The sequence below is a fragment of the Mchenga conophoros genome, linkage group LG3, assembly GCF_057382185.1.
Source record: "Mchenga conophoros isolate Kocher_MC1m ecotype Shallow Benthic linkage group LG3, M_conophoros_male_GT1.1, whole genome shotgun sequence".
NCBI lineage: Eukaryota > Metazoa > Chordata > Actinopteri > Cichliformes > Cichlidae > Mchenga > Mchenga conophoros.
Window position 1 is genome coordinate 9,525,897 of NC_140528.1, and position 72,089 is coordinate 9,597,985.

A 72,089-nucleotide genomic window follows, 5' to 3' on the forward strand; every position below is an offset into this window, starting at 1 on the left:
AACTTTCCTTTTTGATAAAGCTTATAGTTCGAGCTGGATCAGGTGACCCTGAACCATCCCTTAGTTATGCTGCTATAGGCTCAGGCTGTTGGTGGACTTCCCATGATGCTCTGCTTTCTTCTCCCCTCTTTTCACTCCTGATGCTTTTATATGTCACTACTGCATGTCCTTAACTTTTGTCTCTCTGTTTTGTTCTTGTCTCTCTGAGCTCATCTCTTCTTTCCCCTCACCCTGCAACCAGTCATGGTAGATGCTCCTCCTGGAGCCTGTTTTCACTGGGAGGATCTTTGTGTCAAAGGGAGTTCTTCTTCCCACCATCACCAAGTGCTGCTCACAGTGGAGGCGGTCACCTTACACTGTTAAACAGCTTCAGATGACTGTTGTTGTCTGTTGGGTATTGTCACTTATAAATAAAGTTACAATGGATGGATGTAAATGGATAGATGTTATTGTGACAAAGAGAAAACAACTGTTGACAGATAGATTGTTGTTTTGTGTGTCTGCAGTCTGTCAGGCTGTCTGATCACAGAGAAAAGCTGTACTTCTCTGGCCTCAGCTCTGAGCTCCAACCCCTCCCATCTGAGAGAGCTGGACCTGAGCTACAATCATCCAGGTCCCTCAGGAATGAAGCTGCTCTCGGCTGGACTGAAGAATCCAGGCTGGAGACTGGACACTCTCAGGTATGGAGAGAAAATCTGATAGAGGAGGAAGAGCTGGAAACATTTCCTGTGTCTTTCACTCACTTCCTGTTTGTTTCCTGCAGATGACACATGAACAATCACACATGCAGGAATATTTTCTAATAATTATTCACCTAATTAGAGTTAGCCCCTAATGGCAGCCTAGTTAGCATTAACTCCTGACATCGTTATAATGCAGGGGAAAAGGGTTACCATTATCAGATAATGCTAATTTACATCAAATTAACAATAGTTAATAATGGTAGACTTCGTATCATTAGCTGCTGTCATTCTTACAAAGCAAAGGAAAACAATATGAGCATTAGCTGCTAATGCTTTTTCATCTAAAATTAGCATTAGCCACTAATGGCAGCCTACTTAGCATTAACTCCTCACTAATATAATGCTAATTCACGTCAAATTAGCATTAGCTGCTAGCATCAGCCTACCTAGCACTAGTTGTTCACATTGTTAAAAGGGAAGAGAAAACGATATTAGCATTAGCTACTAATAATTATTCACCCCTAATTTGAATTAGCCGCTAATCAGAATCAGAATCAGAATACTTTATTGATCCCTGGGGGAAATTATTTTTTGTTACAGTGCTCCATTTTAAACCAACATTAAGACAAGACAGACAATACGCTAACTAAGAATAGTACAATATATACATATATATACATACATACATACATAAGTCACTTATAAATAAATATTTGGAAAAGAAACATGTGTAGCTGTAGCAGCAAACAGTGTGTTAAGTGGATGCGTTGTACAGGGAGATGGCCACAGGCAGGAATGATTTCCTGTGTCGTTCAGTGGTGCTTTTTGGTAATCTCAGTCTCTCACTGAACGAGCTCCTGTGACTGACCAACATGTCATGGAGTGGGTGGGAGGTGTTATCCAACATTGTCTTTATCTTGGACAGCATCCGCCTCTCCGACACCACCTTGAGGGAGTCCAGCTCCATCCCCACAACATTGCTGGCCTTACGGATCAGTTTATTAAGTCTGTTGGCATCTGCGACCCTCAGCCTGCTCCCCCAGCATGCAACAGCATAGAGGATCGCACTGGCCACCACAGACTCATAGAAAATCCTCAGCATTTTCTGGCAGATGTTGAAGGACCTCAGTCGCCTCAAAAAATAGAGACGACTCTGGCCCTTCCTGTAAAGTGCTGTGGTGTTTTTAGCCCAGTCCAGTTTATTGTCAATGTGTACTCCAAGGTATTTATAGTCCTCCACAATGTCAACACTGACCCCCTGGATTGAAACAGGGGTCAAGTGTTTCCTGGTCTTCCTGAAGTCCACGATCAGTTCCTTGGTCTTTGCCACGTTGAGCTGCAGATGATTCTGCTCACACCACGTGACAAAGGAGTCGACCACAGCCCGGTACTCTGTCTCATCATCCCTGCTGATGCATCCAACCACCGCAGAGTCATCAGAAAACTTCTGAAGATGGCAGGTCTCTGTGCAGTGGCTGAAGTCTGTGGTGTAGAGGGTGAAGAGGAAGGGGGAGAGGACAGTCCCCTGTGGTGCCCCTGTGTTGCTAATGGCAGTCTACTTAGCATTAACTCCTCACTAATGTGATGCTAATTCACATTAAATTAGCTTTAGCATTAGCTGCTAGCATCAGCCTACCTAGCACTAGCTGCTCACATTGTTAAAAGGGAAGAGAATACGATATTAGCATTAGCTGGTAATATTTATTCACCCCTAATTAGAATTAGCCACTAATGGCAGCATACTTAGCGTTAACTCCTCACATTGTTGTAATGCAAATGGGGCTAACTTGCATTAAATTAGACTGCTGTTATTAGCTAATGCTATTTAGCAGTAGCTGCTCACATTGTTATAAAGCAAAGGAAAACGATATGAGCATTAGGTTCTAATGCGTATTTGCCTTAAATTAGACGTAGGTGCTAATGGCAGCCTACTTAGCATTAGCAGCTCAGATGTTGTAATGCTAGGAAAAAGAGTGTTAGCATTAGCCGTTCACATTGTTATAAAGTTAAGGGAAATAGTGTTAGCATTAGCTACTCACATTGTTAAAAAAAGTAAGTGTTAGCATTAGTGCATAATGCTAATTCATGTCAAATTAGCATTAGTTAATAACGGCAGCCTATTTAGCATTATCTAATAATGTTGACCTTGGCCCACTGGAAAAGTTCAGAACTAAAGATTTAGGAGTGTTTCTCGATAGCTCTTTCTCATTTGAGAAACAAATGAATTCTGTTATTAAAACCAGCTGTAAGGTTTATATTGTTGACTGTCATTTATGCTTAGAAATATTTACTCATATATGCTTAGAGTTGTATAATCGATTGCATGATGATAGAGGTTTGATCCTTAGTAGTCTGTAAAGACTCTGTGTGCCTTCCAGAGTGCTCTAGCATGCACACAGCACTTGGGGCCACGAGAGAGGTCGTACCCTCTCTTACTGATTTATGGTGTAGGACAGGGGTCTCAAACTCAATTTAGCTGGGGGCCGCTGCAGGCAGAGTCTGGGTGAGGCTGGGCCGCATTAGGTTTTCCACAAGAAAGGCATGGTTAAAAAATTCCAATCTTCTCAAATCTCTTTATTTTTATTTTTTAACACAAAATATGAAAAATGAATAAACAAATTAAGAATTAATAAGAAAATAAATCAATCTGTAATACATAAATAAAACAATAATAAGATATTTTTAGTCAGTGAACTTGTGTTTTTCTTTCAGTCTTCTATATCTGCTGCATTTAGATTGAAATGTCTGTATTAACAGTTCTATAACCTTCTTCTGAACATGAATGGAACACTGTAGAAAATGAACTGTTCTTCTGAACATGGCTTCTCTTGCCTACTCCTTGCTGCTAGAGACCTGGCAGCATAGCCGAGCCAGATTTGGCCTGAGGGTGGAAGCAGTTGCGACCCTCAGTATGTCTTGAAGATGATCATCCATAAGTCTGGACCTGTACTTGGACTTATTGAAGTTCAAAGTGGAGAAGAGCTTTTGGCACAAGTATGTGCTACCAAAAAGGCACATGGTCCGCTTGAACATTTGGGAAAGCCGAGGGAAACTAGGGCTCAAGTCTCTCAAAAATTGTCCAAGCTTCTCTGCTTTTCCACTCACCTCCCTGAACTTTGCTTTGAGTTCAGAGTTGCACTGCAGCTCAATGAGCTCCATTTGAAGCACAGAAGGGGCATCTTGCACATCAAAGGAGAAGGGGTCCGCAAAAATGTGAAAGGTGGCTCTGTGTGTCTTGAAGTCAGCAAATCTGTGATCAAATTCCTCCTGTAGCCTCAAAATGACATCAACATACTCGTCAGCACTGAATGGTGTGCCTGCATCCACGAGTGCCTTGCATGCTGGGAAATGGCAAAGGTTTGTCTGAGAGAGCTGAGCTTTCCAGAGCGCCAGTTTTGTGGAGAATGCTCTCACGTTGTCACAGGCAGCACTGACAAGTTGCCCTTGGCCTTGTAACGTCTTGTTCAGTACATTAAGCTCATGTGTCATATCAACAAGAAAAGCTGAGTCCATGAGCCATTTGGGATCAGTTAGCACAGGAACACTAACTCCATCCTTCTCCATGAAGGCTTCACTTCTGCTCTCAACTCAAAAAGTCTCTTTAATACATTTCCCCCACTGAGCCAACGTACCTCAGTGAAGTCGAGCACATCCCCATATTCTGACTCCATTTCCTCTAAAAAAGCACAGAACCTTCGGTGCTTTAAGCCCCTGGATCTGATTTGGTTGATGCATTTCACAACAATAGACATCACATTGTCAAACTTCAGGCATTTGCTGCAAAGGACCTGCTGATGGATGATGCAGTGCAGAGCAATGGCCTCCTCCACGCCTTCCTCTTCCAGTTTGTTTTGTGCCACCAGTCCATGTTTCCTCCCTGTCATTGATGGCGCTCCATCTGTTGTTATTCCAACAAACCTCTTCCATGGCAAACCAACATTCTCAATGGCATCACACAGCTTGTAAATATCTGCTGAGCGGTGGTCTGGCCATGCATTGGAATTACTGTGAGCAGCTCCTCCATCACTTCAAAACTGTCATCAACACCACGGACATACATTGGGAGCTGGGCAGTGTCGGTGATGTCTGTGGTCTCATCAAGAGCGACTGAGTATACACTGAAACATTTGGCTTTCTCACACAGTTGGTCATAAATGTCACTTGACAGGTCAGAAATGCGATCTGCTGCGGTGTTGGCAGAAAGGCTGATGTTGCTAAACTGACCTTTCTTTCCCGGACAGACTATATTTGCAGCCTGCAATATGCACTTTTAGACAAATGCACCTTCTGTGAATGGCTTCCCTGCTTTAGCAATCATCTCACTAACCACGTGGCTCCGACTGCTGCATTATTCTCTTTGGTTGCTTTCTTGGAGAAATCTTGCTGCCTCAGTAGATCTGTTTTAAGACTGGCAACCCGGTTCGCTCTCTCGTCTCCCTGGTATTTTGCATCCAGCTCAGCATGTCTAGTTGTGTAATGACGTTTCAAATTGTATTCCTTGTGCAGCGCAACTTTCTCTGTGCAAATAAGACAGGTCGGGGTGCCCCTGTGCTCAACAAAGAAATATTGCATTTCCCACTTTTCCTGAAATTGTCGGTGCTCATCACCAACCTTTCTCTTCACCGCAGGCTTTGAAAAAGACATGTTTGGGGCTATGTGACATTTATAATTCTACTTGGTGTCACTGTCGCATTGAAGGTTCAATCAAGCGTTTAGCCGACGGACGGGGAACGTCTCAACGCGTAGAGAACGTCATTTCTGCTTCTTTTTCTTGCAACCGTAGCACGGCGATCGGCAGATAAAAAGCCGGTAGCAGTCTCCTTTGTTTTTACGCTCGATGTTCATGTCTTTCATGACGACACGAACACCGTGGCGTTTGCAGATGGTAGAAAGTGCAGGGATAGCGAGCGCAAAAAAGGCGACTGCTCACGGCGCCGGGCTGTTGTTACAGGAGAAAGAAGCGGAAATGACACCGTGACATATAACAAATAACATCAGCTGTTTCTGATGTTAGTTGTTTTGACTGCTTTTACATTATATTGAAATATATGTAATGTTCATGTTTGCTGCAATGCAAACGCAGTGATGCAAATAAAAACATGGAGCCACAAATTACGGTGCGACCCTCTAATTAGTCCGGGTTACCGGGGACTGTTGTTGCCGATGAACAGGTGTCGCTATGTGACTGCAGACTAAATTGGGCTGCATTGAGTTCATGACTTTTCTTTTATCCCGCCGCCTACGCATCACTGTGAGAGTTAATATGAGATCTCTCTCTGTGGAAAAATAACTTTAAATCCCACTGACGTGTGTATAAATCTATGTACGTATAATGTCCCGCTGGGCAGCAACTTAAAAAAACAACTGTTTTTGAAGTGTTGTGAACGCAGCGCGCTGGGGCGAATGTCGGCGTTTGCCCAATAGAAAGGAGGAAGCCAGCCAGGCACAGGAAAGAAAGAAACACTCCAGGGCAACGCTGCTGGAACTTTGACTCATTGAGAAATGTTTCCCTGCTTGCATCAAGCCCGGCTGGTGTCCCCTGAGATCCATATCCCACCCTGATTGGTGGGTTAATTCAGCTCCGCCCACAACACTGTAAAGTGTCATACATTATCAAACTAACATTACATTTTCATATTAAGGTGGGGCCAAAAACTATCGTCCTGCGGGCCGCAATTGGCCCGCGGGCCGCGAGTTTGAGACCCCTGGTGTAGGAGGACACCTACTCTGTGTCTGGTTAAGTATAAGAGCCCTTTGTTAGGGGGACCGCTGGACTCTTAGCACCAGCTTTGGGGTCACAGGGTCACATCTGGAACACACACACACACACACACACACAGACACACACAGACACACACACACACACACACACACACACACACACACACACAGACACACACAGACACACACACACACACAGACACACACACACACACTATGCACAGACTGGTACTCTTTGTTCATACCTGTGTAAGACGTCATAATGAACTTGTGCATATTCATGTAAGCTCAATAAAGAGCAGTGTTACGAGGGAGCAGACGAGAGCGACTGAGGTCAAGTGAAGGAACGGCGCTGTCACAGTTCTCTCCCTCATCAATTGTCTGGTTCCAGCGGTGGGTCTGTGCTAGACGACCCATCACCAGCTTTTTCCACTGGTTACCAGTACGTGGTAGAATCCACTTCCAGATCTGGTTGTCTTTAAATCTGTGAATGGATTGGCTCCATCTTATCTCTCTTTAACAAAAGAATCCAAGTGGAGCCCTCAGGTCTGCAGATAAGCAGCTTCTGACCAGAACTAGACGTAAAAACAGAGGTGAGCTTTATCGATGGCTGCAGCCAAACTCTGGAACAGTCGCCCTTCACATCAGGTCGTCACCAACACTGGACATTTTTAAAAGCCGGTTGGAAACACATTTGTACTCTGTAGCTTTCAATCCTGACCAGTCTTTATAGTCATTACTGTGTATGTTTCCTATTTTCTCTCTACTCTGTGCAGCACTTTGGCTCAAGCTGTTTTTAAATGTGCTGATAAATAAATGTAGATTTCTTTGAATAAAACAGTGGAGCCAAGCTTTGAGCTCAGTGTGTAACAGTGTGTGTGTGAGAGCCATGTAATGTCCATGTGTGCATGCTGACTGTGCTGCTCTGACCCCCCTCCTCCTTTCAGGGTGGAGCCTGCTGGAGTCCGATGGTTGAGACCAGGTCTGAGGAAGTGTAAGTGTGTTTTTAATGGGATTCATGAAAACAAAGCAGCACACATTCAACCATCTTCATCATGTCAGGAGTCATCATCAAAGTGTCAATCAATGAACAGATGATGGATCAATAACTGCAGCTGGATTGTGTTTGTTCTCTCCATCAGATTCCTGTCAACTCACAATCGACACAAACACAGTGCACACAGAGCTCCAACTGTCTGACAACAACAGGAAGGTGACACATGTGGAGGAGGTTCAGTCATATCCTGATCATCCAGACAGATTTGATGTTTATCAGCTGCTGTGTAGAAATGGTCTGACTGGTCGCTGTTACTGGGAGGTCGAGTGGAGAGGAAACGTTTTTATATCAGTGAGTTACAGAAGCATCAGAAGGAAAGGAAACAGTGCTGACTGTTTGTTTGGATACAATGATCAGTCCTGGAGTCTGTTCTGCTCTGATGATGGTCCTCGTTATGTCAGGCACAATTACAGAGACACATCCATCTCCTCCTCCTCCTCCTCCTCCTCTGTCTCTAACAGAGCAGCAGTGTATGTGGACTGTCCTGCTGGCACTCTGTCCTTCTACAGAGTCTCCTCTGACACTCTGATCCACCTCCACACCTTCAACACCACATTCACTCAAACTCTTTATCCTGGGTTTATGTTCTGGTCTCCTGGTTCCTCAGTGTCCCTGTGCTGAGTGGAGTGTAAAGAGTGTCTCCTGTTACAGAAACACTCTGACTGTTGAACAGATAGTTCAGTCTGTACATGTCTGTCTCTTTCACTCACAAACACGTTTTCAGATTCATGGATTCAATCAGTTGATGTTTGAAACTCTTCTAAATGATTCCTTGTAAACTTCTTCCTCTTCAGTCACAAACAAACAGGAAGTGATGTCACATGTGTTCCTGTCCACACAGCAGAATGAGTCTATTGCTGACAGTGATGTACAAACAGAGTGAGCATTTCTGAGGCCCAAAATAAACTGAGTAGTTCACTGAATGAACAATGGACTGTGAGCTCAGCTCCTTCATCATTAGTATGGATTATATATGTATATGTATTATTCTTCTGCCCTCAGCTGAATGTCTCTATCCAGCTTATGCAGTGAGCTAAACATAAAATGGCTTCAGTAAACACTCAGGAGACCGCGTGCCATTCTTCGGAGCTTTACTGATCCTTATTTTCCTTTTTTTTAAAAAAAAGATTATGCCTTTTCAAGGGCGTCAGATGCAGGAATTTACAGAGACACAGCCAAATGGACCTTCCCTGTCGAGTGCTGGGAGAAAACCACTGCTTGCGCTCTAACATGGTGCTACCCTGTCACCCCACTAGATGGCAGGCTTTGCCCAGACAAGATCAGGAATAAACATATTTTTCTGACATGTTGCAACAGTTAATTACAGAACGAATGATTATGACCCGCCATATAACAAACTTATAAAAAACATGCCTTAGAAATAACAGGAGGGACAGAATACTCCCCGCCTGACGTCTGCAGGACGTCACACCAACTAAAGCTGAATCCCACTATTACAAAGGATATTAAGAGTCTTTCAGACTTAGCTCTTAGGTACCAACAAGACGACTTCACTGATGGGTCTCAGGTACACTCTACATTCGCCACTGCGGATGATCTTGACTTCAATCTTCCTTACTCTGCCATCTTGACTGGGGAAGGTCTTTGTGACTAGCCCTAGTGGCCAGTCAATCCTGTTTTCTTGTCCCTCTTTGAGCAGGACCACATCTCCAATTTGTAGATTGGGCTTTGATGCCCTCCACTTGCGACGACCCTGTAGTCCGCTGAGGTACTCTCTCCTCCATCGTCCCCAGAAGATGTTGGCTAGGTACTGTACACGTCTCCATTGCGCTCTAAACAGGTCCTGATCGTGGAACTGACCTGGTGGTACTGGGGGCGCACCAACCTTTTGTGTGAGTAGCATGGCATTAGTGAGAATCTCAGGATGCTCTGAGTCAGCAGAAACTGTGGTAAGTGGCCTTGAGTTGACTATTGCAGTGACCTCCGACATGAATGTCACTAACACCTCATGTGTGAGCTTTGCATTTCCGTGCTGCAGCAGCATTACGTCAAGGATCCGCCGACTGACGCCAATCATGCGCTCCCAAGATCCAGCCATGTGCGATGCATGTGGAGGGTTAAATTGCCACTCACAGCTTCTTTCTCCAAGATATTTGTTGATTTTGTCGTTATGACAACCCTTCTTGTCGATTTGGAGTTCTCTGCAAGCACTCACAAAGTTTGTGCCGCAGTCGGATCTGAGTAGTTTAACAGCACCTCGCATGGCAACGAAACGGCGCAGAGCATTAATGAAAGATGAAGTGTCCATTGCTTCTATCACTTCGATATGTATGGCACGAGTGCTCATACACGTAAAGATCACTGCCCATCTCTTGGCCTCTGCTTGACCTCCTCGTGTCTTTCTGACTGTAACAGGCCACGGACCAAAAACATCTAGGCCCACACACGTGAAAGGAGGGTCTGTACACATTCTGTCTTCTGGTAGATCTGACATGATCTGCTCTTGTTGCTTGCCCCTTAATCTGCGGCATATGACACAGTTGAAGATGACACTACTGACGGCTCTTTTCCCACCCACAATCCAAAAACCTGCAGCTCTGATTGCACCTTCGGTGAAGTGTCTGCCCTGATGACATACTTGTGCGTGAAAGTGTCTGATTATGAGCTGGGTTATGTGGTGTTTACTGGGAATGAGCATGGGGTGTGTCTCATCTGTTGACAGTTGAGCTCTTGCGAGCCGGCCACCGACCCTAAGGACTGCATCAGCGTCTATGTAAGGACTCAGCTTGCTAAGTGGACTTTGTGTGCGAATGGACTCACTCTGCTCCATGCGCTTGATGTCATCCGCATACACCTCTTTTTGAACTGCACGAATGATAGTAACCTTGGCCTGCTGGAGCTGTTCTTCTGTAGCATAGTTGTTGCACTTGTGCCATCCACGACATGTGCTCTCTGTTTCACCTTTAAACGACTCGGCAATGTGCAGCAGTCTGGCAATAGTTTTTAGCAGACGACTCCAATTTGAGAATCTCTCGAACCTTGTGGTCCCGAGCTCTTTTTTTGACAGAAAGGTGGCACAGGATACGATATCTGGGCGCAGCTCAGTGTCGTTTTCAGGGCAAACAAGGTCAAAAGGTTCTTTCTGTATTTGTCGTTGGCCTGAATCTGTAAGGAAGGCAGGTCCGCTAAGCCATGTAGAGTGAGACAGATGCTCAGCGGGCAGTGCTCGTGTGGCATGGTCAGCTGGGTTTAGCTGTGTGGGTACGTAATGCCATTGGTGGGTCTGGGTAGAACGCCTAATGCGCTCCACACGGTTATGCACATACACATAAAAGCGTCTTTTTTCATTGAAAATATATCCAAGGACCACCTTCGAGTCGGTGTAGAAGTTCACCTCATCGATAGTAGTGTGAAGCTCCTGCTGGACCATTTCCGCCACTTCTACAGCCAGCACAGCAGCACAAAGTTCCAGTCTTGGAATTGTGATGTCTGGTTTTGGAGCCAGCCTGGCCTTTCCAAGAAGAAACCCAACTTCACTGAGCCCATTGCCTGCTGTGAGTTTCAGGTAAGCGACGGCTCCAACAGCTTTTGTGGATGCATCACAAAAAACATGCATTTCTTTTCTCTGAGATTCAGATAGTGAGATGGATGTATACATGCGGGAGATCTTGAGCTGTTGTAAGTGCTTTAGGGAATCTTTCCATTGTTGCCACTTGTCCTGTTTCTCCCTCGGCAGCGGTGCATCCCATTCGCTAATGTCCATAGAGATCTCTCTCAGAATGGAGCGGCCTTCGATGCTGACTGGCACAGCGAAGCCGAGTGGGTCATACAAACTGTTGATGACTGACAATACACCACGTTTGGTGAAAGGCCTGTCATTGATTTCAACTTGAAATGACAATTGGTCTGTCGACAGGTCCCAGCCTAACCCAAGGCTGCGTTGCATGAGTGGGGCGTGTTGTCCACGTTGGAGTTCCTGCGGGCCTGTGGCTAGATCTTCACTTGGGAAGGCACTGACGACTACAGGGCTGTTGGATGAGATCTTGTGAAGGCGGATGTTAGACTGAGCCAGCATCCTTTGTGTTCTGTGAAGGACGTCAATCGCCTGGGTCTCAGAGGGAAATGACTTTAGCCCATCATCTACATAAAAATGGCGCTCAATAAATTCGCTTACATCACTGCCATATTCTTTCTCCCCTTCCACAGCAGTCTTCTTGAGTCCATAGATGGCAACTGAGGGGGACGGGCAATTCCCAAAAACATGGACTGTCATGTGAAACTCGTCCACTTCTCCATCGAGGTCGTGATCGCGGAACCATAGGAAACGCAGATAATCACGATGGTCCTCTCTGACCGTGAAGTTGTGAAACATCTGCTCCACGTCAGCCATCACAGCATGTGGGTCACCTCGGAATCTGAGAAGCACGCCCACAAGGCTGTTATTGAGATCTGGGCCTTTACACAGTACTTGATTCAGAGACACATTTTCGAACTGGGCGCTTGAATCGAAGACTATTCTGATTTTTGCTGGCTTTTGGGGGTGGTAAACACCAAAGTGTGGGAGATACCAGCATTCTTGGTGGGGTTTGAGAGGGGGTGCCCTTTCTGCATGACCTTTGTCGAAGATCCTTTTCATAAACTCCACATAATGATCTTTCATCTCCGTCTTTCTCTTTAATGTCTTCCGTAGGGAAATGAGGCGGTTGAGAGCCTGCTCTCTGTTGTTGGGTAAGCGACGTCGGGGATGACGAAAGGGCAGGGGGGCGACCCAGTTATTTGCATCATCTTTAGCAAACTCTTTGTGCATAATGTTCAGAAACATCTTATCTTCTGCAGAGAGTGCCATTTTGTCATCATCAGTAGTTTGTTGAAAGATGTGTTTGCCCAGTTCATCTTTGACCTGTGTGCTCTCAAAAAGGGGGCATTCTTCTGTGATCTTCACTTTTGTGTAGATTCTGTTGCCACAGGGAGAGAGAAAACTGGGGCGGCCATTATCCAGTATGTTAGTCTTGTAGGAGTTCAATGTGGGTCTGTGAGCTCCCGAGAGGCAAACATCCCCAACAATTACCCATCCAAGATCAAGCTTTTGGGCATAAGGTGCTTCATTGGGCCCATTTGCCTGGCGTCGAACCTTGTGAGCCTGAATTACATCACGGCCTAAGAGGAGGAGAATATCTGCCTCTGGATCAAGAGGGGGTATTTGTGCAGCTATGTGAGCTAGGTGATGATGAGCAGCTGCAGCTTCTGGGGTGGGTATCTCACTCCTGTTGTCAGGAATCTGATTACACTCTGTCAGTGTTGGTAGTGGTATGGACACTTTTCCGTCCACACCCTCAATGACAAAGCCGTGAGCTCTACGGCCTGTTTTGTTCGTTGTGCCAGAGCATGTTTTCATTGTGTATGGAAAGGCTTCACCATGTACATTAAACATGTCAAAAAAGGGAGAACGAGCCAGTGACACATTACTTTGGTCGTCTAAAATTGCGTACATTTTCGTTTTCATTTGAGGGGCTGTGCTGTGATATACTTTCACCATGCAAATTTTAGAACAAGACCGTCCTTGTTGTCCCTGTCCGCATACCTCAGTGCAGTTAGATGTAGTCACTGTGGAGCTCGGGATGTCTGGCTCCCCGCCGTGTGCCTCTGGTGTAGAATCAAAGCTCCCACTTCTCCAAGGGGGTGGCCCGGCATGCATGGCGGAGATGTGGGTATCGCTTTTGCACTCCAGACAACGAATATCAGCTTTACAGTCTTTGGCCCTGTGTTCTGTTGATGAGAGACACTTGTAACAGATCGAAAGCCCTTTGAGCAGACTTTTCCGCTCATCCAGTGTTTTCATCCTAAAGCCTCTACATTTTGCAAGTGAATGGGGCTTCATGTGTACTGGACACCGTTTGTCGGGATCAAGAGAGTGAGTGTTAGATTTGTTGCTGGGTGTGCCAACCTGTGTTTTGTTTGCTGTTAGCGGGGCTCTAAAATGTGATTGTCTCACCAGTGGCCTTTCTATCCTCATGTGCCCAGTGCTGTAATTTTGTAGGATAAAGCTGGGGTCAGTTTTCATTTCAGCATTGCTATTTACGAACTGGACAAAGTAGGAGAAAGGCGGATAGTGCACTCTGTGTTCTTTCTTATACTTGGACCCCTGTTTGATCCATGACTCTTGCAGGGTATGTGGGAGTTTTTCCACAATTGGGTTTATGCCTCTTGGAGTGTCAAGAAAGCTGAGGCCTGGCAGATATCCTTCGTTTTTTGCTGCTTCAAGTTCCAGGAGGAGATCTGCAAGTTCCTGTAGAAGGTGATTGTCTCTCGGAGTAACTCTGGGAAAGCTCTCTAGGCGTTTGAACAGAGAAGCTTCAATAACTTCTGATGAGCCATAAATCCTGTCTAGCCTTTGCCATAAACGCTGAAGACCTGTTTCTGGATTGTTAACATGGACAGCCCTGATTCTCAGAGCATGCTGGAGAGACTCCCCACTAAGCCACTTAGTGAGCAGATCGAGTTCTTCACTGCACTTTAGGTTTAAATCTTCAGTGGCATTGTGAAACGTAGATCTCCATGCTAGATAAGTCTCTGGCTTGTTATCAAACACTGTCAGTCCTGCTGTCAGTAGGTCACGACGCGAGAGGAGGGCAGCGAGGTCTGATACATCTGCTTGTCGTTGTGGTTTGGCTGCTCCAACATAGTTGGACCAATGGGGAGGTGGAAGTTTGGGCTGCCAAACAGGTGGAGAACTGGGGGGGTACCCACGCGCAGCTGCTGCTGATATGTCCGGCCCTGTAGTGTGGGTGTTGTCTAAGTCACATTTTTGCTCTCTACAGTGTTTTGACTCACCTTCCATATTAGTGTTATTGTGGAAGTGGGTATCTACATACTCTTGAGTGCGGCTGACAGCCGCAGCTATTGTGGCAGGAATGTCTGGTGGCTTCACAGACTCTGCTTGGTCCAGAACTGCAGCCTCTAGGACCCTTGCAGCTGCAAGTGCTGCTTCTGCTTCTCCCTCCTGCTTCAGAGCATTTAGCGCTGCCTCCATCCGGGCCTTTTCGACCTCCATGTCTATTTGGCGTTTGGCATATTCTGCTCTTGCTCGAGCAGCTTCGGCTTCAGCTCGTGCTCGTGCTGCAGCAAGGCTTGCTGCTGAGCTGTTTGACCGGCGTGAAGCTGCTGATCTGCATTCCGACCTGACTTCCAGCTGTGAAAGCTGCGAGGTGTCCCCGTGGTTGGACATGATTGCTGTCGCTGGAGTGTCTCAGGATCCTGGCAGTGCACTTGATGCGTGGACAATCTTTTTACTCTTCTGCCCTCAGCTGAATGTCTCTATCCAGCTTATGCAGTGAGCTAAACATAAAATGGCTTCAGTAAACACTCAGGAGACCGCGTGCCATTCTTCGGAGCTTTACTGATCCTTATTTTCCTTTTTTTTAAAAAAAAGATTATGCCTTTTCAAGGGCGTCAGATGCAGGAATTTACAGAGACACAGCCAAATGGACCTTCCCTGTCGAGCGCTGTGAGAAAACCACTGCTTGCGCTCTAACATGGTGCTACCCTGTCACCCCACTAGATGGCAGGCTTTGCCCAGACAAGATCAGGAATAAACATATTTTTCTGACATGTTGCAACAGTTAATTACAGAACGAATGATTATGACCCGCCATATAACAAACTTATAAAAAACATGCCTTAGAAATAACAGGAGGGACAGAATAATTATATTAGTATCATATATATCAGGTGCTGCTGCTTTCAGTCATTGTGCAAATGTGCTGTTTGTAAGGTTGTAAAGCTGCAGTCAGCTGAGACTGAAGAAGTCACCTGATCAGTGAGCAAACGTTTCTGAAAACGTCCAGATGAACAGAATCAACCTTTTGGGATCAGCCAGCAATGCAGCATCATTGTTGTTCAGCTTCAGAGGTTTGCAGGAATGAACTGATGACCAGAAACAGCTGCAAAGTCCAAGAAAATACCAGCTGGAGTTCAGCTGCATTTGAAGAAGTCAAAGAAAAGTAAGGATGGCAAAGGGCGACGTTTTCTTCCAAAGAGCTGCAAACATGGTCGACGCCTCATTAGAAGAATCATCTGGACATTTGTGAGGAACTCTAACCAAGAAAGCAACGTCACACAGATCCAACAGACAGTTTCCATGACTGCAAGTGTTGAGTGGAAAAATGCTACATTGCATTATTGCATCCTCTCACCACAGGAGGCGCTGTTGGCACCACTGATTGCTGATCAGCTGTTCTCTGATGATCTGATTGATACTGTGAATAACGGGACTCACTGAACTCTGTGACACAGTGAAGATTACAGAGTTTAACTTCACCCTTTAAGACTGACCACAGAACCAAGTCCGCCAGAGCTTTTGTTATATTTTTACATGCTGTGGAGCCATTTGTGGGAGCATTTCAAGTTGCTATACATCAATACAACTGTTATAGCCCTAATTTTAATAATATGTATGCATTAAGTCCATAGTAACTACATAAACTGCAAAAACAACCTCTGCTCATCCATCTCTGTGTGTATCAGGATACATTTGGTTCATAATACACAGAAAAATCAGAGTTATTACCTGTAATAAATGTGAAAGATTCCTGCAGTGATAACCAGGCAGGACTGAAACACATCCAAGCTGTCACCACGGTAACAGCACCGCCCATCCACAGGTGAGGGGAGGAGCAAAAAGAGGGACTTTGACCATTTTATACTAAAAACACTCAACTAATGTTTCTAATATGAAACAAATAAGCCCACATTAATGTGAGCGTTTATTAAATAATAATAATGATGATTTCCTCCTGATCTCATTTCCACAGCAGAGAAAACTGTGGTGTATATTGAGGTGGAGGGTGTGGTCTGTGGCTCAGGTGTAGAGTGAGGGTGGGGTGCACCACAGCAGCATGCTGGGACTGCTGAGGGTGGAGGAGGGAGTGATGATGACATCAGAGCTGCAGCACAGAGACCAGTGAACACACAGTCTGTTCATCTTTGCATAGATACAATATACAGCACAATATTGAATGACAGACACGCTGTGGGAGCTTCCACAGATACACTGACGTCAGCATCCAGAGTCCTCCTGCTGCTCCCCCCTCAGAGCCCCGTGATCAGCACCAACACATTCAGTTAGATGACAGAGTCCAGCTGCAGCTAGAATCAGCTCCCCTCTGTGAACAACAGCACAGCGTCAGTGTTTCACACTCAGTGAAAGGAGGAAACAGCAGAAGAACACCATGTGTGCTACGTTTCCCAGGACACACTACAAACTGCACAAATACAGAGCAGCACGTGGAAGGACCTGGAGCTGCATTTACAGAGCTGCAGACAGCGTGATGTCCTGTATGGACAGGTGGAAGGAACCAAGTCCTCAGCTGGAACACTCGTGTTTGTCCACAGACAGGAAACACAGCAGGAAACTTCCTCACAGAAGTGCAGCTCATGGATAACACACTTCCTGTCAGTCAGAATGAGGCTGCAGCCAAACACAGAAAGGTGTTTTTGTCCAGATGAGCCCAGAGAAGAAACACGAGTGTTCACAGACATCAGAAGCTCAGAGAGGTGAAACATGAGGTTGGAGTCCTCGTCAGCATCCAGAAGAGCTGCTGTGAAACCCTGAGTACTCATGACAGACTCTGATGGCACAAACACATCATGATTCAAACAGAAAGACAAACATGGAGCTCCTGATCCTCCTGCATGAGAACAAGCTGACATGAGCGCTGTGTCTGAGAGTGTCTCCCTGTCACAGTGACAATAACACAGCTGCTGCTCACAGTCATTAAACTGACCTGAGGTCAGCTGTGCTCCTTACATATGAACCATGTGACCTCACATCAGTGCTGTGGATGACTGTAGTCATAGAAGAGTAGAGCTGTAGCAGGTGGTGTGAGGAGGAGGTGGTGTATTGTAGTTAACGCAGTACTGAAACACTCCAGCAGAGGGCGCTGTTAAGTCCTTATTGTAACACAGTTACTGTGTGCAGTTAGACTTCATACATAATCTGCACTTATTTCCATCAGACATGCTGTCAGGAAATGATTGGTTTCTATTGATTCTACTTCCTGTTGACTCGTTTGATGACAGTGAAACAATCACAGCTGATTGTGTGATGATGTAAACTGTCACTGTTACATTCAGTGTGTGTGACATAATGTTAGTGCAGGCTGATAACAGCCTGGTTCTGTTAGAAACACATGAACGTGTCCATAGATCAGTGTGTGTTTAACATGAGAGCTTCAGCCCTGCTGATGTGTTAAATAAAGACATGCAGGAAAACTGATGAGACTCTGAAATAACTCTTTATATTTATAATGTAACTCTGCATCAAAAGAACAACAAAGGATCCCAGACAGGTTTCTGTGAACAAAGACCATTCTGATGTTTCTGTGTTTCTAACACTTTGACATTATTAGTAAACAGACTGCAGTGAGCAGCATTTATAAAGAGCTTCTATATAAAGATATGACAGCTGTTTGACAAGTTTATCACTCTGTGTTTGGACCTGATCAGTCCAGCTGTTTACTTGAAACATGTTCATTTACCTGTTCTGTTATATTCATGTTCTTGTCTCTGTTGAAAACACATTTTAATGTCCCTCAGATTTTTCTCCCAGATGAATAAATATAAAAATGACACAAACTGACTGCAGCTACTTTTTGTCCTTTCTGTCAAAAACCTTCATGTGACTCATGAGAGACACGTTTCAGCTGTTTGTGACAGATCAGAGGCCAACAAGTCATTTATAACACTTTCCATCATTGTTTAAAGTTCTCAGTGTTTCTGTGTTGCTGCGTATAGGATCTCCCAGCATCATCACTGTGCTGTCCAATCATTGTGTGCGAGGTTACCCTTATAGTGCGATGTGTGTTTGCACAAAGAGAAGCATGTGTGTCAAATATAAATAAGCACAGAACAGAAACAGCTGCTCGTTTCTTCTGTTTAGAGTCAAGTTAGTGTTTTGTGTCTTTGTTTGAGGCCTGATGTCGAGCAGAGGTGTGTGTAACTGCACTGCTCTGTTATATGTGTGAAGTGTGTGCTTCTCTTCAGCATCATCTTTGTCACTGCTGATTCCTTTGTGTCATCATGTGTTGAGAAGAGAGAACAGTTATAACGGAGGAGCAAAAGGAAGCCCTGAAATCTGCATCAACAAGGAAGTGTTGGCTCACCAGTGATCCCAGCAGAGCCACTGGTTTGGCTCCAGTTGTTCTAGATTCAATGATGTTGTTGCTACAGACACATGTCAGCATCTTTATTGTAGTAAAGTCTTGTAATGTGAAGATAGAAACAAGGCAGCAAACAGCTCCATGATCTGATCTTAATGATGTTGTTTTTATTCCTGTCTGTCAGAACTGGATTGGAAACTATCAAAGGTCTAAAAACAGCCTCGACCCTCCCACAGAGCAAACTTTACACACGTCATCTTTCAGCTACAATCTTTGTTGCAGGGATCTTCTGCCAAACAAGGCTGAGAGAAGATTTCTTACAGCTGTCATGTTGATGCTGTTTCAGTCTTTGGGCAAACACACTCATATATTATGGCTGATATCAGGGCTGCACAAGTTCTTTGTGTTTGTGATCATGAATAACAGAAGTGTGCCTGTTGAAGATCATGTTTCTACATTATTATATGTCCTGTTATTGTTCTGTGTTATATTCAGCTTTCAGCATCCTTTCCCAGCCCCTGTTACACCATCCATACAAAGCCAATCTGACTGTGAGCCAATGTGTTTGTTTGTGTTGGATCAATAGATTTGACAGACTTGGTTCATCCAGAGGGAAAAAGTCCAAATTCAGATCTAATGAAATGATGGAGGCTGTTTCCTACCACGGTGCTGATGTGTGACTAACAAGGCTCATGGTCTCCAGCAGACCAGCGCCTGGAATGAGGTGAGCTGAGTGTTGCTTTGGTGGGTCTGTGCCCACGTCATGCATCAGGATTCATGTTGGCAATAGTTCATATCTCTGTTCTTCAGCCTTCATCACAAAGCTGTGAAGGAAAAACAAACATCTAACAGGATGTGATGGATGCAAAGTCCACTGAGCTCTTTGTCATTTACAAACTTGTCCAACCAACAAGAGCACAGATGAAAAACACAGTGACAGTTACAGGATTTTGCCATATATGAGCATAGATGACTTTCATATAGATTTTCAATGCAGGCTTTTGGTGAGCCGCTGGGTTCTGTCTAATAATCATCTCAGCATTTTACAATAGAACAGCTCTTTATTAGCTCTGCATTTATTGTTATTGGACATGAAACAAGGAAGCTGTTTCTCATTGGATGTTAGTTTCATGTTCATCAGGATCATTTTCTAAAGAGCTGATATTGAGACCATTTACTGCACTGGCTGCACATCCTGTCTACATTTCTTTGTATGTGCTGTGTTTAGACTCACAGAGAAATGACTCAACCAGCTGTGTTTGACTCCTTTGACTCTATGAAAGGTCAGTGTGTGTCTGCACACAGACTGTTGTGTTGGACTGTTATTCAGTTGTCTGCTGAATGTTTTCAAATGTCTGCATCTCAGCTGTGATGAGGCTGGGGGTCATGGGAGGCCACCGTAGCAGCCTCTTCAACATCATGACATCATCATAAATGCTGCTGGACTGTCTGATGGGCTGACGGTGAAAAAGCCGTCGGGAAGGAAACAGAAGACATTTCAGAGGCTGCAACAGATTTCTTTGATTCGGGGCCTTTTTCAGCTTTATTGGACAGAGCAGTGAAGATAAGTGACAGCAAAGCAGAGAGAAAGGGGGCGTGGCCCGGGTCAAAGCCAGGCCAGCTGCTCTCCACCTCGTGGTCACCTGCTCATCCTAGTGAGCTCCACCAGCAGCCCTTTCACACACTTTACACTGTCAAACACTGTGTGTGGACCTCAGCTAACAACAGGCTACATTTAAGTCTGGACTACATGCTTTTATATTGTTTTTATTCCATCAGCAGCTCAACATCATGAGCAGCTTTGACATAAAGACATCAAACTCAAGCTGACTTTAAGCTACTTTTAATACAGGGGCTCAAAAACAACAACATCTTTATTATATATCAGGACACAAAGTCATTTCATCTCAAAGGGAAACAGCTTTATTTGGAATAACCAGCACTATCAACTGGTTTGGGATCTCCACCAGTTTCATGTCTTTGCAGCTTCTCCAACAAAGTTCCTGTAAAATCAGCATGTTTGTCTTTATTGGTTTGATAGTGATTGATTATTCAGTCCCAATCTGCTGTCATCTAAAGAACAAAATGATGTTTCTATGAGTCACAAAGCTCCAGATGTTGTCGGCTTCACAAAGAAAACAAAGAACTTAAACACAAAGTGTTTGGAGCCAAAATGTTCCCAAGCTGCTCTTTTTGAAATGGCAGAGGTACAGTGGTGTCTAACAGCACACTGTGGAAGGCAAACATGTTATTGTTGGATGAAACTTCATGAATCCTTTGTAGATTTGAGCTGTTGGAGCCTTTCTTTTCTCTTCAGGTGTACAGATGCTGAGGAGGCAGGTGAAGCAGGTGGAGCTGTTGTGATGCTGCAGAGGGTGTGTCTTAGTAACTCTGTGAGGCAGAACTGGATCCAACATTGTGGATGTGTTGATGTTGGAGCCATTAAGAGTCTCTGGCCACACTGTAGGATTTCCCTTTGATCCACTGTGGGGGCATTTTGGAGTCTGTCAGTGAAACTCTTCATGTTTGTGTTTGACTCCAGTTTATAGAAACAGAGAAATGTGTCATGCTTTTGTTCGGCCTCCACAAATACACACATTTGTTCATTGGTTGGACTTTTTGGAAGGAGACACATTGAAAACCATGTTAATAAGATCTTGTTGTTTCCTGTGGATCCGACACAGAGAGTGGACTTCAGACAGAAAGCGTGGAAGAGATTTTAGAGGCCGTGTGTGGCAACAGGAAGTTTCTGTGTGTTTGCTGATCTTACATGTGGAAAACAACACGTGATGTTTGTGAAGTTCTACAATGATCATTGTTCTCACAGCATTTTGAGTGGGAACAGTTCAAACTGGGAGTAGTGGGAGTTATTTACTGATTGAAACAAGCTGAATGTTTCTGTGACCATGAAGATCAGCAGCTCAGCTGATCAATGAACTGACATCTATCAGTCGTTTCATGAGATGAAGTCATCAGCAGACATTTGTTCTGACTGTGTGATGAATGTCAGAACGTCAGGGCTCTGCTTTAGTCACTGCTTGATGATCATTGGCTCATTGTTGAATCCAGGGCCCAGTCTGACCTCTGACCTTTGCTGCAGGCCTTCTGTGTTATCTCCACTTTCATGTCTGATCTTCTACTGTATCGTCCAAAATAAACATCTGGATCATTTCCAACACTTCAGCAGATCTTTAGTTTGGGCAGTGCAGCACAGAATAACACATATTGTACTATACTGCCCACTTCCTGATCTTATTGGATCTGTGTGTGAGGTTGGTGAAGGAAACACATGTTTACTGAGTGAGTCGCTGCCATTAGGAACTAGTTTTTATATCACAGCCTGGAAATCACACAGGACCATTTCTGCAAGTGAAAAGTCGTCATTGGAGGAAAATGATTGTGTAGTTTGTGCGACTGAAGAATTGTTCCAACTACATGTGCTGCTGACCTTTGACCTTTCATTTAGGTGCACAGAGGAGTCTGTGGAAACATCCAGAACTGAGGCAGTGCTACAGATGCTTCAAATAAAGTGGTGTATTATCCATGTTTTCTATGGATCACATCCAGTATCCTGATCCAACGAGCCCCCTTCTTGTGGATTTTAGAGCCTCTGACTTTTGCTGCGTCTCATTTCAAGCACAAGAGCAAGAAGTGGATGAAGAAATGGGGCGAGTGGGGTCAGTGTGGTGCACGTCAGCTGTGCTCACACATGCTTTCACAAAGAACATGTGTGTTCATCGGCAGCATTAAGGTGCACTTTAGTCTTCATAATAATAAAGAATTCTGACTTTATTCTTCTGAATCCTCACAGTCATGTTGCAGCTCTGCTCTGCTTTAAGAAAATGTTCTACCAGGATGTTACTTTCCTAAACGTGTTCTCCAAATGTTCCAAAGACTTTGTTCTAAGTAGTTCTACATGATGAAACATCCACACTAAGTTTAAGAAGGACACACAAACACCATCTGTCCTTTCATCATGTGTACAAACGTGTTCAGATGTCAAATGTACCGTGAATGGATGCAAATGTGGATCGTTCCAATAAAACGAGACAGTTTTGTAAGTGGATCCCAGTTTGAAGTTCATTAAAACCTATAAGAACATGTTATTCAAACCAACTTTATCCAACAGGAAGAAGCATCAGGGGAACAGGAAACATTCAAACATGTTTACTGTAAGAACTGCACAAAGGAAGAAAACACAATCCTACACACGAGCACTTTAAAATGGACATTTAGCTTTTCAAACATCAGGGAGCTGCAATAACAACACTGAGCCCATTCTGATCAGACTGAAAGATTTATAGAGATTTATCCATGTGCTGGAAAAGGATTTGATATCAACATAGATGCAGATTAGCAGGAGCATTTTCTTCATATTGATTTAGAGTTCAGTACCAGGAATATGTAGAATTAACATCTGTGTGCATGACGAGTGATGAAAATTCAAAGTCAGGCTTTCAAAGGATGTCAGAATTGGTGTCTCTATCTGTGACTGTCCAAGAGGAACCTACCTGAGGGATTATTACAGATCTGTCTATATAGAAAGACTTGCATTGATTCACAGTGTACAATTCTTTCTAATCTATTAACATCTCCCTCCAAATCCTGTTTCTGATGTTTAATGACATATGTCTGAATACAGACAGTGGAAAAATGTCAGTTTTAGTTTTACTGGATCTCAGTGCAGCATTTGATACAGTTGACCACAACATATTACTCAAACGACTGGAGAACTGGGCAGGTCTTTCAGGAACTGTACTAAACTGGTTCAAAACATACTTAGAAAACAGGAAATACTTTGTATCAATAGGTAACTTCACATCTGAGCAGACAAGTATCACATGTGGAGTTCCCCAAGGTTCCATCTTGGGACCCTTTCTGTTTAACATTTACATGCTCCCACTGGCACAGATTATAAAGAACAACAAAATAAACTGTCATAGCTATGCAGATGACACACAAATATATATCACAATGTCACCAGGAGACCAAGGCCCCGTACAATTTTCTCCAGCTAAACAAAACAAAACTGAGGTAATAGTCTTTGGCGCCAAAGAAAAACGATTACAGGTCACCAGAGAACTTCAATCTATACATCTAAAAACCACAAACCAGGCGAGAAATTTGGGTGTAGTGATGGATGCAGACCTAAACTTAGAAAAACACATTAAGACAATAACAAAGTCAGCTTACTATCGCCTCAAGAATATTTCAAGGATAAAAGATCTGATGTCTCAACAGGACCTGGAAAAACTAGTCCATGCATTCATCTTTAGTAGGCTTGATTACTGTAACAGCATCTTTACAGGTCTACCTAAAAAATCAGTCAGACAACTACAGCTCATTCAGAACTCTGCTGCTCGAGTCCTCACTAAGACCAAAAAAGTGGACCACATCAGTCCAGCTCTGAGGTCTTTACACTGGCTGCCTGTCCGTCAGAGGATAGACTTTAAAGTTCTGATGCTGGTCTATAAAGCTCTGAATGGTTTAGGACCAAAATACATCAGTGACCTCCTGACCCAGTATGAACCTTCCAGATCCCTCAGGTCATCTGGATCAGGTCTTTTATCAGTTCCCAGAGTCAGAACCAGACACGGAGAAGCTGCATTCAGCTTTTATGCTCCTTATATCTGGAACAAACTCCCAGAAAGCCTCAGATCAGCTGAAACACTCAGTTTATTTAAATCCAGGTTGAAGACTCACCTGTTCTCAGCTGCATTTGAATAAAGCACCAAATCCACACTTTTAAGCTTAAATTTCAAAACTTACATTTAACTACTGATTTTATCTACTGTTCTGATCTGTTTTGATTTTATATACTGTTTTGTTTGTTTGTTTGTTAATTAGTTAGTTAGTTTGTTTGCTTGTTTTAATCAATTTTAAATCATGCTTTTTATTTGTTTTTGTTTCTAATGTCTCTGTAAAGCACTTTGAATCACCTTGTTGTGGAATTGTGCTATACAAATAAACTTGCCTTGCCATCAGTAGGGCTCAAACCTCCTGCTGTTTCTACTGGACCATAAATTCTACTTTATGATCATCTTCAAAAATAAAAACGTGAGTTTATTTGTGAACTCTGTGAAATGTGTCTGATGTTTAGTTTGAACCAATCCTGTGTCAGCTGCAGCCACATCATTGCCACACATACAAATGGGTGCGTTCCTGTTTAGACCTGCTGGCTGTCAATGGGCTTCATTCCATTTCAGACTGCTGGTGGTCGGCTGTGATCTAAACTCAACATGGCTCCTGTGTTAGAAGAGCCTCTGATTTTAAACTTTGCACATTTAATAGTTTCTTTCCAACACTGTGGAGCTACCAGCCCAGTATATGTAGCCCACAGTAGATGGAGTTATCAAGCTGACTGACAAACATCAGGACTCATGTGATCCCTACATGTGGACCTTTCACAGATGGATCCAAGTGCAGATTCAACTCTGCATCACATTTGACTTCAGCTGTTACACACTTTCTAGCTGTGTCACTTCCTGCTTTTTGGATCAGATAGTTTATTCATGACCACAAATGTTTGGCTGCATGTTTTTATCATCTATATTTCCAGTCTTCATACAGCCGATATTTCATGTGAACTCCAACCTGCCAGCTGCCATCATGTTTTAAGGGTTCATTCAGTGTTGAAATGTAGGACAAACAGCAGCACATGTTCTCTAAATGTTTGCAGTCATTTTAAATGAAGCTGATACTACATGAGACATTTTCCATATTTACTGTCTTTGAACAGAGAATAATAAAGCCATCAAACATATACAGGATTGTGCAAATACAAACTTCTGTGGTGCATTTGATGACCTGCAGAGGAGAACAAGTCGGGCTTTTCAGCCCTAACACAACCTCTTTGTTCTCAATACTACAAAACCTTCAAAGGCTGATATGCAAGTTTGCATGAATCACCAACACAGTTGTATTTGTTTCTAGTATAATTATAAATAAGCTGATCAAATATCTGCTGACTGATTAGATCCAGTATCTATTACAGATGAACTGGATATCACAGCGCATGTTGTTAATCCGTCATATCAAACTAAACCGTGTTGCTGGTGTAAATATCCTCCAATAAAGTCAGATGAGGGCTACTGTTGCCAGGTAACGATGATGTCACACTGGATCTTCTGATCTTTAGCATCGTAGCGCTCGGAGTCTGATGTTGGCTCACGTGTTGTTAAACACCAACATGACGTTCTACTAGTCAAGGCCTCACCTTAACCCACTGATGCTGATCACACAGACCCACTAATAGAACTGTTTTATCAGGTTTATGCAGCGTCAGCATTAATGTCACATTTAATCAGACACATTTACATTACAAGCCCACTACAACCATATGGAACTCCAAAGTGTTCAAAATTAAATAAATAAATAAGTCATGATGAAATAAATAACTATGTGAATAAATAAGACACAGATATGTAATGTGAGAATGATATTGTGAAATAATTGAACACATTTTGAAAAGAAGCTCATTATTGTGAAATATATTGCATTCTGCTATATAAATTTACTTATTATTGTGAAATATTATTTCATGATCATTATTTTTCACAATAACAGAGATTATTCCTGAGGCATTTTATTTATTCCCAGCCGTTTTTAATCCAAATGTCCTTTTTTTCAAAGTCAGTCTTTATTCCCAATGGCCTATTTATTTCATTATTATTACACATTATTTGACCACAAGCAATATTTTCTGGTTTGACGCCGTCTTTGTAGCCAGAAACCAGCTCTCTCCTCGGCTTCCTCCACTACACGCTTACCCCACGCTGGTCTCCTCTGTCACTATAAAGGGGAGAGTCATGAGCTCCATCACCCTCACCTGTGCCGTCCAACGTCCCGCCACCAGCCTCCACTGCAGCAGGCCAGAGACCACACCCCTGCCACAATAAGTAAAAGTATATCCTTGCTGTACCCTTAATGCTAAATGTGCTAAATTAACCACTGCCTTTGCCCCTTTGGGATTATTCTTATGCCACTGGGATGTTGACCTTTGACCTTCACATTAGAGAGATGGGCAGACATAATTAGTGTATGAATTTTAAAGTAACAGGTAATAAAGAGAGTGTAGCAAATGTAGTCAGGTTTATTACTCTGTATCACACATGAGTGCCCGAGGGAGGCGGGGCTGACTGGGGAGACACAGGAAACAGAGAGACAGGGCTGACTCGACATGAAACGATGAAACGTGGGACACGGGAACAGAAACTAAACACAGGCTGAAATGAACACTGAGGGAGGGAGAACTAAGATTACTGAGAGCCTGATAAATAAGAAGAACAAAAACCAAGAAAAACAAGAGTCAAAGAAAACCAAAAACACAAAGCATTGGGCCAGGACCCACTGCTGTGACATTTATATGTGATAAAAACATTAAAAACTGCTCAGATGTTGAAATCTTTCTACGTATACTTTAGGTTCAGCTCTCCAGCCTGGCATTTGGTTAAGCATGATTCAAACATTTGATTTTGTTTAACTGGTTTTAATTATAGTTACTTTTTGTGAACATTTGTTGCAGCATTTAAAAAAACATCATTTATTTTCAAACTTTTATTTGATTTAGAGCATCATATTTGACCAACGTAAATGTTTTAATTTCATATAAAATAACTGAAACAGTGAACTAAATATCTGAAATCTTTCCTTCCTTAAAAGTTATAATCCTACTTAAGTTATAGTGCAAACGCTTAAGCAACAAATATACTTGATGCTAATTAATTAATATTTCCCTTTGATGTTGCAACTATGCGGTCACTTCTGTCTTTAAACAAAATAATATTTTCCAGTTACAGAAATCATAAAGTCCAAGCTAAAGTGCTACTGTTGCTATATGCATTTTATATAAATCATGGATGATGGTCCTGACATGAAGGAAGAGAAAGTTACAGGTTGCATCCTTTGACTTTGTCTCCGTGCCTTTGGGCGATTTTCAGAAGGACAGATGTTTCTGTTCAATTCTTAAATCAATTTTTTCAAACACAAACACTATTTTAAAGCTTCTAGAGAGTAAAATATTAATGATAATTATAATAACAATAATAAAAACAAAAGCTCTCAGCTCCATCAAACCAAGCAGCAGAAAGAACAATAACTGAAGAGAAAACTTTAACCTTGTAGACTTCATTATGTTCCAGCTGCTCTACAGACGCTGTGACCTCGAACTTAAGCAGGTCGTAAAGTATGTGCAGCTCAATAACTTCATAATCAGACCCTGTGGTATTTAGGCAGCAGAACAACTAAGAATAACAACTACAAATAATGTTTTTAGGTTTCTGTTGTACTGCAAGGTTCTGTACAGGAGAACCAAACCAAGAGCAAATATTACGTCTCATTTACATCTGAGCACGAAGAGCCATCAACATTTAGCAAATTGAATCATCTTTGTTTAGATGCAAGAAGAATCATATAGAAATGAAAAAGTAGAAATAGAAATCCAGAGCAAAGATATCCTCTAATTCAGCGTAGCACATGTGCAGCTGCTGCGATTCACGTAAGCATTCGGCTCGTCGCTGTTGCAGATTTTTCTCTCGCTGTTCTGGCTCACAGCGCTGCAAACACAAAAATAAATATCCCCAAAGGTGTGAAAGGGAGCTAATTAGTAAGAGTATTGTTACTCTCCGCAGGAGTAGTCCAGCAGTAGAAATCAGTCCAATAACAAGGTGTGTAACATCTTGCCATCATTGCCTCCTCCTGTGTCTTATGTTTTACGGAGTCGTGGCTCTGTGAGGACATCCCGGACTGCGCGCTCAAGCTGGAGGGCTTTCATCTGCTGCGCGCGGACCGGCAGGCCTCTCTCTCTGGTAAGACCAAAGGTGGAGGTGTCTGCTTCTACGTTAATAGTGGCTGGTGCACAGATGTGACAGTGATTGCTCAGCACTGCTCTTCCTCTCTGGAATATCTTTTTATTCACTGCAAACCGTTTTATTCTCTGCTGGAGTTTGCTTCATTCATCCTGGCCGCTGTTTACATCCCGCCAGACGCGGATGCACAGGCAGCTCAGTGCGCACTCGCGGAGCAGATTCTCCACATGGAGCGGACATTCCCGGACTCTCTCATCATTGCTCTTGGGGACTTTAACAAAGCCAATCTGAGCCATGAGCTTCTGAAATATAAGCAGTATATTAAATGCCCGACCAGAGAGGAGAGGACATTGGACCACTGCTACAGCACGATCAGCGGGGCCTATCGCGCGGTGCCCCGTGCTTCACTCGGACTTTCTGATCACGTCATGATCCACCCAATCCCCGCGTACAGACAGAGGCTGAAGCTCTCCAAACCTGTCGTGAGGACCAAAAAACTGTGGAGGAGCTTCGCACATGTTTGGAGTCTACAGACTGGGACACAATGAAGGCTGCTTCTAACAGCTTGGATGAGTTTACGGACACTGTCACCTCCTATATCCACTTCTGTGAGGACAGCATTGTGCCATCACGCACCAGGGTGAGTTATAACAATGACAAACCCTGGTTTACTCCTAAACTCAAAAAGCTGTGGCTGGAAAAGAGAAAGGCGTTCAGAAGCGGAGACAGGGACTGCTACAGTGAGGCCAAGTACAGGTTCACTAAAGAAGTGGACATTGCTAAACACCAGCACTCTGAGAAGATGCAGCAGCAGATCTCAGAGAATGACTCGGCCTCTGTGTGGAAAGGTTTTAGGAATATCACAAACTACAAGCCTAAAACCCCCCACTCCACTGATGACTTGCTCTTAGCCAACACCCTTAACGACTTTTACTGCCGTTTTGACGAGCCATCAGGCAGCCTTCACACCTCCAACGGCCCCAACAATAGAGGCACTTTGGACACTAATTCCCCCACCTCTCCCCCCTCCATAGAGCCATCACCACCTTCAAACTGTTCACCTACAACACCCCCCTCCTCACCCCACACAAAAGAGGATTTCACACCACCTCCTCCCACCACAACTCTTCATATTCATGAATAGGGCTGGGTATCGTCACTGATTTCTAGAATCGATTCAATTCCGATTCACAAGGTCCCGAATCGATTCGATCCACGATTCGATTTAATTCGATTCGATTCGATTTAAATCTGGGAAATTTTGACAGTCAGAGATATAATTCAGATCAGGACATTTACATATTTTTGTATCTATAAAAAGGAAGCTGACACTCTCAAGACTTTATCCAAGGTGTGAGCATCACAGCAGATGCCTTTGTGTCAAAGTAGCTGAAGATAAAACACAGAAAAACATGTAGGTGATTTTCCTGGCCTGGGATTTTATAAAAATATTCTGCAGTACATCAAAAACGAAAGAAAACCATTAATTAATCAACATTACCTCTGACGTTACAGCGGTTTTATTAGAGACACAGCATTTTGCATTTTGAATAATTTTAAAAAGTTTCAATTTGTTCAGTATTGAACAGCAGAAATGAGGTTTTCTTTTCGGAAGAATGTAAAAGGGGAAAAAACAGCGGCCGACAGCGCTGTAAGCAACAGTAGACTTGTGTAACAAGCAAGCGAATAATGAAGAAAGCGAAACTGTTCAAGAGAGAGGGGGGGGGGGGGGGGGGGGGGGGTGGGAGAGGGGGAGGGAGAGAGGGAGAGAGAGAGAGCTGCGCATCGCAATGGAAGCAAAACAGTAAAAGAGTGAATTCATGACAATGTTTATGTGAAGCGTTTGGATCTTTTGCTGCTGATTCGGTCAATATTGTTTGGAGAGAGATCAAACTAACAGCTTTAGAATCAGCGCATAAAGGGCGTGAACACAAAGCGCGGACCCGGATCAGCGAGCTGTCGGCTTTCAGCCCCGACTGTGAGAAAGGCGACATCTAACTGATTCTGATCGGCGGGTCGCGCTGTGTGTTTAAGTCTATGTGCAGAATCCCTGTACCTGCTCTCATTTACTGTTTGGTGGTTCTTGAAATTTTGTGAGATGTCACCAGAGATTCTGGCATTTCGGACAAAATAAATTTATATTAAAAAATCGATTCAGGATTTTAATGAATCGATTTTACGTTATCCAAGCCAGAATCGATTTTAATCGATGAATGGATTATAAAAACCCACCCCTATTCATGAAGCAGATGTGAGGAAGCAGTTTAAGAGTCTGAATGCTCGAAAAGCTCCCGGCCCAGACGGTGTGTCTCCTGCCACCCTCAGACACTGTGCAAACAAGCTGGCCCCAGTGTTTTCTGGCATTTTCAACTCCTCACTGCAGGCCTGTCATGTGCCTGCCTGCTTCAAGTCCTCTACCATAATCCCTGTCCCCAAGAAACCTAGGATCACTGGACTAAATGACTACAGACCCGTGGCTCTGACATCTGTGGTCATGAAGTCATTTGAGCGCCTAGTTCTCTCCCATCTCAAGACCCTCACGGCCCCCCTCCTGGACCCCCTGCAGTTTGCATACAGAGCCAACAGGTCTGTAGATGACGCCATCAACATGGCCCTACACTTCATCCTGCAGCATCTGGACTCCCCAGGAACCTACGCCAGGATCCTGTTTGTGGACTTCAGCTCTGCCTTCAACACCATCCTTCCAGACCATCTCCGAGGCAAGCTTTCCCAGATGAATGTGCCTGATCCCATCTGCCGGTGGATCACTGACTTCCTGACGGACAGGAAGCAGCATGTGAGGCTGGGGAAGAATGTCTCGGACTCCCGGACCATCAGCACCGGCTCCCCTCAGGGTTGTGTTCTTTCTCCTCTGCTCTTCTCCCTGTACACCAACTGCTGCACCTCCACCCACCAGTCTGTCAAGCTAATCAAGTTTGCAGATGACACCACCGTTATTGGGCTCATCTCTGACGGGGATGAGTCTGCCTACAGGAGGGAGGTTGAATGTCTGGTGTCCTGGTGCAGCCACAACAACCTGGTGCTGAATGCCCAGAAGACAGTGGAGATTATTGTGGACTTCAGGAAGCACACAGCCCCAGTCCCCCCCCCCCCCCCCCCATCATCCTGACTGACACCCCCATCACCTCTGTGGACTCATTCCGCTTCCTGGGTACCACCATCACCCAGGACCTGAAGTGGGAGCCCACCATCACCTCCGTCATCAAGAAAGCCCAGCAGAGGATGTACTTCCTGAGGCAGCTGAAGAAATTCAACCTGCCAACACGGACGATGATGCAGTTCTACACTGCAATCATCGAGTCCATCCTCACCTCCTCCATCACCGTGTGGTACGCTGGAGCCACTATCAGGGACAAACAGAGACTGCAGCGTGTTGTGCGCTCTGCTGAGAAGGTGACTGGCTGCAGACTCCCATCTCTGCAGGACCTGTACACCTCCAGGACACTGCGGCGTGCAGCCCGGATCTCAGCTGACCCTTCTCACCCTGGACACAGTCTGTTTGACCTGCTCCCCTCAGGCAGGAGGCTCCGGTCCATTCGCACCAGAACCTCTCGCCATAAGAACAGTTTCTTCCCCTCTGCTGTTGGACACATGAACAATAACCGTATGACTGTCCCCGCCACTAGCACATGACCCTACGCTGTGTCACTGCATCATTCCATGTTTGGCACTGATCACCACCTGCACTCATGTATATATCTTTCTACGTAGCACTTTTAATTCTTATTCTTACTTTTATTTATTTATTTATTTATTTTCATGTCTATTTAAGTGCAATTTTTTTATGACAGTATGTTTGCACTGAAGCACCGCAGCAATTTCCTAATGTTGTAAACCTGCTCAACATTTGGTAATAAAACCCTTTCTGATTCTGATTCTGATCTAGCAGGGTGACAGAAAAACCCAGGGTAACTTCTAAGGACCTCAACGTCTCTCTCACATTGTGTTTTTTAAACATGCTTCCATTTGTCACTTCAGTCTTTACTCTGAAATACAGGAAGAGAAATCATGGCTGAAACAATTTCTCATGAAACCAGGGGTGTGGTCCAACAGTCAGTTTGGTGAGGAAGGTTCCTAACTGAGAGAAGTGACCCAGAAGTATCTGTGTAGCAGCCACAATGAATCCAGATCATGAGCTTTATTAACTGATCAAAGTCTCTTCTTTCATCTTCTGTATCATTCAGTTTGCATTGGTAATGCCCATTATTGTAATGCTTTTTTAAGACCAGCAAAACTTTATTTCACTTTGGGTTAGCTGGGATAAGTGATGGATGGAGGGAATTTTACTTCAGCCACAGAAATCCTAAACAGGAAGGAGGAGCAGAGTTACAGTGGATCACTATCCACCAGGGAAACAAGGTTTATTTCAATTTCTTGGCCATGAGTGAGATTTACTGAGTGGGCAAATTAGGGAGACGACACCATCAGATCCCGAGCCCTCCATGTGTTAATCAAGAGACGGCTGCTGTGCTACATCCATAAATAATGAATAAATTAGGAGCTAAAGCTGAAAGGACAGTTTATTTGTACCATCAGTGAAGATATTTTACATTTGAATTTTTTATTTAACATTTGCAAGATTCAATAACATAAAGAACCTGAACAAGAAAACATTTATGTGGATCAAAATACATTAAAACAAAAACTTTATAATAGGAAACAGAGTTTTCAACCAACTGATGAAAAGAAAGCTAACCACTTGACATGAACACTACAGTAGGACAGTTTTGAAAGCTTAAAATGGAACTAGGGGAAGAGTTTGATTCACAGCTGCCTCATCAGATTTTTACAGGAGATTCTATCTGAACTCTGTGGAGCCTGATCTCAAGCTTTTTGAGTCTGACACAGAAACCAGAGGATCTTTCTGTGTCTTCAGATTCACTGTGATCCAGTGATGGGAGTGATTTCAGCCCTGAGTGATCGCGCTGATGTTTGCACAGAGCAGACAATGAGGTGAATGTTTGGGCACATTGGTAACAGTGAAACAGTTTATTAGTAACGTGGGATCGTTTGTGTGCAGAGTATGATCTGAGATTCCTGAAGCTCTTGTCACACTGGTCACAGCTGTAGTTTCCTTCCATGTGTCCACGTTCATGAATGTTACGACTACCTGACCGTGAGAAGCTTCTCTCACAGTGTCTGCACTTGTGTGGTTTCTCTCCTGTGTGGACTCGTTTGTGTGATTTAAGCTGACCTGCAGTGGTGAAGGATGACCCACACTGATCACAGAGGTGCTTTTTAACCCCACTGTGAATCAGTTCATGTTGTTTTAAGTGATTTGTTTTGGTGAAGCTTCTCCCACATTCTTTGCAGTATTTCAGTTTGTCTCCAGTGTGTCTACGTTGATGTACTTTTAGGGTCTTTTGCTGACTGAAAGTTTTTCCACAGAGGTCACAATGAAAGTCTTTCCCACCACCACAGTGATGACAGGGTTGAGAACTGGATCCATCTGTGTCGCTCTGCTTCTACACAAAGACACAAAGACAGTGTAAGTCAGTCCTTCAACATTTGTATCCTGATTTCGCCTGAAATAAAGAGCATCTCTGCAGACGTCCAACTACATTTGACTGTTTCAGTTAACACACTCAGTTTACTGGGCTGCAATAACTACAATACTACCACCATAATACTACAGTAATACTAAAATCATAACTGAAAGGAAAATCTGAATAATCACTCAGAGCTGCTTTTCCATGCAGTAGAATTGCTAACATGCTAACACAGTTTAATGAGCAGAGTTGTTCCAAACAGTCAGGCTAAAATGACAAGATAACAATATAAATACATACCTCACAGTAGCTGCACTTGTAGAGTCTCTTTCTGGTGTGGATCTGTTGGTGTCGTCTCAGGTGATGTGGAGTTTTAAAAGTCTTCTCACACAGGTCACATTGATAAGGTCTCTCCTCAGTGTGGGTAAACATGTGTTGTTGTAAGTGTGCGTCTGTTGTAAAGTATTTGCCACACTGTTCACAGCAGTACACATCATGTCTAGTGTGAATGCGTAGGTGTGTATTTCGGCTCCTTCTCTGGCTGAAAGTTTTTCCACAGATGTCACAGCTGTATGCCTTAATTCCAGAGTGGGTAACTAGATGCTTCTGTAAGCTGCTACTGTGAGTAAAAGCTCTGCCACACTGATCACAGCTGTACGCTTTAACTCCACTGTGGATGAGTTGGTGTTCTTTTAGGGAACGCTTGAAGGAAAAAGACTTTCCACACAAGTCACAGCTGAACGGTCTCTCTCCAGTGTGGATGACCTGATGCTGTTTTAGTGAAGCCGTCACAGTAAAACCCTTCCCACAGTCGTCACAGCTGTATGGCTTAATTCCAGAGTGGGTAACTAGATGACTCTGTAAGCTGCTACTGCGAGTAAAAGCTCTGCCACACTGATCACAGCTGTACGCTTTAACTCCACTGTGGACGAGTTGGTGTTCTTTTAGGTGACCCTTCAAGGAAAAAGACTTTCCACACTCGTCACAGCTGAACGGTCTCTCTCCAGTGTGGATGACCTGATGCCGTTTTAGTTTAGCCCTCACAGTAAAACCCTTCCCACACTTGTCACAGCTGTATGGCTTAATTTCAGAGTGGGTAACTAGATGACTCTGTAAGCTTCTACTGCGAGTAAAAGCTCTGCCACACTGATCACAGCTGTACGCTTTAACTCCACTGTGGATGAGTTGGTGTTCTTTTAGGTGACCCTTCAAGGAAAAAGACTTTCCACACTCGTCACAGCTGTATGCCTTAATTCCAGAGTGGGTAACTAGATGCCTCTGTAAGTGGCTACTGTGAGTAAAAGCTCTGCCACACTGATCACAGCTGTACGCTTTAACTCCACTGTGGACGAGTTGGTGTTCTTTTAGGGAACCCTTCCTGGAAAAAGACTTTCCACACAAGTCACAGCTGAACGGTCTCTCTCCAGTGTGGATGACCTGATGCCGTTTTAGTTTAGCCTTCTCAGTAAAACCCTTCCCACACTCGTCACAGGTGTGTTTTTTCTCTCCCTTTCTTCTGTGAGGTTTGTCGGCCTCCTGAGAGCGCTGACTTCTGGCTCCATGTTGGTCCTGCAGTGACAGAGATACAAACAGAGGCAGTGAGTGAAATGCAGTCGTGGAACAAACTCAACCTTCAAACTCCATTAACACTAGTTTTAAACCTGAAGGTGGAGCGTGGCACCAAACACCTTAAAGGTCTCTTATCCCCACCTGCTGGTAGTTCTAACACATTACATCCAACCTGCTGTTAAAGATAATTCATGACTGTTCAAACACTAAAATCATGCACACACACACACACACACACACACACACACACACACACACACACACACACACACACACACATTATTTTATAATTTTGATTATTTTGTTGTTTCCTATTACATATTACTATAATTTGTATAGATTTATACAGAATTATTCAGTGATAATAAATCCTATGTTTGTTTATTCTAAAGGAACCCCGTTAGCTTCCACAACAGATGTTGCTCGTCTTCCGTCAAATACTCACATAAAATATTACACAATAAAGTGGATTCAAGATATCCACATAATTTCACTCTTACATCCACAGTGAGGTTTCACAATTGTTCAAATATAAGCAATCAATAATAATAATAATAATATCAATAACATTGAGGCACATTAGACAAATTTCAAAAACAAATCATGTCTTACAATATTTACAACAACTAAAAGCTCTGTAAATCGGCTTTTAAGTGTTCATTGAAGTTTTGAATAATTCTCTAATTTTTTAAGGCAACTTATTCCACTTAAAAGTTGCTCTAAATGTAACAGTTTTACAAAACGTTACTTTTAACTCGAGCATTTACTAAATTGCAGCTTGTTGAAAACTGTGTAATATGATGATGTATTTCATCTGGATACTGCAGCTGAGCAGAATAAATGTGGTGTGTTTAACAGAATTGCTTTCTTTAGAACTACAAGTAAGCCATAGAATATTTTAGCCTGTACAGGAAGCCAAGAAAGGTTATTATGCATTTGATCAATATTAGTATAGTATGAACATCTTCACACTAATCTGGACGCCTTATTCTGGACTAACTGAAGTCTGTTAAGATCTGTCTTATTAGCTGCTGACCAAATGATTGAACAATACTCCAGATGAGACATTACTAGTGCATTAATGACATCTTTCATAATGAAGAAGTGATACACAAAGAGCATTTCATAGCCATAGCTATGCCTTGTCGGCAGAGTTATGTGACATTAGTGATGTTTGTACTTTCAGCGTTAACTTGGTTTTAAAGCCTTTAAAATATACGCCGTTCAATAGTCGACCTTAATCTGACAGAGAATGTGATGATTTTGTGGATAATTAAAGTCAGTCATATATCCACAAACACAACAAGCTGAAAGTCAGTGATGCTGCTCGGTTTGCAGTCCTGAACATCACGGCACAAGCAGGATCCACTGCACTGTTAATGTTAGCTGTGTTATATTGCTGCCTCTGTTCGGTGGTGTCGAGCCAAACGTACTTTAACGTGTGTTTGAACGAGCTGACGGTTCACTCGTTAAGCTGAAAGAAAGATGCTTTAATCACAGCAGTCACACATGTGTCCACTGCACCATCTGGAACTCTTCTTGTTTACACTCGTAATAACACAAACACTAAATCCTGCTTCTCTGGTGCTGTTGTGTAGCAGTGTGTACACCTGAGACTGTCACCTGTCTGTCTGTCCTGCACTCTCTCTCTGTTTCTTTCTCTCTGATTGTGGAATAAAAGTATGAACATGTGTTTATAAGTTACACTTGTGTTTGAATCCTGCAGCTTATCACACATTTGATTTCCATGTGTGACGACTGCAAGTGTCCAGAGTGAGGACAGACTGAGGGAGCCACTGCTGCACATCATCTGTGAGGCTTTGCAGCCCTGATGATCCACCAGGACAAACTCAGCAGTGTGTGAGGAAGAGGAGGAGGAAGAGCCAGCAGCAGCTGACAGATGGAGAGAATAGACAGACTGTTCCCTGTTTGTGAAGGACTGCTAGGAAAGTTTAACATAACTGTCTGTGCTGAATCAGTCTTATTAGGTAATGTTCAAATAATGTGATCATCCCAGTGTTTTCAGTGTGGGAGAAAGTACTCAGGGCCTTCAAGTTACACACTATGAAAGGCAGCAACAAGTTTAATGTTCAGAAACCTAAAGTATGTATCAGCAGCAGAATGGAGCTAAAATAAATGTTGGTTTCAGTTCTATGAAGCTTTGAGTCTGTGAAGGTTCTCAGTCATCCAGGTCATCGTAGTCAAAGGAGCTTGCAAAGAAAAGCGTCTGGACTTCTTTAAGTTAATTGAAGACGTTTCACCTCTCATCCGAGAAGCTTCTTCAGTTCTCTCTCTTCACTTGCATACCCACCACGGAGGCCGAGGAGACTGTCAGAAAATGACTACAAGAAGACAGCTCCTTGGAGGACAGGACCAACTTCACAGCCGATCAGATTTGCACCCTGTTAGACCTCTGCCTCACCACTACATATTTCAAATACAACGAAGGCTTTTACAGACAAAAACATGGCTGTGCCATGGGCTCCCCCGTGTCACCTATTGTAGCCAACCTTTACATGGAGGAAGTGGAAAGGAAGGCTCTTGGCTCTTTCAAAGGAAGAGTACCCAGCCACTGGTACAGATATGTGGACGACACCTGGGTCAAAATCAAGACACAAGAAGTGGAATCCTTCACTGCGCACATTAACACTGTGGATAAAAACATCAAGTTCACCAGGGAAGACACAAAGGACAACTGTTTGCCCTTCCTGGACTGCACTGTGCACATTGAAGAGAACGGCAACCTCAACATCGAAGTTTACCGGAAGCCCACACACACGGACCAGTACCTCCTCTTTGACTCCCATCACCCTCTGGAACACAAACTTGGAGTAATTAGGACCCTACACCACCGGGCAGAACATGTTCCCTCTAAGCCTGAAGGAAAAAAGAAGGAACACACACATGTAAAGGAAGCACTCAAAACGTGCGGCTATCCTAAATGGGCGTTCTTAAAGTCAGCAAAGAGGCACAGAAAAGAAGACCAGACACCAGCGAGGGAGGATAAGAAGGACAGACGCAACAACATTGTCATCCCCTATGTAGCCGGTGTATCAGAAAAACTCAGGAGAGTTTTCTCCAAGCATGACATCCCGGTGCATTTCAGACCAGCAACACGCTCAGACAAAAACTGGTTCACCCAAAAGATAAAACGCCAAAACACAGACTTAACAATGTGGTGTTTGCTGTACAGTGAAGCGAGGAATGCCCAGACCTCTACATTGGAGAGACCAAACAGCCACTTCACAAGCGCATGGCACAACACAGAAGAGCCACCTCCACAGGACAAGACTCAGCTGTCCATCTGCATCTTAAGGATAAAGGACACTCTTTCGAGGATGCCAATGTTCACATTTTGGACAGAGAGGACAGATGGTTTGAAAGAGGAGTGAAAGAAGCCATCTATGTCCACTGTGAGCGGCCATCTTTGAACAGAGGCGGGGGTTTACGACACCAACTCTCTGCCATCTATAATCCAGTTTTGAGATCCCTTCCCAGACGCCTTAACGCCCACTCACATCCTGGGCCATCTGATCTCAGGAATTCGCATGATAAGGTGGAGCCAGGTTTCACAATGAACTCACCCGAAACTCTGGCTGATTGGGACCCACACCCAGTTTCACACCTTGGCTCAGGCGATTAGAGGATCATCAGGGGGTCCTTTTGTCCCTCTGTGGGGGGACACTCCCACTAGGTTTATATCTGGGACTCTCCACCATTTGACCTTAGAACTGAAGAAGCTTCTCGGATGAGAGGTGAAACGTCTTCAAGTAACTTAAAGAAGTCCAGACGCTTTTCTTTGCAAGCTCCTTTGACTATGAAGCTTTGAGTATTTTGGATCAGCAGCTGCTGTGTTTGTTGCATCATATTGCTGTAACTGTTTATTTGCTTTATATATTCTGAGCTAAGTTGATCTATAGTGTTACATCATATTCTATAAGGATGTTATGTGTTTGTAGACTTTCTGCCCAGTTTGACCCATTTAGCAGAAGTCAGCCTGTTTAAGGCTCTGATATCTATTCTGTGTGACTTACAGCAGTTATGACATGGTCTGATTTTCTCACCCAATAAAGGAATATTTCATATATCAGTCTACTCTTCATTCTATCAGACACAGTTATCACACCACAGTTATCACCCCACTTCCCCTGCCGGTGGCGGACTCCCTCAGGTGTCGGTGCGTTGGTGGTTCTTTGTATCTGGGGGTGGGCGTCCGGGTACACACCGGCTCACTCCTTGGCGGCCGCTTATTGGGGCTCGCTTGGGCCATTTCAGAGGTGGGGTGCCCCCGGCCTCTCGGCCTGGGGCTCAGTCACTCAGGCACAGCTGGCTGCCGGCGGAGCTCACGGGCGCGTCACTGCAACTCCCCCTGGCTTCTGCTCCGCGGCTGCTGAGTGAGCCCTCATCTGGGACTCTCCTCAGCTCTTACTGGGACAGTGGCGCAGCTGCCCCTCTGTGGGTCTTCCTTGGTCTCTTGTGTTCTGGGGGCCTCTGGATGTCTGGAGTTTTGATCTCCTCCATACCTGCTTCATACCATAGAGGACAGGGCTGTGGCTCCCCACACTCTCTAGCAGATCATTACATGGAGAAACCTTTGGAATGCAAGCATGCTGATCCACACAGGTATGCACACAGGTGTACACATGGGTATTCACAGACGCGGACTACAGCTTTCTTGGCTGCTGCCTCAAAGCACACTGTGCGCTGTCTATCTTGAGTGTTGCACAATATCGTTTATTATTTAGTAACTATTGATATCTATGGCTAGCTAGTTTATTGTGATGGTGCTTTTTTTTTCTATTATTATGTTGCTCTTTGTTGTTTGCTGTCTCCTCTGTTTTTTTTTTCTCCATACAGGTGACCCAGGAGTTTTTTTTGTTTGTTTTTTGTTTGTTTTTTTTCTCTCTTCCCCCCCTTCTCACCGTCTCTTCTCCCCTTTGGTTTTCTTTCTTTCTCTCCCCCTCTTTCTTTCATTCTTTCCCCCTGTCCTATCCCACAGTTATGTCTGTCCCGTTTGCAACTGAAAATAAAATAAATTCATAATTATAATAAAGGTCAATCAAATGGACCAATATGGCAAGGCCATGAAATTCAAATTCAAATTTTATTTGTCACGTACACAGTCATACACAGTACGATATGTAGTGAAATGCTTGGACAACTGCTCGTGACCTAAAGAAAACAAAAAAGGAAAAGGCTATGAATAAGATAGGAAATAAATATGAAAAATTAAAAAGGGTAAATTTAACTAGGAAGGAATAAAATATAAATTAAGGTTAAAAATGAAATAACTGTACAACACAAATTAGAATGACGGGTAAATTTAACTGGGAAGAATAAGATAAAATATATAAATTAAAGTTGAAAATAAAATAACTGTACAACAAAATACACAATACACAATATAGAACTATATAAGAATGTATGAAGAAATATAAATAAATATATACACAATAACAGCAGCTGTACACGTATTAACCGGAAATGAAGAATATAGTGACCAGTGTTGTGCAAAACCAAAGTCCAGAATGTCCAGTGTGTGTGTAAGAACTGTATGTGTGGGTCAGTACTGTGTGGTGGTGTGATTGAGAGACCGTATCGCCTGCGGGAAGAAGCTCCTCCTCAGTCTCTCTGTGTTGGTCTTCAGGGAGCGGAATCGCTTTCCTGACCTCAACAGAGAGAACAGTCTGTTGTTGGGATGGCTGAGGTCCTTCACGATCTTCCTGGCCTTGGTCCAGCACCGCCTGCTGTAGATTGAGTGCAGGTCAGGGAGCTCGGAGCGGATGGTGCGCTCAGCTGACCGCACAACCCTCTGTAGAGCTCGTCTGTCCTGCATGGTGCTGTTCCCGAACCAGGTTAAGATGTTTCCCGCCAGGATGCTCTCTATGGTGCACGAGTAAAAGTTCCTGAGCACCTTGGAGGGCAGTTGGAAGTCTCTCAAGCGTCTGAGGTGGTAGAGACGCTGTCGGGCCTTTTTCACCACGGTGTTGATGTGACAGGACCATGACAGGTCCTGCGTGATGTGAACTCCGAGGTATTTGAAGCTGTCCACTCTCTCCACTGGGCACTCGTTGATGACGGGGGTCTGGTAGTTCCTCTCCTGCTTAGTGCTGAAGTCCACTATCAGCTCCTTTGTCTTACTGACGTTTAGAAGGAGGTTGTTCCTCTGGCACCAGTTCTCCAGATTCCTAATCTCCTTCAGGTAGGCCGTCTTGTTGTTATCAGAGATCAGGCCCACCACGACGGTGTCGTCAGCAAACTTGATGATGGTGGTGGAGCTGGTAGTGGCCACACAGTCATATGTGTACAAAGAGTACAGCAGGGGGCTCAGAACACACCCCTGGGGGGCTCCAGTGCTGAGAGTGGTGGAGGCTGAGACATGTCCGCCCATCCTTACTGCCTGTGGTCTGCCAGTTAGGAAGTTGGAGATCCACTGACACATAGATGAGCTGAGTCCCAGATGCTCCAGCTTGGTGGTGAGTGTGGAGGGAATTATGGTGTTAAATGCAGAGCTGTAGTCTATGAAGAGCATTTTAACATAATTCCCCCTTCTAGTGTCCAAGTGAGTGAGTGATGTGTGGAGGAGATGAGAGATGGCATCGTCTGTGGAACGATTTGGACGGTAAGCGAACTGTAGTGGGTCCAGTGTGTCTGGTAGTGAAGAAATGATGAAGTCTCTGACCAGGCGTTCAAAGCACTTCATCACTACTGAGGTGAGGGCTACAGGGCGATAGTCATTGAGAGAAGCAGGGTGGGGTTTCTTCGGGACAGGAACAATGATGGACTCTTTGAAGCATGTGGGGATCACCGACTGAGATAAAGAGATGTTGAATATCTCAGTGAACACAGGAGCTAGCTGGTATGCGCAGTCTCTGAGGATACGACCTGGGATGCCGTCTGGTCCTGCTGCTTTCCTGGTGTTCACTCTCTTGAAGGCTCTCCTTACTTCATGCTCGGAGATGACGAGCACGTTTCCGGTGCTGGCAGTATCTTCCTGTCTGCAGCCGTTAGCGCCGCTAACACAAGCATTGTTGGAGACCTTAGCTGCAGCCTCGAAGCGAGCATAGAAAGTGTTCAGCTCGTCTGCCAGAGTCACGGCCGCGTTCGTCATACCGGTTGTTGGTGCTTTATAGTCCGTTATTGTCCTTAGTCCCCGCCACAGGCTCCTAGAGTCACTCTGTTGGAGTTGTGACTCTAGTTTCCTCCCGTAGCGCTGCTTCGCCTCTTTCACCGCCCTCCGCACGTTATATGACGCGGCTTTGTACGGGTCCATGTCCCCCGTCATGAGTCCCGTGTTGTAGGCAGCGGTGCAGGATCTCAGAGCGTCGCGGATGGTTTTATCCACCCACGGCTTCTGGTTGGGAAACGTTGTGATAGTCTTTGTCTCCACGGTATCATCCACTAGTTTCCCGATGAATCCCACAACCGCTTCCGTAAACACGTTGACGTCATCGTCGGAGCTGTTTCTGAACATGCCCCAGTCTGCGTCATCGAGTGCGTCCTGTAACGCGGCCACCGATTGATCCGTCCAGCGCGCGACCTTCCTCTGAACCGGAACTTCCTGTTTCAGCCTTTGTTTGTATTTTGGCATGAGGAAGATGGCGGCATGATCAGATTTGCCAAACGGGGGGCGGGATTGTGCCTTGTAGCCGTCCTTGACCGTAGTGTAGCAGTGGTCCAGTGTCCTTTCACCCCTGGTGGGGCAGGTGATGTGTTGATAAAAGTTCGGCGCTGCGCGTTTGAGGTTGGCGCTATTAAAGTCCCCCGTCACAATAAGCGCAGCGTCCCAGTGTTGTGTCTGGTGCTGTGTGAGTGCCTCATGCAGCTCGCATAAGGCGGTGACCGTGTCCGCTTGTGGTGGAATATAAACGGCACTTACAATGACCGATGTAAATTCCCGAGGTAGATAAAAAGGACGACACATGATGGACAGTAGTTCCAGATTTGGTGTGCAGGAGCGTGTGAGAGGAACAACGTTCGCACTGTTGCACCAGTTGTTGTTCACCATTAAACACACGCCGCCTCCCCTTGACTTCCCCGAGTCCCGTGTCCTGTCCATGCGGTGAACCGAGAAGAACTCGGCCGGCTGGATGGCGTGGTCCGGCACCTCTGGGTTCAGCCATGTCTCGGTGAAGCAGAGGAGATTGCAGTCCCGAATGTCTCTCTGGAACTTTATCCTGGCCCTGAGGTCGTCAAGCTTGTTCTCCAGTGACTGGACGTTGGCGAGCAGGATGCTAGGCAGAGGTGTGCGGTGTGCACGAGCTCTCAGCCTGTTCCTGACGCCGGCTCGCTTCCCTCTAGGCCGCCGCCGCTTCCCTTTGTTCTCCCTCGAGATCTCACTCGGCCAGCTCGGATCCGGAGTTAAAAACATCGAATTGTGAGTACATTGTAAACCAATAGAAACAAGAGTGTCACTGTCATACCTAATGTACCCAATGGTGATGATTTTGCCGATTTAGAAACGCTGAAAACTAACTTAAAAAAACAAAGACAAAGAAAAAGTGGTCGGAGCAGTCGTGACGGCAGCCGACCTCACCGGCGCCATCTTAATTCAATGATGATCCACTTGGTAAAATAAATCCGCTTGGCATCTTTCTTGGCCTCAAGACAACAATTCTGATGGCTATAGATCCAAACGGGACAAAAAAAAAAAAAAAAGAAGACAGTTATCACAGCTCCTACGTTTGCTTTTTACACATACCGTATTTTCACGACCATAAGGCGCACTTAAAAGTCTTAGATTTTCTTCAAAAAGTACGGCGCGCCCTATAGCGCAGTGCGCCCTACTATAGCGCAGTGCGCCCTACTATAGCGCAGTGCGCCCTATACCTGTTCTTTTATACCTGTATAAAAGAACAGGTATGTGCATTATGCAGAACATCGTTGTTTTAACAACCCTGAAAATGGCAAAGAGACACGCTTGCGAAGCACAGTTTAAACTGAAGGCCATCAGCTACGCGGAGGAACATGGAAATCGAGCAGCGGCGAGAGAATTTAAGATTAACAAATCGATGGTTTGCAAATGGAGGAAGCTGGAAAACAAGCTCCGGCAGGTCAAGAAAACGCAGCTGAGTTTCCGCGGACATAAGGCGAGGTGGCCCGAGTTGGAGGAAAGACTCGAGCGGTGGATCATCGAGCAAAGAACGAGCGGGAGAAGCGTTTCGACGGTCACCATTCGGCTAAAAGCAGTTTCACTAGCTGAAGAGATGAACATTGAACATTTCCAAGGAGGCCCGTCTTGGTGCTTTCGTTTGATGAAACGGTGCCATTTTTCCATCCGGACCAGGACTACGGTAGCGCAGCAACTTCCAGCGGATTATAAGGAAAAGCTGGCCATCTTCCGCTCCTACTGCAGCAAACACATCGGCGACAAAAACATCCAGCCCAGCCACATCACTAACATGGACGAGGTCCCGCTCACTTTTGACATCCCGGTGAGTCACACTGTGGAGAAGAAGGGGACCAACACGGTAGCGATACGCACAACGGGGTATGAAAAGTCTTCTTTTACTGTTGTGCTTGGCTGCCATGCTAATGGACAGAAACTGCCGCCTATGGTGATTTTTTAGCGAAAGACTTTGCCTAAAGAGAAGTTTCCAGCAGGAATCATCATTAAGGCAAATGAAAAGGGCTGGATGGATGAGGAAATGATGAAAGACTGGCTGAGGGAGGTGTATGTAAGGAGACCAGGTGGTTTTTTCCATGCATCACCATCGCTGTTGATCTGTGACTCTATGCGTGCCCATCTCACAGCCGATGTGAAAAAACTAGTGAAACAAATGAACTGTGAGCTTGCTGTCATTCCGGGAGGCCTGACAAAGGAACTCCAACCGCTGGACATCGGTGTGAACCGCCCGTTCAAAGTAAGGCTGCGAGCGGCCTGGGAGCGATGGATGACCGATGGAGACCACAGTTTCACCAAGAGTGGAAGGCAGCGCCGGGCGAGTTACGCCACAATTTGCCAATGGATTGTAGATGCTTGGGCTAACATGTCTGCTGGCACTGTTGTTCGAGCTTTCGCAAAAGCCGGCATCGTTTCCGAGGAGCCGCACGGCACGGAAAGTGACTCTGACAGTGAAGAAAGTGAACCTGGCATGTTTGATGGAGATTTAGCGCAGCTGTTCAATTCAGACACAGAGGATGAGGACTTCGATGGGTTTGATTGATGATAAAAATGTGAGTACCAAACTTTGTTTTGCTCCTGCTTTATTTTTAAATACGCACACTTGTATGCTTGTGTGTTGTTGATGATGACGATTACTGGTAATAAAAATGTGAGTACCGAACTCAGGTTTGCTCCCGCTTTATTTTTAAATACGCATACGGTACTTGTATGCGCCCTATGATCCAGTGCGCCTTATGTGTGTGTTAAATACAGTAAAGGCACACATAACTGAGACATGATACATAGATATGATACATCTGTATACACACTGTCACAGATACTTGTCTGTGAGTGAAGTGATTAATATAATAACTATAATATTGGCCATATTATATTTACATTACCACAGTGAGATGACTTTAGTCTCATGAACAACATCAGCTAATTGTTATTTACAGCTAATCTTAAACGACTGTTCAGCACAGAAATGAAGCCCAACAATCATGTTTCACAGTCCTGTGGTCTCAGCCTCAGATACTCATCAAATCACACAGAGCTCATGTAGAAACAAATGAACTAAATATGTTCTCCTTCATTTCTGTCAAACAAAGCTGTATGAAACGTTTCCAGCTGTTAGTATCATGGTTGCTAGGAAACCTGGGCAGCGCGACGGAGGCTAGACGTCCCATTTCACGAGCCTACGAGCCTCGCACTTCGGCCTTAGCGGTCTTTGAGTACGCGGCCCTTGAGGACTTTAAAGCTGCAGAACCTGAATCGGGATACAGCCATGATGATCTCCAGCCTCGTGCTCGCCAACATTCTCACCTGAGTTAAGAAGACGATCACTGAAATGGTCTCAGCAGCTCCTTTGATGACAGCAATGAAATGCAGTGGTAAGGCTTTTTGGGGATTAAGTTCGTTTTCATGGCAAAGAAGGACGATGCAGTTCATCTGATCACTCCTCATAACATTCTGGAGTGCAGGCAAAATGCTATTATAAAAACTTAAGCAGCAACTTCTCCAGGTTCCAATATTTATGCAATTCTCAAACCTTTTGGCCACGACTGTATAACCTCTTCTGAAGTTTAGTGGATATTATACATGGTTATGCTCAGGATGTGTCGGCCAGTTTCCACTGGAAACGCCTTTTGGTTAAACTGTCAGCGAGGAATTTGCATTTGCACTGTTACATTTTTATATAACTTTAATGCACATAAACAACAGCTGCTTGTTTCAGTGAAAATACATTGATGGGTTTTTAATAAAGTTGTGCAGCTGTAAAGTATTTTGTCTGGTGTCAATTCTATCGTCAGCTACATCGTTATGGCAAATATTCAAATGTATATGGTGATAAATATCTTTGGTCATATGGTCCTGCTCTGTCTGTCACCTTCTGTGTTGAGCTCATTGTTTCCTCTGTAGTGGCTGAGCTGAGTCCAAGTAGCTGAAAATGTTCCTCTGCTGCTCCGTCAGACTCTCCTCCTCCTGCTGATCAGCTGGGACACAAAACAGATCTTTGTTAGGCTCCACACTGCACTGAAGAGTCAAAGTGTCTCATATGTTCATCTGACAAGTAAAAGAACACATTTTTGTTTCCCGAGGTGGGCAACTTGTTGGAAACAAACACAAAAGCTTTGAGCACTGATACCTGCCATTGCTGGCATTGAAAGATGCAACGCCAGCAATGTGGATTGTCAAGACTCAAACCAATCATCAAGCAAAGACAACAGGGATCATTTGTTTCTGTTTATTTAGCATTCACAGCATTTGTAGTTGCCTTCTGTGCAGGGGAAGTCCACGCACACTGTGTGGTACCGCCATCCGCAGAAGGTGCATTCAACCTCTGTAAGAGAAACGAGATTGTCTGAGACTGAAATGATATTAACTAAAGAAGTGGTGATTTGTAAAACTTCACATTTTGATCCGGGACGTACTCTGCATGAAAACAAGCGCTCACTCTTCCTGCTCAACAAATGACAAGGGCGGAGCCTTATACCACGTGATACAGAAGTTGTGCCGTGTGATGCTAAAATTAGCAGGGAAACAACAACGGAGAGCACGTCAGGGATGACGAGAAAGTGACAGGAGAAAATCACACGTCTGCTTACCTGCATCTTTTCTCTTTTTTCTAACCTGAGCACCTGATGGCTTTGAACTTTTGTTGTCCATCTTCCATTGGTTTGAATTTTGCGCTGCAGTACAAACACAAATCCCCCAACCCGAGGATCAGCACAATTAACCTAACAGACCTACACCTTAGTTCACAGATTCACTTTGTCTAAGGTTGATTTCTGGGATTTCACACAACCCAGGATTCAGATCGTGAATCCATGATGGGCTTGGATTTACATCATTATAAATGAAATGCGCTCTACTTGGAAGCAGCCGGCCCCGCCCCTTTTGACGGGTTGTGTGAGACTTTAAATCATCAAACTGTAAATTATAAATTAAATTGTTATTGATCCTTTACCCCGAGTCCTAAAGTGTAGATTTATTTTCTTACTCTTCTTATATTTATTGTTTGTTTACTTGCACCGCTGTAACTGCAGCCTCGTCGTCTCGTCTCTCTATCCGGTTGTTCAGTGATGACAAGACGAATCCTACTTCCGGGTCTAAAGTAGTCTGCGTTTAATATAGCTTTGTGTTGTTAACATGTTTAATGTTATGTATTTTCTTCTATTTGATCTCAAAAAGCTCCTAAAACAGTCAGTGATCACCGCTGACCTCCCTCGGCTTTTATTACCGCTAATCATTTATTTAAGCTCAGTTTTTAAAACCTTAGGATGTAACTACAGCCCAGCCCATGCAGCAGTATATGAATGACTAACCTCGTATTGTGGATGGATTATCTCAGTTGTTCTCCTGGCTGAAGTTTGGTCCTTTTACAGCATCCTGCCATGCGATTACATTTGTTCCTGACCACCGAGAACACTCACGTTAACTTTTATCGAGTGGAAAAAAAAGTTATCTTGTTTATATTATGCTAACATAGCTGTGTCGCTAGCGGTCACGTAGCACATCATTATATACCAGCTAGCCCAACTTCAGTAACCCTACAAACGTCACTGCTGTTTAGCTTTCTGTCTTCATTTATGCTGGAAGTGATAGCAGAGCTGTACGTTTTAATTTGTTTCCAAAACCCTGCAGTCAGGACATGCTATATTGTATTTAGATAGAAGCTAGCGAGCTAACTCCCTGCTAACTTCTAACTCCGTTAAATGTCATAAATTCCGTTTTCATGGATGCCTGGATGTTAAACTCAATTGTTACACCTGGTAGAGCAGAACGCTGATCATTTTATTAAAGATGAAAGACTTTAGACAGTTTTTAACTCTCAGTAATGCCATAGTGATCGTTTGATATATGGACCTGCAGCGGAGTTTAGGCCCAGACACGGCTAGTGACGTCAGACTGAACAACCGGATATGCTGGACTGTCTGTAGCGGAGATGACAATAAAGTTTATGTCTGTGAAGGTTCTCAGTCATCCAGGTCATCGTAGTCAAAGGAGCTTGCATAGAAAAGCATCTGGACTTCTTTAAGTTACTTGAAGACGTTTCACCTCTCATCCGAGAAGCTTCTTCAGTTCTAAGGTCAAATGGTGGAGAGTCCCAGATATAAACCTAGTGGGAGTGACCCCCCACAGAGGGACAAAAGAAGAAGCTTCTCGGATGAGAGGTGAAACGTCTTCAAGTAACTTAAAGAAGTCCAGACGCTTTTCTATGCAAGCTCCTTTGACAATAAAGTTTACTTTGACTTCAGCAGCGCGCAGGCGCACCGAGGGCTCTCGCGCTCACTTTATATAATTTAGAAAAAACATCGGTGCAGATTATAAGTCTGTATCATAATATCTGTTTGTTGTGTTTTTATTTTGTTTTGCGAGTTGGTTATTAGATGCCGCTGCAGCCAGCCAGAGACTCCCCGCCATAATAAACTACGTATTCTCTTATTGCTGTTACCAAGTTCCTGTGAAAAGCAGATTTTTCCCACTGCTGACTCAGCTGGATCAGGGAGAGTGACTGAGGCAGATATTGAGCTGTCAGTGTTTTTATATAACATTAAAGTCCCTGAGGGTATGGCACCAAGCACCATTGAGAATTCCCCAACACTGTTTGACAAGTTTGACGAGCATCTTGACTTTTGGTCTTTGGATATCAACAGTCCTGGATATGTGACTTCTTGTTTAACAGAAATGTTACAGTGAGCATTTGCAGTGCAGCCTTTAATTGCTAGTAATTCACATTTTTTTAGATTTCGACATAAAGCAGATGCCTCAGAGAAATCACTAATAACACTAAAGGCTGGACGGATTTGATTTGCATTCTTCAAGAAGAGTGTGGTGTCATCAGCTAGCTGGCTGATGATGAGCTCCTTATCAGCTGTGCTGATTCCTTGTATAACAGGTCAAATCTCGGGGTGGAGTCTTAATCATTTTAATTGAGCTATTGCCATTCGTGTACAAGGTTTTGATAGCTTTACAGAAAAATGCCAAATTTTTCCAAAGAGTGGAAAATAAATTGATGTTCAATTGTATCAAAAGCCTTTTAAAAATCCAGGAAGAGAATGAAGCTATAGTCAGATACCAAATCAGAGTAATCAAGTAGATCTAAAACCAGTCTCATGTTCTTAGAAAGGTCTCTGTTTCTCATAAAGCCTGATTGTGTCTCATCGATAATTGTGTCCAAGAACTCTTTCATTCTGTTAGCAAGTACTAAAGCCATAATCTCATAGTCATCATTGAGCAGACAGATGGGTCTCCAATTATCAATAAGAAGTAAGTCTTTGTTTGGCTTTGGAATAAGGGTTATGAGACCCTGAGTAAGAGTAGGAGGGAGGATGTTATTCTCTACACTTCCTATGAAAAGCTGCAGTAAGAACGGAGCCAGGAGATTAGAAAATGATTCATAAAACTCTGCAGTTAAACCATCTGTGCCGGGAGATTTGTTGGCCTTAAGTGCAGAAATAGGATTACAAACGTCCTCCACAGTCAGAGGGCTGTCACAGTGACTTCTATCTTCCACAACAATAGTTTTTAGGTTTGTAATATTATTGAGAAACAGCGTTGAGACATATATATATATATTCTACTTTTCTAAATGATTGACTATTTCAATGGAGAACCTAAATGACACGGACCCGTGTTTGTTATTACATATCTCTATTTTGAATGTGACAAGTCTATCATTGCCTGTTATTCATAGGTATTAACAGAGTTTTTGGCCTTTTTTCCTCTATAACAGTTAATTGACTCTTTACAGTGGCCTGCTATGGTTAATAATAACATGTTCAGTCATGAGTGAAATCAAAGCTTTTCTTCACTTTAGCATTTAACATTCCCAACAATATAATGTGATACCTTAATTAAAACACAGCTAATAAAACACAATTTTCTTAATGCAAACATCAGTGACTCAACATTAGCAACCAAAGGGTTCAGTCTGCAGCTCACACTCATGTGAAGCTACAGCCTCCCCCTTTAGTCTCTGTCATCCTTCTGCTCCTGCACAAACAAAGCAAGACAAAACCTCCACCCTTCTTCTACAGGCTGGGTGAATTGTTGTGGACATTCACTAATCCTAAAGTCGGCACCGTTTTTGTCTCAGTATCAAGTCAGTTAAACTTTTAGTCGTCAGTCCGTCACAGTCCAGTCACATGCATACATCCACACACATTCATACCAGATATTGCTGATAATGGAGTCTCACGCGCAGCCTATTCGAGCCTCCATCACCAGCAAGATGACGTCATCATTTTAAAGGAAAACAGCTCCTTGTTTTTGGACTGGATTGACTCGCTGCAATCCTTTTAGGCTCAGGACTTCTCATGTGATCAATGTCACATATAAGTGAATTTCTCCCAAGCCCATTATAATCATGGAGAAAAACACTTTGCCACTGTTTCCAGTAAGAATATTTTATAGCGCTTTAAAGTTCAACCTCTCAGGTCTGGATTAAAGAGCTGATTTGTTAAATCGGGAACTCACAAAATACCAAAATATCACCACCGGTGGATCACACCTCTCAGATGTTCTTATCTCAGTGCACTGTAACAAAAGCACAAACAAACGCAACCAATAAAATACTAATAAAGTAACAAATACTGGGGCCCATTGCAAACATGTCCAAGCATAAAACCATCTTTCTCTCTCTTAGAGAAAGAAAACAATCCAAACCTCACTGATAAAATCAACCTAGTGTCAAGCAAAACCCAAAAATCAACCAAAACTTCACCAGAAAGTTTTCCTCCCTCCCGGGACAATATTGTGCAGGAATACAGGCACCGTAACTCCTTTTGCACTGACAAAAACATGTTGGATTTACTTGATTCAATAGTGGACACTGGTTGCACACAAAGGTTTAGCTTTGGCAGAAACTTAAACAACTGAGTTAAATCAACACAACCTTTTCATTTTCAGTAAACCTGCATGTTGTGTTCATAAAACACGATTGAAACATGTTCAGATGGAGTAAGTTGAGCTCCTGGAACATTTTAATCCTTCAATTGAAATTGAATGGGTCTACAACAACTACCATCCTCCTATCTCTATCCTGGTTGCAGCAGGGCTGGGAAATAACCCTGAAGTGATAGGTTACCAGGCAGGGTACACCCTGGACAGCTCACCAGTCTATCAGATAGAAACACACAGCCGTTTACATTCATGGATAATTTAGCCCAGGACCTTCTTACTGTGGAGCAACAGCACTAACCAGCATGCCAACAATGGAGGAAATACAGGAAAGCTATGATTTCCTGTATTTGAGGCAGAATTCTTTTGTTCTTGCCCTTGACAGGTTAATCCACAATAAATAGCAACAGCATGCATGTGGTGTGTGTGTGGTTGTCTGCCTCTTATAACTCCAGTGATTTTCCTGTAGTTTGAAATCTTATGCGGTGTTGACACAATAATTTGTTGTAAACCAGGAAATTCCCAACTGTGGTAGAAAGCACAGCTTAGCCTTAGCAAATGTTCAAAGAAAAGTCGTCACTTCCTGATTTCTGCTTCACTGATAAATATTGTCACACTGGGGTTTTTGCAAATGATATCAGTGAGCACTGTGTGGCAGCTGGAGTCAGACAACTGAAGCTCCCACAATCAAGACCACAAACAGCTTTCAAAGGAGATTTGAAGCTTTTCTGGCAGCAAGCTTCATGATTTATGGGACTGGAACTGGAACAGAAACTACCTGATCACCAATGGTGAGCTGGCATGGAATTATTTTTATGACATTTTATCAAAGTTATAAATAAGCATGCCCATTAACACATAGTGAGTGAGCATGTTGTCTTCCCACGCAGTGAACAGCGGATGCTAATGTTTTTGTCACTTTTTACAGAGTCAAACTCAAAGTAAGGTCAGTGCTTCCACGCTTTAAACGCTGCACGCTCACACTCTCTCCACACTCGATAGATTATCCATTGTTCATCTGCACACAGCTGCGGTTTTAGTAACGCAGTAACGCAGTGTGCTTACGGGAAAGTAACAGTAATCTAATTACCTTTTTTGCAATAGTAATCCCTCACTTTACTCATTTCTTGAAAAAAGTAATCGGATTACTGCCCATCTCTGGTTGGAGCTGTGCACTTGTGGGTTCCACCTTGTGTACACGTTTATCTTTGCTGTGTGTACTTGTACCTCTGAGTGGAAGCTGAACTCTTGAGTTCGAGTATCGAAGCATCAGCTGTGACGTTAAAGTCCAAACAGCTCGTTCATTTGACGTGCAAATGAACGAAGGTAACGCCGTTTTCATGTGGATGTGTCACTGAGACACTTTCCACATCCACAGCTCACAAAATGGGAAAACTATAGAAGTATAACAATGAAGAAGTTACTATGTTACGGGTCCCAAGGATGAAGACCTCGATGACAAATATGTTACCTGTAAAAGCAGGTGAAGAGCAGAGTAAGGAAGACACGATGCGTCTCTGCTTTCCTCCAGAACGTGTCTGAGTCTGATTTATTTCACACAAATAAATGCTATAAAACACTAAACATGAGCTTTCAATATACTGTTCAGCTGGTTCCTCATTCACATCAATTACATTTACTTATTTCACAACATCAGTGAAATATACTCTTTTTAACTGGTTCAGTTTCTCAAGTTCACACTTCTTTCCATAACAGCTACATCCTTTTATCATATCAATAAACACATCACATTGTCTTCTGCAGTGTCTTACTGGCTAAACAGTTCTATTCAATAACAGCATTGGTAAATACATTACATTTGTTCCCTCCAGTAATTTACTGGCAAAATCACTATTTAGTGCATCATGAAACACAGCTTGTTGAATCAACCCATGAATGCCTCTGTTAGCTACACAGAGTTGCTCAGAGTGCTTGTGTTACACTAGCTAATCTACTCAGTCACTTTAACAGAACTATTAACATTCACATCTCACAGAACTGATTTGATTGGAGCATTACAACACGTTTGCACAGAGCATAGGAGCGCACTGACTCTGCTTCACGAGCGCTCCACCTAACGAGCGGGCTCGCGGTGCGGTCGCGCGGGACACTCCTCTGGTTTTCTCCCGTGTTTACATATAAATAACTTTGGCGGACCGCCTTAACTCTCCCATTCACATTAACGTGGGTAACCATGGTGACAATAAACAACATTTTCGGTGCGAGCACCGTGTACCGACCTGTAAAAGCAGGTGAAGAGCAGAGTAAGGAAGACACGATGCGTCTCTGCTTTCCTCCAGAACGTGTCTGAGGAAGCAGCGGAAGGTGGGCTCCACTTACTGCTCCCCGAAACCCCGGAGCAAGCACCAAAGTTCCGCCCTCACTGCTTTCTAACATAAAATGAATCCCTGTTACATGGATTTTCTATCCTCTTAAAGAAACTGAAAATAAATACATATAGCAATGAAAAATGTCCCGTTACATGAGTGTTTTACACAAAATAATATTCATGTGGTCATTCCCTCACAGGGGTGCCACAACTACACTGCTGTTTTGACAGAGACACAGTGTGTTTATCTAACTTGGCTGAAGCCAAAGTTCTCCAGACAAATTCAGTCTGTTTCTGCCAAGTGTGAACTCACTGGATGAGCGCCAGATACACAGAATCAAAAAGGGATAAATTACTTTTCTTATGTCATGTTCCCGTCACAAACTGGCTCAAGGAGAGGGGAAGCAGGAGTCCACAGATGAAATGTTCCTATAAATAAAGTGGAATTTATTCAAACTTTACCAAAACTTCAACACATCAAATACAAGCAGTTCAGCAGGGAGTGGATGTGTGTTGCATGTGCCAGGTGGATGCAGAGAGAGGCCAGGGCCACGTTCAAACCTGAACACGCTGCACAGTGTTTTGTTCCATTTGTTAGGGATGAATGAAATGCTTCCTTGAAAGGATGTGTGCAGTCACCAGTGGGCGTGGAAGCATGTGCGCCCTCATTTGGTGGGTGTGCAAGAAAAGTCATCCTGTCACACAGCAATGCCTACATAAATCACACCACTCTGCTTAAAATAATAATGTTTAGTGAAGCAGGTGAAGCAAAGGGCTGCTTTTAATAGGCTGGGAGACCCAGGTGTGCTGCTTTAGCTGCTGAGCCTCTTATGACAGAACAGCGGAGAGTGGTAAGAAGGGAGGAGGGGGTCTGGCTGTGTTTGTGAACGATAGATGGTGTAACTCTGGGCATTTCTCTATCAAAGAGACGCTATGCTGTAAGGACATTGAGCTGCTAGCGGTTAGCATGAGACCGTACTATCTACCACGAGAGTTTACACACGTGATTATGATAGCTGTGTATGTCCCGCCCTCTGCTAACGCTGCAGCAGCCTGTGAGGTCCTGCACACTGTAACCAGCAGACTCCAAACACAGCACCCTCAGGCCCTTTTCCTGATCTCTGGGGACTTTAAAGATGATGTAACCATTTAATTATGGTTACATAATTAATTATGTAATTAATTATGCAAAATGCAAAACGCTCAGCTGTGTCTCCAATCAAAGCTCTGTAACTTCAGAGGTGATGTTCATATATTGACAAATGGTTTTCTTTCATTTTTGATGTACTGCAGAATATTTGTATAAAATCCAGGCCAGGAAAATCTCCTTCATGTGTTTCTGTGTTTTGTCTTCAGCTACGTTGACACAAAGGCCTCTGCTGTGACGCTCACACCTTTGATAAAGTCTGGAGAGTGTCAGCTTCCTGTTTATAGATACAAAAATATGTAATGTTGTGAACTCTGGCCGCAGCGGCGCAAGAAAAAGGAGAATTACGGGAAGCACTCACAACAGGTAAAATCAAAATAACAAAGTAAAGTACGATAAAATAAAAAACAACAAAAGAACAACACAATATACTTCCCCGTACTGTTACTGCTAACCTCTGTTAACCTAGTAACTCTTACCTTCTAACTGACAGCTGGTCAATAAACGAGCTCCATAAACGCTCCATATTCACCTTTACATGGAATATAAAGGGAAAAGAAGAAACACAGTGCTGTGTCAGCGTTAGACATATAGATATATCCTTGCTTTTAATACATTTGAAGGTGGGTGGGAGAGGTGCTTCTCCGCGTAGTCTACGGTCTCTTTGGGATCGGTAAAGCTTTTCCTCACATCACCATGGGTCACTAACAGCTTTGCAGGGTATAGCAGTCTGTACCTGACGCCGGTCATCCCACGTAGTCTTCCTCTCATATTTGCAAACGCGGCTCTGCGTTTCCAACAGAGGGAGGGAAATCTGGGAGGATGTTTATTTTAAAAACCCTTATACATCAGGTTCTTGTTCTCTGCAGCTTTCAGCAGAATTTCCTCACCAATGTGGTAGTAGTGCAATCTCAAGATGACGGGCCGAGGAAGATGACTTTGTTTGGGACGCTGGCGATTCGCTCTATGTGCTCGATCGATGAGTGGCTTCTCCTCGAGAGATAGCGCCTCCGCCAACAGGTGTGAACCAACTCAGTCATCTTGGGTCCCTCTGTGCCTTCTGGTATTCCTGCAGTTCTTAAATGATTCCTCCTGGAGTGCCTCAAGAGCTCCACATCTCTCATCTAACTTCTTTACCTCCGCAGACAAACGCTCCACAGTGGCCTGGAGAGTGGCGATGGTGTCAGAGTGGTTCGAGGCACAGTCCTGCAGTTCAGTCAAAGTGTTATCATGCCTGGCCACGTCGCTTTTTATGTCCGAAATTGAGGGCTGGATGCTCTGGTTCAAGGATGATATCTCGCCTCCTATGGTGGTAGAAATCTCTAATATGCAAGTGTCCAGTGCTAGTTAGTTAGTTCTAGTTCTAGTGGTTAGTGGGGCTTTATTTGATGATTCTAGTGTGTGTTACATTGTTGTCATATTGTTGAGTCGCAGAGCTGCACAGTGTTACAGTTTCTGTAGAGTCTGGTATAAGGAACTCAGATCCCTCTGTGAATAATGTTCACTGAAACTGATCTGTAGTTAATGAACTAGTCAGGATTTACACTAGAGAATGTTTCTGCCATTACATGGCCTGTATTTGTAGAGCGCTTTACTCGTCCCTAAGGACCCCAAAGTGCTTTTTTGCCCAATGACACAACGACCGAGACGGTCCAAGCCGGGGCTCGAACCGGCAACCTTCCAATTACAAGACGAGCTGCCAACTCTTGAGCCACGATCGGCCCACATATTGTTGTCTTTTGTTGCAGACACCAAGTGTTGAGATCCTGTCTCAACCTCCTACATTCTTCCAGCAGGTTACACATTATTTTTTGTATTTGGAATCAAATATATGTGTCAGTTGGGCCTAGTGCAGGGGTCAGCAACCTTTAACACCCAAAGAGCCTTTTGGACCCGGTTTCCACGCAAAGGGTCAGGGTTCGGGAAAACACTGGGAGCCGCAAATACTTTGTGACATCTAAAATGAAGATAACACTGTGTGTATTGTTTTTACCTTTATGCTTTGTGTGAACAACTACAGTGTGTTGCTTATGAAATCCATGAAGTGCTACAGAGAAAATTACATTTGATTTATGTAATGAACACATTTTGAGCTCTTAAAGAAATATAACAAAGGAAAGCTGAACTACAATGATCCATGTAGCAAACACAAACTGTTATATCGCCTTTGGGCTTTTGGAGCCTTGACCTGACTTTTTAAAAAAGCGCGTTCATGCAAACATCGTCGGGTCTGCCGTGATATGTTCACAACGGGACTTCTGCTCCTGAACCTCTGCGCACAGTGTCTGCAGGTAAGGTAACTTTATTTATACCCAAAGGCAAGGTAAATTAGCTTTACAGAAAAATGGCAGCATTTGACATCCCTTTAAAAACACACATACCTAGTAAATATATAAAGCTCACTGTGACACATACTTTAATATTTCGAATCAAAAACAGTTCTTATTTAATTCAGTGACAGCAACGGGGACAAAGCTGTTTTTATAACGCTTTGTCCTGCATCTCGGAAATAGAAACCTCCGTCCTGAGGGAAGAAGCTGAAATTCACCCCTTAGAGGATGGGAACCATTTTTAAGGATTGATAAAGCCATCCTCTGTACCTGCTCAGAGTACAGGGAGGCTAAACAAGACTGTGGCTCAGCTATCAGACGACTGGACCATCTCACTATCTGATTCAGAGAGTTTTTCTCTGTGACAGAGGTCTGACCGAACCATGCCACCAAACAAAAGGATAAAACAGACTCAATAAAAGAACGATAAAACAAAGTTACAATTTTTTGGTCAATGTGGAAATGAACAAGTTTCCTAAGGCAATAAAGGTGCTGGTGACCCTTTTTACAAACTGATTTGCAATTTTGATCAAAGTTCAGTTTTTCATTGATTATGGTCCCAAGATATTTATATGATTGTACTTGCTCTATTTTCTGACCTTTAATTAAAGTGACTCCGTGCCCATTTTGCTGTTTCCTAAAATCAACAACCATGTCTTTTGTTTTAGATATGTTCAGCTGGAGATAAGACTCCTCCCACCACTGAACAAAGTCATCAATGACTGGGCCGTGGTTAGTTTCACCCTCTTTCAGTAAGCTGACAATAACAGAGTCATCTGCATATTTAATAATGACCCTGTTTTCATGTCTGCCCTGACACATGTTTGTATAGAGAGTGAATAATAAGGGCGATAGGACGCAGCCTTGAGGAGAACCTGTGGAGGAGAACACTGGGTCAGACAGAACCCCATTTATTCTCACTCTTTGTGACCTGTCAGTTAGAAAATCTAAAATCCAGCCCAGCAGGTTTTTCCTGATTTCAAACTGTTCTAAAAGTCTTTTAATTAAAATATGGGGCTGTGTTGTATTAAAAGCCGAAGAAAAATCAATAAGAAGAAGTCTTGCAAAAGTCCCTTTACTCTCTACATGTTTAAGAATCAGATTTAGTAAAGTCAAAAGTGCGTCCTCCACTCCTCTGTTGGGCCTGTATGCAAACTGCATTGGATCCAGCTGACCTTCAGTCTCTTCATAATCACATTTCTGAGGATTTTTTCAAAGACTTTCATGACAACTGAAGTGAGGCAACAGGCCTGAAGTCGTTTAGATTTAGGGACAGGAACCACGACTGCTTCTTTGCAAAGAGAGGGCACATGTTGTGTTTGCAAGGATTTGTTAAAAATAACCTGAAATATAGGACTGAGTTCATCAGCACAAGATTTAATTAGGCGGCCACTAATATTATCAGGACCTGGCTCTTGTTCACATTGACTGTATGAAAGGCCTTTTTAACATCGCTGAGTTCAATGATAAAGTGCTGAGTATCTCTCAGTTTCTGTTTCAGTTCCCAAATATCCTCGCTGAAATCAGAAGAACTAAAACGAGCATAAAACATGTTTAAAGCATTTGAAAATCTCTGTCTGAATTAAAACATCTAAAATGACCTGACTGCTGCTCTGGGGGTTTTGAAACCCTGCTATGGTTTTCATACAAGTCCAGGCAGACCCAAAAGTTTTTGCAGCAAATTTGCTTTCAAGAAGGTTTTTGTCTGTTTTGCTTTCAACATCTCGATTTTCATTTCCTTGGTAGCTGTCTGAAAATCGGTAACAGCCCCTCTTTAAAGGCCTGTCTCTTTTTCCTTAAACAGGATTTGACACTTTTAGTGACCCATGGCTTATTGTTAGCGTAAATTTTAACGCGCTTACGGGGTGTAATCATGTCTTTACAAAATACTGCACAGGAGCTAGTAACATCCACCAAAGCGTCGAGATCATCTCCACAAGACTGAAGACGGGGCTGTACGAAGTCACTTTATCTCTACAGGACTGTAAGCTGTCGTCTGTGAGGCGTGAGCGTGTTTGTTTGAACACAGTTCACGGTGGAGAACAGCTGCTGACATAATGTGGATCCCAAGATCCATAACTGGCCTACCTGGGGCTGAAAGTCTCCATAAATGCAGGCGTTTCGGCGGCTACACCGGCTTCCACGAGTGTGACGCTTATTTTGAGAAAATAAGATAAGATAAGATAAGATAAGATAAGATAAGATAGAACTTTATTAATCCCTCGGGTGGGTTCCTCTGGGAAATTCGATTTCCAAAAAAGCACAGCACCGACAGAAGTTACAGAGTTATACACACACACATATATATAAATACAGAGACAATATAAATAAAATATACGAAGGGGATAAATAGAATAAATAGGAATAAAAATAAAAATACAAGTGAATTGCACATTTCAAGTATTGAGTCTATTGCACCGTTGACTATTTACAAAAGTATTGCACAAAAGGTATTGCACAGTGAGGTGAAGAGGCACTACAGCTTAGTTGTTCCCTCCTTTGTCCTCCTGTTTCCCCTCCCTCTCCCCTCCAGAGAGGAGTTAAACAGTTTGATGGCGTGTGGGACAAAGGAGTTAAAATAATAGAATATAAATGTATTTTTATATTTCAATATCACAATAATCTTCCAATGTAGAACTACAAGTTAAAAAAGAAGTAACATAAATCAAATCCACTTCAGCTAAATACTTCTCATTTATTTCCATCTTACATGCTGTGACTGCAGCCATTCCCACATCTCTGTGAATGGGACTCATGGACATGGATCAGTGGTTGTTGATCAATGGTCCTGAGAATCTGCATAATTAAGATGAAGGAACGGAGCTCCCAGCCCATCGTTCCTGCAGCTGCTTTCAGTCTTTATGCAAATGTCCTGTTTGTAAGACTGAAACCTGCAGCTGAGACTGAAGACGTCACCTGATGATGACGACACGTTTCTCCCACAAAACGCTGCGTCCAGATGAACAGAAGCAACAGACTCACTTTCCTGGATGATTGAGATGCATCAAGACTTCATTGTGTGTTACTTCTCATTCAGCACAGACACATTATTCCTGTTAGGTCATGTCAGCTGTCACTCAGTACAAGCACAACTGTGAACAACACAAACTTCTCTTCAATGTGTCACAGAAACACTAAGTGTGAGAGCCTGTATGACACACAGGACAGACTGTAAGCTCTGCTGGCTGCACAGCACTTTGTAGCAGTTTTCCAACATGTCCTCCACCCGTGATGTCAGTGGTGGGACCCCAGTCACAGCACTCAGCACCACCTCCTTTAAATGGATTTTATAGCAGTTCCTCCCGTTACTCGGTGCAACGCTTCTTAAATGTGTTTTTGCAGGATAAAACACAGCAGGTGGTGTAGAGAGGACGTCAGCTGACGGAGCAGAGGGAGGCAGACTGTGGATAAATGACAGAGTGAGAGGAGAGCAACCATGACAGAAGCACAGGTGTGGCAGATAGAAGTGGCTTTATAGACACTGTGGAAATAAGTGTCTGTGTCATGAGGTGACATGTGAGCTTATCTTTGGTCAATAAAGCTGAACGACCAGTTTTCACTTTGCTTGTTACGCTTGTTTAGTGACGTCTGGGTTTCTGTGGAGCCCGAATTTTGATGAGTTCTGGTGAAATCATCTGAGATCATCTGAGCATCGGTGAAGAGTCAGCAGAGAAAGTGTGGGACAGAAGTTTGCTTTGGACACATGGACTGAAATCAAAAAGTAACAAACAGGATTTCCAATGGACAGTATGGAGAAGTGAAAGTACACAAAGGCTGTGCTGGAACACGTGTGTTACACTTTTTGACAGCTGAGAACAAAACACAATATTTTGCATCATCTCTGCAGTGTCTCTTCTTTCCTCTGCTGTTGTGCTTTTAGCTCCAAACTGTTTCAAATGGTTTGTCAGCAAGCTGACCTCTGACCTCTGCAGTACTAACTCCTGACCCGTACAAAGAGCGGGCGTTTCTGACCTTTGACCTGCAGCTGTATGTCTCTCAGTCTCAGTTCTTCTCTCCGTCACTGATGGAGCAGGTGTAGTTGCTGCTGACAGTCAGTCGTTTGTTTTCTCAGAGTGAGGCTGAAGTCTGAACTGTTCAGAGCATCAGGTCTCATCAACGTGCGCTGCTGTAACGCCGCTTTGTCCTCTGAGATCACCAGGTATGAAACCTGAGTGCTGACAGAGCAGCATGTTCCCCCTCATTCACCTCCACCACCACAGCCAAGGCATGCTGGGAAACTGAGGACACACAGACGGAGAACTGAAGTGTCTGCTGTGTGTTCATCTCAGAGTCCTCACAGGTGACACATTAGCTCCAGAACACCAAGCCAGGTGTTTGAAGCCTGACAGGGATTCTTCCCATCCAGAGGGAGGATTTAGCTGCACAACAATGAACATTAGTGTGTAGTTTAGAAACACAGACTGTGCCTGCACTGCATCTAGTGAAGAAAAGTGTTACTGCCAGAGAACCAGGCTCCTTTAAAGCAGCTGATATTAAGGTTGAAAAATCAACAATAAGCTGATGTAATCAACGTTTCACAAAATGGTCAGCAGCTAAAATCTGGAGCCGTTCTTTGGTGGTAATTAACAGTTTGTTCTTGTTAGCTAATTATGTCATTAAAGGTAGCAGCAGAAGCCTTGTGTTGAAAGCCCATTCACTCACACATTCACACAGTATGTGTGTGTCTGTGTTACACTGTGGACATCCCTTCTGTTGGAGCGCCATCTTGTGGCAGGTTTAAGAAATGTTCTTCTTGTAAATCCAAACTGATGCACCTCCATAGCAGACTGTGGAGGCTTTCAGTGACATGAAGACTTGATTTATACTGTCATATTCTCCTGTTACACAAAGCACAGCACGCTGAACATGGATGAACTGAAACTCCCAGCATCTGACTGAGGAAAAGCACAAATCATTCTCACACTGACTCCTGCTTGATTTTAGATTTGCTTTCAAATCCTCACACTTTCATATGAAGCACTAAATGGGCTCCAGACTGTTTATCTCAGCTTCCTGTCAAACACACTGCTGCTCACACCGAGGCTCAGTTTACTCCTCCAGCCTGGCTTAACCTGCTGTCTGTTAAAAACAGTCCCACACTCCTCTGTTTAATCCTTCTGATCAGACTCTTTGATTTTGTATTGTTTTTACCTGAAGTTGTGTTTTTGACATGGTTCTGTCTGTGAAATAAAGCTCACACACACACTGCTACAGTCCTTCATACACTTAGAAACGAAGCTGCTCCTTTCCTCAGTGCTGACACATAAAGAAGAGTTGGTTTTATATCCAACACGTCTCTGTTCCAGAAAACAGCTTCAGCAGCCTCTGAGTCTGAACTTGGAGTTGGTTATAAGCCACAGGCCTGTGTGCACAGCAATGAGGAAATATAATGCAGTAAGTGAAACATGGATGTGTGGAACAGATTATCCCAAAGGTTGATTCTGTTCATCTGGACGTTCTCAGTGAAACATTTGGTCTCTCGGTCAGGTGACTCCTTTAGTCTCAGCTGACTGCAGCTTTCCAAACCTTTGTCACTGGATCACTCACTTCATCTCCAACGTGTCCCTGACACAGACAGCTGGAGCCGTTACAGCAAAATCATTGATCATCGTTTTTAGAACATTAGCTGGTGTTGGTGGGCAGGCTAGCAGTGCTAATTGTTAGCACTAGTTCTGCTGCTCTCCCTTTGTCTCTGTTATTGTTGGTCTTTAGTGAACAATAGAAAGTGTCTTCATGAGACTGTTGCCTAATGTTCAAATGTAGATAACACCACCTGCACCAACCTGTTACACAGCACAACCCTCTGGTGTAGCTTTGGCTGGAGCACATATTGGCAGCTCCAGTGACATCACCACTCCATGGTGACATCATCTCTACAGACTGTGGCTGTTACATATCCTCACCTGGTAATAATAAGACTGTCCTCAGCTGCACACAGCTCCAAGATGAACAAACTGAAGTAAATACAAATTAGAGTTACGATAGATTGAAATCTTGTAATCAGAGCTAATTCTTAGTGAAACTCTCACAACATCATATCATGATCCTGGGTTAGTGTCTCGGTCTCAGATCACAACATCAGCACAGGCTTGGCTTGGGTGAGGTATTGAGTGGTTCTTGTCCATGACAGCTGCAGGTACAGTGCCATCAGCCATGCTGCACCACATGTCTGCCCAGGAACATTAGTGTGGCTGAGTCTCATGTAAACATTGTGCTAAAGTGGTGGGAAAGTGGCTGCAAGCTGGCTGCACTGTGTCCAATACTCTCAGTATGATATCCACAAACCTCTGAGTGTCACAGAGTGGGCCTGTGCTCAGCTCACTGTGCCCCATTCAATTCTACTTGCATAGTTTTACAAGTAAAATTAAAAGTTGCTCAATGATAAGTTATTGTAGTAACAACTAAGTCCATGGTTATTATTTGTTAATAGTAGCTTAAAGCTTCTGCACCAATCATGGAGCAGCAGGTTTAGAGCATGTGGATCTACAAAAGTAAGTCCCAGTAAGATGGGCTGAGCCTTACATACTAGAAGAAACATGTCATTCCCAGCAGATGAAGCGCCCTTTAAAGCAGGATCTCACTTTAAACCTAAAGAACTTGCTATGAGCATGCAGTGCATTCATGGTTATTATTCATACGATTGTGGGTCGCTAATAAAGTGCAACTATCACATTACATTTTATTATTAAATTGTTGTTAACAATCCCTTCACTTCTGCTTATCTAATTCATGGTTGCAGGATGGCTGACAGCTTCCATTAGGCAGGAGGTAATGTCCATTCTGGCCACAGTGCAACCCACAATGTGTAACTGACACTATTATATTGCATTATGTCACATTGTTACATCTTTTTAATAAATGATGACAGTCAGCTGAATTTGCTGCCCCCTTGGTGGAGGACATCAGGATCAGCAGCTACTGCTCCATCACAAACACCACAGAAGAAGAACAACACTGGATCAGATGATCTGGACGTGTTTGACAGGGACAGTGTTCATGTTCATGGACATCAGGACAAAAACAGACGATGGAAACCTGCCAGATTTGAGCTAAACTGCTCGTTTCCATGTGTAGTCCCTGGGAGGTCACATGACCAACAAAGACACACAAGCTGTGTCCCAAATCGTCGGCTGCATCCTCCGGAGGCCGCATTTGAAGGCCGATGACGTCACAGCCAGGCGACGAAGGCTGTCCCGATTCCTCGACTCCTTCAAATGCGTCCTTCATTCCCCCGAGTTTGAAGGATGGGTCGGGTGTGTCCTTCGTGGCCCACCATATCCCAGAATTCATAGCGCGGCCCAGCCAAATTTCAGCTGCCAACAATGGCGGCCGCTACTAAGTTTTAAAATTTAACGAGGGAGCACTACTTACTTACAATGAATTTCTTACACTATATAATTTTCCCGTCAGTGTTGGGGAATTCTCAATGGTGCTTGGTGCCATACCCTCAGGGACTTTAATGTTATATAAAAACACTGACAGCTCAATATCTGCCTCAGTCACTCTCCCTGATCCAGCTGAGTCAGCAGTGGGAAAAATCTGCTTTTCACAGGAACTTGGTAACAGCAATAAGAGAATACGTAGTTTATTCCAAGAAGATATCATGTCTCTCCCATATATAGAATATCTTACTGGAACCGACATGTTCCAGATATCACCTGGAAGACAGTCTGGATGATCCCATAAATATCTAATTGTGAACAAGGTGAAGGAAATCTCATATAAAATTCTTCATAAATGTGACCCAGCCAGTCACTATATGGTAACATTTAAAAGAGACATAAATACTAATTGAACTTTCTGTGGGGATCATCCAGAAACTGTGGCACATCTCTTTTGGTTCCTCTACACAGAGATTCTGGAAGAATTTAGCAGTTTTGTTATTGTCCATATTTTAAGGGAGTTTTCTTTACGATGGGAAAATGTTTTATTCTGTTTCTTTAAGTTCCCCAGGAAGAATGATAAATGTTTTTTTATAAAAAATTTGTTAATACTTTTAGCTATTTTATATCCATAAATGTAAGTTTATTAATAAAACACCATATTTCTGCCGTTTTATAAGGATATGAATTGTACATACAATCAATTTCAGACTCAACCAACAAAAAGCCTCTCAGAACAATATTTATATGTTGATTTTTTTTCGCCTACTCATATCATCATTTTTTTACTCCTGGTTCTGTATGTTCATGTTCTGTTCTTTTGTAAACTTCATCTGTTTGTATGTTGTATACTCATTGTGTTTCAATAAAGTTCGATTTAAAAAGGTCCGTTTGCGAGGTGCGCCTGCTGCTGGCGGCACAGGGAGGAGAGGGCGGGGCGGCGGGGAGTCTCTGGCTGGCTGGAGCGGCATCTAATAACCAACTCGCAAAACAAAATAAAAACAACAAACAGATATTATGATACAGACTTATAATCTGCACCCATGTTTTTTCTACATTCTATAAAGTGAGCGCGAGAGCCCTCGGTGCGCCTGCGCGCTGCTGAAGTCAAAGTAAACTTTATTGTCATCTCCGCTACAGACAGTCCAGCATATAGAGAGACGAGACGACGAGGCTGCAGTTACAGCGGTGCAAGTAAACAAACAATAAATATAAGAAGAGTAAGAAAATAAATCTACACTTTAGGACTCGGGGTAAAGGATCAATAACAATTTAATTTATAATTTACAGTTTGATGATTTAAAGTCTCACACAACCCGTCAAAAGGGGCGGGGCCGGCTGCTTCCAAGTAGAGCACATTTCATTTATAATGATGTAAATCCAAGCCCATCATGGATTCACGATCTGAATCCTGGGTTGTATGAAATCCCAGAAATCAACCTTAGACAAAGTGAATCTGTGAACTAAGGTGTAGGTCTGTTAGGCAGGGCTGTGCAGAGAGGTTTAAAGGGGCGGGTGCTCAAAGTTAAAAAGGGGCACATTGAACCAGGCTGAATAACAACAACACACTTTCATCAAGAATCTAATATGGGCAACAAGGCAAAGCAAACGTAGCCGATGCTTTACCTGATGGGTACAATGTTGCTGTTGAGGGGTTGCTGTGGATAGTGCTGGAGGGCAGGCAGGGCTGGACTGGGACAAAAAATCGGCCCGGGCATTTTGACTGGAGACCGGCCCACCAAAAATGTGACGTCATTCATGGATAAAACCGCAAAGGATTCTGGGAACTTTTGGCAAGCGGTACTAGCGCATGCAGGCTTTCAATTGAACTCAGTTACACAGCGATAAAAAGAAACACAAAAAATGGCAAGAAGCTGCTGTATTATTAACTGCAATAGCCGGTGTTGTGCCAAAAAGTGATTGTCTGCCAAAAACTGATTTCCGGTATTTGCAAAGAAACTGATTGCTCGTATTTAAATTGCTATAAGTAACTTGTTGGGCTATAATATGTGAAACATATGTCAAATGCATCCCTCATGGATGACATAAAGTCATACTGAGCTACAAACAACATTAGTGTAACAAGGTAGAAGCCGCAATCAGTCTGTGGCAGTGACTTTTATATAACCTTTATTTATGCCGTAAAAAAAATCTAATTAACATTAAAAATGTATTTTGTAAGAAGTAGTTGGACAGCAGAAATGGCTCAAATATTACAATTATTTTTCCACTACTAATTAATTACCGTTGAGCTCAAAGGTTATATTCATACACGGTTAACGAATGTGTATTTATGAAGACGATTTGTGAGACGAACAAAGGTAAACTTACCTTTGTTCGTACGATGGTCTTTCGGTGCATTTCAAGGTCCTGTACCCATCCGTCGGTAAACTGTACCTGGGCTTGTTGCAGTGACCTGAAGTTACTAAACTTCATGAGTGTATGCACTCACTCCAAGAACCGTATAATTATAAATCTGAGCGTGGTGAAAGTTGGGCAGCACGCTAACGTCTTTTGTCCCTCTGTGTGCTCGTAAGGGTCTGACCCTTTCACTCCTTTGATTTTTCCTCGTATCTTTTCTTTGTCTTTTCGTCGAGTCTGTCTTTGTACGGACCGGCATTGTTCTCCGTCGTTTTGTACATACCTTTTTTGTGCGGCAAAGAAAAAACAAGAAGGTATTGGAACCGGAGAATGAACGTTTTGCGGTGCTGCAATTGCAAATGCTTGTATTTGTTGCGGTACTTGGATTGTTTTGCCAGGAGTTCCCGGCATGCAATCTGCAAAGTCACGTGGTCTGTCAATCGCTATAGGAAAAACCATAAAGCCTTTGCATGAAAACAACTGCTTTGATGTACACTGCCTTGTTGGTATATATGTATCAATCTGATAAAGTTAAACCTACACCATTCTCCCTATTCGGGATTTTAAACAGTACATAGCGGAAACAAAAAGACTGCTTGGTAGAGTTAACCTCCTGAACTATCTACAACACATGGTAGAAACCTGAAATTAAGACCAAGAACACTAGAGGTGAGACATGATCATTAATTAATATTAAAATTAATAAATGACAGATTTAGAGATATTTTCATAAAGTATTTATTTACCAAAACAATAGAAAACAGCATGGTAGCACAATATATTTTGCTAACACAGCAACCTTTAAATATGAAAGGAGACAGAGAAAGAAAGGTGAGAAAGAAGAATAAGAATAACACTTAATTGAGTTTTTGATGGCATTTTACACACAGTACTAATACAGTATCTAGAAAATATGGGAAAATACTGGCATCATATACAGTACTTACTTCTGAAGAAATTATATGGGACCCTGAAAAACAGGACACAAGTGAAAGGACAAAGAACTGTGAATGGCAATTGATGGACTTGCTCAGATGATCACAGTACTGGCATTTTTATTCCACAAAGGAATTAGAGAAATCATATACACTAGTACTTACGTTGATGAATTTAAAAAGTTGAATGGTCTCGAACCTCTTAAACAAACAATGTATGATCAGACCCTGACAAACAGGACAGAAAGGAATAAAGATTAGATGAATATTAAAATCTATAAAGGACCGATTATAATTGAATTGTATCACCAAAGACTATTCACTCATCAATAAAAGGTCACCTACAACACTTCCACAGCAGCAACACTGAACATATCTTAAGACATGGAAACCTTTATGAAGTGAAAGGACAGTGAAGGTTGAGAAAGAATTGTACTTAATAGATTTTTTCAGACGATGACAGTACTGGTATGCTTACTCTAGAAAAATGGTTGAATCATATTCCATATAGTACTTACTTAAAATGAACACACTTCAGTCCTCCTAAAATGACTGACAGCATCTGAAATGAAACAATGACAGATTAAGACTGTAAGAATATATGTTTATAAATGCCTAATACTCCAATCTCATATTTATTCTATCTATTAAGATGGACAAATTCTAAGCATTTACCAATCACTTGACTTGTTTGAAGTGAAGGTAGATACTAAACGTATTCGTTTAGGCAATAACAATAAAGCTGAATTTAATATTAACAATAGATAATTAGGAATGTTTTGCTCATTTTTATTTCACCTCACCAGGTTACAAAAGGAGCTTTCTCAGCAGGTCACTCTTCTCAGCTACCCTGTCAATGACCATGTCAGAGTCCAATGACATGAGAATGTCCTTTTCAGTGGCCATCAGCATAAACATCTCCAGCTTGTTTGCAGACAGGCTGCTTCGGAGTCTGCTTTTAATGAACTTGAGTGTAGAGAACGTTCTTTCACAGGCAACCTGAGTGAGGGAGAGGGTCAGCAGGTACTTGTATGCCAGCCCAAGGAGACGATAGGCATCAGACAGCATGTTGAACCGCCTGAGTATTTGATAGCAGCACAGTGGGCAATTTTTGCAAGAACCACAGCTTTCGGTCACAATTTCACTTTCTTCGTCCCATTCTTCAGATCTGTCCTTTGCTGTTCTGGTCGTGTACTCATCTACATGTGATGTCTTAAGCCTTTCCCACTGTTCAGCAAAACGTTTCAGTTCTGACTGAAGGTTATTAACTGTAGCCCTGCTGTCAAATTTAAGTAGACAGGCGCTGAGGTTCTGAAATGCATTACTTGGAAGAGAAACTGTTCTGACCTGGCTAAACTTCCTGGGGTCCAACCATGCCAAATCGGCAAGAAGAGGGCCATGTATGACAAATCGTCTGTGGATTGCTTCAATAACTGTGTCCAGGATGATGTTGTGCACTTTCACCTCATATGATTTCTCAGCATTGATTTGCAACTCATCTTCAGGCATCTCTCCGGCCATGCCTTTTCTCCTTTTGGCTCTCTTTTTAGGTAGTTCAGCCTCCACTTCCATGTCTGTGTTGTTCACCCTCTCCTCTAGTTTTTGATTTGTCTGTTTCACAAATGTGTCTGCAGCTGTCTTCACAGTTGGAAAGTCCCTGGCAATACTTTTGAGGCCATCTTGTGTGGCAGTCACCATATGATGGGCAGAGAGAATGTCCATCCCCTTTGACTGGAGGTACTTTGACAGAGGAGTTGTTTGCTCAAACACTCTAAGAAATATCTGTGCTGTTAACACAGTTTCATGCTTCAAGAGACACTCTTTAAAGCCTCGTGCTTTGGCACAAACAGCTGGCTTTTCTTTTTCCCTCTTTTCAATGGCTTCCATCGTCAGCACTACATCAACGAAGAGGCCATCATCTGGTTTTCCAAAATGTCCAAAGATTTTCTGGAGGGCATCATGCTTGGCCCACCACCGTGTCTCACCTATTGGACTGAGGCGTCTGTGTCTTGTGTTTTCGGTTTGTTTCTCCCACAGATTAACCCTGTGATAGGACTCCTTGATGAACACAGCTATGTCATTAAGTAAATTAAAGAGTGATCCACTTTCAATGACACTTTGTGTTGTGTCAGCAATCACAAGATTAAGTATGTGTGCATAGCACCACACATGCACATGAGTTGGAGACTGGGCAGTCATAAGTGCTGAAAAGCCTTTGTACTGGCCCTGCATATTTGAAGCACCATCTGTTGCATTCCCAATGCACATGGCCTTGTCTAGATTCAGATGCTCTAAAACTCCGGAAAGCAAGTTTACAAAGTACTGCCCCGTGGATGCTTCGCACCTCACTATGGAGACAAGCCTCTCCTGCACAGACTCAGTAACATACCTGATGATTACTGAACACTGATCATAACCTGTGATGTCTTGGGTTGTGTCTAGCTGAACAGAAAACATCCCAGCTTTCTGGACATCACTGGCGATGCTCTCTTGAAGGAGATGGCCAAGTGGATCAATCACTGAGTTGACAGTTGTTTTGGAGAGTAGGGTGATGAGAGATCCTCTACCTCTTGATCCACTGGTCTGATGCAACTTCTTGCTTTTTTCAATGCAGTCATTCAAATGTTCTCCAAGGCACATATCATACTTGCCTAATAACACAATCAGTTCCAGAAAGTTACCATGATCGATGGTGTTATCACCTAAAGTGTATGCAGCCTCATTCTCCACATGCCTATAGCTGAGTCCCCTCTTCCCAAGTACTTTGATCACATCCACTATACGCTCTAAAACTTGCCGTCTCTTTTTCACTTGTGCTCTGTGAGCTGACAACTGACTGCCAGCAAACGAGCTCCTGATGTTGCCTTTTGAGCACCTTAAGAAAAAAGCTTCAGCACAGGTCTGGTGTGTATTGCTCTTTTCATGCTCCTCTGTGCGCAGACGTATATGTCGCCAGTCACTCATGCCTGTTATAAATGTGCTGGTGTCAGTCAGCCTTGCAAATGCCAGACACACAAAGCAGAACAATAAATGGCGTTCTTTGCAATAAGTAAGCCACTTCCTGTTGGTGCCATCTTTACAGCTGAACACCCTCATCACAACTGCACTGCTACTGTTCTGCTGTGGGTGGTAATCTAAGAAGGCCTGTAATATGGCAGGTTCAGGGCGAGCAAAGTAATCGATGCCCTGGCTCTCTCTCTCCTGCTCTTCCATCTCTCTCTCTTGCTCTTCCATCTCTCTCTCTTCCTCTTCCATCTCTCTCTCCTGCTCTTCCATCTCTCTCTCTTGCTCCATCTCTCTCTCTCTTGCTCTTCCATCTCTCTCTCTTGCTCTTCCATCTCTCTCCCCTGCTCTTCCATCTCTCTCTCTTGCTCTTCCATCTCTCTCTCCTGCTCTTCTATCTCTCTCTCTTGCTCCATCTCTCTCTCTCGCTCTTCCATCTCTCTCTCTTGCTCTTCCATCTCTCTCTCCTGCTCTTCCATCTCTCTCTCTTGCTCTTCCATCTCTCTCTCCTGCTCTTCCATCTCTCTCTCTTGCTCTTCCATCTCTCTCTCCTGCTCTTCCATCTCTCTCTCTCTCTTGCTCTTCCATCTCTCTCTCTTGCTCTTCCATCTCTCTCTCTTGCTCTTCCA

At 43.5% G+C, this 72,089-nt stretch overlaps 1 protein-coding gene across 1 annotated transcript; it reads right to left on the reverse strand.

Annotated features, from left to right (window-relative positions):
* Window positions 1–32,907: 32,907 nt before the first annotated feature.
* On the reverse strand, window positions 32,908–47,024 carry LOC146577196 (uncharacterized). The gene is made up of 3 exons (XM_085252077.1): window positions 46,959–47,024; window positions 34,195–35,463; window positions 32,908–33,870 (listed from the first exon to the last, which is right to left on the reverse strand). The coding sequence occupies exons 1-3, from the start codon at window positions 46,974–46,976 to the stop codon at window positions 33,184–33,186; spliced, it is 1,974 nt and encodes a 657-aa protein (XP_085108203.1). The 5' UTR covers window positions 46,977–47,024; the 3' UTR covers window positions 32,908–33,183.
* Between the last annotated feature and the right edge of the window lie 25,065 nt (window positions 47,025–72,089).

Coding starts and splice junctions, on each gene's coding strand:
- LOC146577196 (XM_085252077.1), bottom strand. Junction 33,871..34,194: donor ACAAGTGCAGCTACTGTGAG/GTATGTATTTAT, acceptor GTCTTTGTGTAG/AAGCAGAGCGACACAGATGG.